General features: G+C 47.2%; 2 pseudogenes; both read right to left on the bottom strand.

Annotated features, from left to right (window-relative positions):
* Positions 1 to 27,858: 27,858 nt before the first annotated feature.
* Positions 27,859 to 32,562, bottom strand: LOC123147594 (non-lysosomal glucosylceramidase-like; annotated as a pseudogene).
* Positions 32,563 to 38,564: 6,002 nt separating this feature from the next.
* LOC123153398 (uncharacterized acetyltransferase At3g50280-like) lies at positions 38,565 to 42,198 on the bottom strand (annotated as a pseudogene).
* Between the last annotated feature and the right edge of the window lie 29,891 nt (positions 42,199 to 72,089).

The following is a 72,089-nucleotide window of genomic DNA, read 5'->3' as shown; positions in this document are numbered from 1 at the left end:
CCTGAGCGCATGTTTGCGCTCCCTCTTGGGTATATGGGTAGCGTATATCATGCTCACCGTTTTAACCTGGGGGAGGGGGACTTCTTCTGTCCCCCTGTGTTCGGCGGACGGGGCTCCTCCTCGTCATTCTCGCTTTGCGACCCCTTCTCCTTGTCTTCGGCATTTAACTTGCCGGCCTGTTTAAAGACCCAACAACTCCGGTGGGTATTATTGGTTGGTTTATCAGGGGTGTCGTGGATCTGACATGGCGATCGAGTACGCGGTCCAAGCTGGGAGAGCTCAGATTGTTCCTTTTATATGGCTTCTTCCGCTGACCGGACTTGGAGCCACTGAATCCGGCATTGACCGCCGTGTCATCAGTATTGTGACCATTGTTTCGACGCTTATGCCTGTTGCGTCGGAGCTTGCCGTTGCTATTCTTGGCTTCGGAGGTGACAGGTTCGCTTGCATTATGATTGCTACGGGCTAGCCAACTATCTTCGCCCGCACAAAAGCGGGTCATAAGTGTCGTGAGGGCTGCCATGGACTTCGGCTTTTCTTGGCTGAGGTGTCGTGCGAGCCATTCGTCGCGGATGCTGTGCTTAAAGACCGGTAGGGCTTTGGCATCCGGGCAGTTGATGATCTGGTTCTTTTTAGTTAAGAACCTTGTCTAGAATTTCCTGGCTGACTCTCCGGGCTGTTGAACTATGTGACTTAAGTCATCGACATCTCGAGGTCGGACGTATGTACCTTGGAAGTTGTCGCGGAAGGCATCTTCCAAGTCCTCCCAGCTGCCAATGGAGTTTTCAGGCAGGCTGTTCAACCAATGTCGAGCTGGTCCCTTGAGTTTTAGCGGGAGGTATTTGATGGCATGAAGATCATCACCACGGGCCATATGAATATGGAGAAGAAAATCCTCAATCCATACCGTGGGATCCGTTGTTCCCTCATAAGATTCGATATTCACGGGTTTAAACCCTTCCGGGAATTCATGCTCCATTACTTCATCAGTGAAGCAGAGGGGGTATGCAGCGCCTCTATATCGGGCCAGGTCGCGACATAGTTCGGATGGAGTCCGTCTGTGGCTTTCGGCATGGGCGTGATTATGCTTGTCATGTTTGGCTTGATAGCCATCATCGCGCGTCGGGGCATGCCCCCGTGATCCGTAGATCAACCTGGCCGGACCTGCTCTATTCTTCAGGTCCTGCCGCAGGTCATATGTGCATCCCCGAGCCGTTGTGTCACTACCTTTACGGCGAGATAGTATGGGCCGGTGATCGGCTTGAGTTGGTGTTTTGTCTCGGCCACGTGGTGGTCGGTCAGCCGCATTACGTCTTGCTTGTACGGGCTCAAGTGTCTCGTCATCGAATTGAGGTATCAGTTTACACTTCGGGTAACTTTTGGTTGGGCGCACGAGGTCGTATTCCTCGCCTACCAGGACATTAGTCCATCTGTCGTTGAGTAGATCTTGATTAGCTTGAAGTTGCTGTTGTTTCTTTTCCAGACTCCTTGTAGTGGCTATTAGCCGTTGCTTAAGCGCTCCTGCTCAAGAGGTTCCTCAAGAACGATAAAGTCTTCGTCGCCGAGGCTCACCTCATCCTCGGAGAGTGGAAGGTAATTGCTGTCCTTCGAGTCTTCGTTTGCGGCCTGTTCATCAGGGCTAACTTGCCCATCCTCCCGATCGTCTTGTTCAGAGTTTTGCTCGACGGGGTTTTCTTGGTCTTTGGCATCATCCGGAGTATTGTTGTCTCTCGTGCCGGTATTGTTGTCTTTGCTGCGGCATGATTTAGAGCGGCGTCGTCGGTGTTTTGGTTGTATCTCGGGAGGTTTATCATTTACTGGATTTTTCTCATTATCTCCGTCACCCTCCTTGGGTGTATCCACCATGTACACGTCATATGAAGAGGTGGTTGTCCAGCGTCCGGTAAACGGCGGGTTTTGGGCCTGCTCTTCTCCGGCATCGTCGTCCATACCGTCGATGTCTTCGGAGCCGTAATCAAGCATGTGAGTTAAGTCCTCGACAGTGGCGATGAAGTGGGTGGTAGGTGGGACGTAAAATTCCCCGTTCTCAGCCCCTAGTCCGGGTTGAGCGTAGTTCGGACATTGCTCCTTCGTAATGAGGAGGGATCACATCAAGTCAGAGCCTCGCTTAAAAGCGAGGTTTGGCCAGGGAGAAGTGAATCCTAGAGTACGGTAGGAAGGGGATTCCTCGTTCGAGCTCACACGATGCTGACTCCGAGAGTTCGGTGCTAGTGTCCGAGGAAGAGTTCGGCTTTGTGATGGTTGCCAGCGATACTGCTTCCTTCGGCTCTCCCGTACTGGGCTTAGTGGCCACAGATAGTCCGGCGGGTTTAGAAATCCCGTCTTCGGACCTGGTGACGCGCTCCGACTCTAAGGCTAGAGTGGAGGTTGGGGTCGTGAATCCTTGGAAGATCAAGTCTCCTCGGATGTCAGCGACATAATCCAAGTTTCCAAAACTAATCTGGTGACCTGGGGCGTAGCAGTCGATCTGCTCTAGATGGCCAAGCGAGTTGGCCCACAGTGTGAAGCTGTCAAACACAAAGATCTGACAGGGGAGGAAAACCTCCCCCGGGGCAGCATTATTGTAGATGATTGATGGAGCCATCGAACCTTATGGTGACGATGCAGTGGAACTCTCAATGAAAGCACCAATGTCGGTGTCAAAACCGGCGGATCTCGGGTAGGGGGTCCCGAACTATGCGTCTAGGGTCGATGTTAACAGGAGGCAGGGGACACGATGTTTTACCCAGGTTCGGGCCCTCTTGATGGAGGTAATACCCTACATCCTGCTTGATTGATCTTGATGAGTATGAGGATTACAAGAGTTGATCTATCACGAGATCGTTGTGGCTAAACCCTAGAAGTCTAGCCTGTATGATTGTGATTGCCTCTACGGACTAAACCCTCCGGTTTATATAGACACCGGAGGGGCCTAGGGTTGTACAGAGTCGGTTTACAAAGGAAGGAATCTACATATCTGAACACCAAGCTTGCCATCCACGCAAAGGAGAGTCCCATCCGGACATGGGAGGAAGTCTTCTGTCTTGTATCTTCATAGCCCATTAGCGTGGCCCATGTTACATAGTCCGGACGCCCGAGGACCCCTTAATCCAGAACTCCCTCAGCGGTGCTGACGCGCTCCCCCGCATGATGTCCCATGTCGTCCATCACCACCAGCTACATCTCGGACTCCGCCGCCACCCTGCCTGCACTGAGCAGCGTCCTCGACCTCGCGCGTGATCGGCTTGATCACCCGCTCGCCGCCGCGATCCGCCTCATCTATGCCGCGTGATCGACCTGGCCTGTCGGTTCCTCGCTCCTCCACAGGTCCCACGAAGTTCATCCCCGAGTTCAGCGCGCCCCTCCACCGTTCGAGCAATATGTCGCCGTTGTGTCGCCCCGTTGGGCCCAGCGCCACCGCCCCGTGGATCTCCTCGCGGCTACATCAACCTGCGCGTCGCCCCTTCAAACCGTAGTTTCGTGATACGCGGTCCCCACCACCGCCTCGAGGAAGCCACCCCGTGATTGATTATTAGGAAAGATAGGATAGCGTAGAATATTATTCTACCTTGTCTTGTACTCTAAGTAGATCATTATACTCCTATATATATATGCCCACAAGCTCAAGCAATACAATCAACCATTTGACCAGTCTCTCTCTCCCTTCTAACAAAGAGATCTAGAGTAACGACAATTGACTACTATTTAGGTATATAGGGTTAGGGTTGAGGTACTTCGACTGCCCCCAAGGATCACGGAGACGTTGAGCTTGGATGTGTTGTGGATGGTGACGATGATTTTGTTATGTGTGGACAATGTACACAAAAATTAGAAAGATTTGTTCTATATGTTGAATGTTGCATCTTATTAACACTATTTAAGCCCCGTTTGGAACCCATGATAGAAAAGAGATACAAGATTTGAGGTGGAGTCTTTTCCAAAACTTTCGAGGAGTCAAGACCTATGTTTTTATAGTAAAGTGGAGTGTGTGCTTTTGTTTGAACGGAATGTTTCATAACTATTTTTATCTTGCAACTATCAAATATAGCATACTGAAACCTAGGTGTTGAGAATCACTAGGACTATTCAAATTTCAAACGTGTAAAAACATTTCTAAAAGTAAATGGAGACATATATGGGTTCAGTAATCAGAACTAAACTACTACATGTACGATGCCTTAGGTCCGATCTTAGTATGGCACAGAATCCAGTTATGCGCTGCATTTTTTCCTAGGTCTGGTTGATTAGATCTTCGTCGCCATATGAAAATCGTATGAAAGGCATCCTATCGTTGCAATCAAAAATTGAGAAAAGAGAAAAGTGGTCCTAGTTAAATGCACCCTCCATGCCGCAATAAAAAAGAATCATAGCATTCATTAGGTTTTAGTTCTAGTAGATCTTTAGAATTCATTTAGTGACACGTGATGTAAATGTGCACTGACCGAACCATGTTACAAACGATGGCATGAACGGTGGAGCAAACGTAGTGCCACGACAAAGTAGAGAACGCTGGAGGAAGAGAGACATAAGTTCTTGGCTATGTTTCAGACAATTTTTAGAATAGTCACAAACATGCACTATATAAGCAGACCGTTAATTTGGATAGTAGCGGAAAAATATTCACAACTTCTGGGCTTAAGTGGTGTTAAGAACGGGTTCATTACAGACGTGTGTCATGTTGTACCTGCTAACTAGCAAGTGGTGCTCTCCTAAGTTCCTTGGATGCCGCCTCCCAAGTCCCAACCTGCCCGTGGTGGCTACAGACCGGCACTCGCAACAACCTTGACCCCTTTCAGCAGGAGACTCGGTGTCGGAGGCGAGTCGCACTCACGAGAACTTGGATGGTCTCTTAAAAATCTTATCAATTCATGGGTTATGCAAGGTGTGCTTAGAGTGCCGATGATAAATCACCAAATCATGTGTGGCGTGCTAATCAGACGGACATGAGAGGATAGTGCATTTTAAAAGAAAATAGAAGTAGTGGGATTTATAAGTTACTCCACACTAAGACCAGCCTAAGCACATCATGCATTTTCAGCGGTGGAATGTACTACCTTTGTACTAAAATATAAGATGTTTTTGTAGTTTAAATTAAATTGTAAAAACATCTTAAATTCTGGTACGATATCATAATTATTTTTGTCATGGCATTATCAAATATAGTTATCTTGAAATCTTGTTTGTGTTTAGGTGTTGAGAAACACTTCGATTATCCAGAATTCGAAATCATTCATACAATGAAATGAAACATAACTTCTTAATCAAAGATTAACAAGAGAAGAAAAATGGTCCTAATAAAATGTGTCCTCTATATTGCGACCGAACAAAAGAATCATCAGCATTCATTTTCTTTTAGTCCTCAAAATCTATAGCATTCATTGAGTGACACACAAATTCTTAATGCGCGCCAACCGAACCTTGCTATAAGTGACGACTTTAATGCAGCACTGCTCCATTTCGTCAACTCGGCATCATTGCAGCTTGTCCGGTTGCATACGCCTGGCGTGGACCAGCTAGGTGTCTCTGTTCACCAGTATGTCTCAACTAGACAAGACGGTGTAAGATGGCACGAACATGCAAATTTTGGAGAGGATCCACGACAGAGGCGGAGGTTGCTATGGGATGGGCAAGTGGATGACTCGGAGTCGGAGGTGCACGCCAAGTAACCAGGTGAAGGAAATATGCCCTAGAGGCAATAATAAAGTTATTATTTATTTCCTTATTTCATGATAAATGTTTATTATTCATGCTAGAATTGTATTAACCAAAAACATAATACATGTGTGAATACATAGACAAACAGAGTGTCACTAGTATGCCTCTACTTGACTGGCTCGTTAATCGAAGATGGTGGAGTTTCCTAGCCATGGACATGAGTTGTCATTTGATTAACGGAATCACATCATTAGGAGAATGATGTGATTGACTTGACCCATTCCGTTAGCTTAGCACTTGATCGTTTAGTATGTTGCTATTGCTTTCTTCATGACTTATACATGTTCCTATGACTATGAGATTATGCAACTCCCATTTACCAGAGGAACACTTTGTGTGCTACCAAACGTCACAACGTAACTGGGTGATCATAAAGGTGCTCTACAGGTGTCTCTGAAGGTACTTGTTGGGTTGGCGTATTTCAAGATTAGGATTTGTCACTCTGATTGTCGGAGAGGTATCTCTAGGCCCACTCGGTAATACACATCACTTAAGCCTTGCAAGCATTGCAACTAATGAGTTAGTTGCGGGACGATGTATTACAGAACAATTAAAGAGACTTGCCAGTAACGAGATTGAACTAGGTATTGAGATACCGACGATCGAATCTCGAGCAAGTGACATACCGATAACAAAGGGAACAACGTATGTTGTTATGCGATTTGACTGATAAAGATCTTCATAGAATATGTGGGAGCCAATATGAGCATCCAGGTTCCGCCATTGGTTATTGGCCGGAGACGTGTCTCGGTCATGTCTACATAGTTCTCGAACCTGTAGGGTCCGCACGCTTAAAGTTTCGGTGACGATTGTATTATGAGTTTATGTGATTTGATGTACCGAAGGTAGTTCAGAGTCCCGGATGAGATCGGGGACATGACGAGGAGTCTCGAAATGGTTGAGACATAAAGATCGATATATTGGACGACTATATTCAGACATCGGAAAGGTTCCGAGTGATTTGGGTATTTTCAGAGTACCGGGGAGTTACGAGAATTCACCGGGAGAAGTATTGGGCCTTATTGGGCCATACGGGAATAGAGGAGAGAGGCCAAAAGGAAGGAGGCGCCCCCCCCCCTGTGATCCGAATTGGACAAGGGGTGTAACCCCTTTTTCCTTCTCCCTCTCCCCCTCTTTCCTTCTCTCCTACTCCGGAAAGGAAAGGGGAATCCTACTAGGACTTGGGAGTCCTAGTAGGACTCCCCACACTTGGCGCGCCCCCTCTAGGGCCAGCCTCTCCTTCCCTCCTTTATATACGGGGGCAAGGGGGCACCTCTAGACACTACAATTGATCTCTTGGATCTCTTAGCCGTGTGCGGTGCCCCTCTCCACCATAGTCCACCTCGATAATATCGTAGCGGTGCTTAAGCGAAGCCCTGCGTCGGTAGAACATCATCATCGTCACCACGCCGTCTTGCTGACGGAACTCTCCCTCAAAGCTCGGCTGGATCAGAGTTCGAGGGATGTCATCGAGCTGAATGTGTGCTGAACTCGGAGGTGCCGTACGTTCGGTACTTGATCGGTTGGATCATGAAGACGTACGACTACATCAACCGTGTTGTGATAACGCTTCCGCTTTCGGTCTACGAGGGTACGTGGAGAACACTCTGCCCTCTTGTTGCTATGCATCACCATGATCCCGTGTGTGCGTAGGAATTTTTTTGAAATTACTACGTTCCCCAACAGTGGCATCCGAGCCAGGTTTTATGCGTAGATGTTATATGCACGAGTAGAACACAAGTGAGTTGTGGGCGATATAAGTCATACTGCTTACCAGAATGTCATACTTTGGTTCGGGGGTATTGTTGGATGAAGCGGCCCGGACCGACATTACGTGTATGCTTACGCGAGACTGGTTCTATCGACATGCTTTGCACACAGGTGGCTGGCGGGTATCAATTTCTCCAACTTTAGTTGAACCAAGTGTGGCTACGCTCGGTCCTTGAGAAGGTTAAAACAGCACTAACTTGACAAACTATCGTTGTGGTTTTGATGCGTAGGTAAGAACGATTCTTGCTCAGCCCATAGCAGCCACGTAAAACTTACAACAATAAGGTAGAAGACGTCTAACTTGTTTTTGCAGGGCATGTTGTGATGTGATATGATCAAGGCATGATGCTATATTTTATTGTATGAGATGATCATGTTTTGTAACCGAGTTATCAGCAACTGGCAGGAGCCATATGGTTGTTGCTTTATTGTATGCAATGCAATCACCCTGTAATGCTTTACTTTATCACTAAGCGGTAGCGATAGTCGTAGAAGCATAAGTTGGTGAGACGACAACGATGCTACGATGGAGATCAAAGTGTCGTGCCGGTGACAATGGTGATCATGACGGTGCTTCGGATATGAAGATCACAAGCACAAGATGATGATGGCCATATCATATCACTTATATTGATTGCATGTGATGTTTATCTTTTATGCATCTTATCTTGCTTTGATTGACGGTAGCATTATAATATGATCTCTCACTAAATTATCAAGGTATCAGTATTCTCCCTGAGTATGCACCGTTGCAAAAGTGGGAGACTGAAGGAAATATGCCCTAGAGGCAATAATAAAGTTATTATTTATTTCCTTATTTCATGATAAATGTTTATTATTCATGCTAGAATTGTATTAACCGAAAACATAATACATGTGTGAATACATAGACAAACAGAGTGTCACTAGTATGCCTCTACTTGACTAGCTCGTTAATCGAAGATGGTTGAGTTTCCTAGCCATGGACATGAGTTATCATTTGATTAACGGGATCACATCATTAGGAGAATGATGTGATTGACTTGACCCATTCCGTTAGCTTAGCACTTGATCATTTAGTATGTTGCTATTGCTTTCTTCATGACTTATACATGTTCCCATGACTATGATATTATGCAACTCCCATTTACCGGAGGAACACTTTGTGTGCTACCAAACGTCACAACATAACTGGGTGATTATAAAGGTGCTATACAGGTGTCTCAGAAGGTACTTGTTGGGTTGGCGTATTTTGAGATTAGGATTTTTCACTCCGATTATCGGAGAGGTATCTATGGGCCCACTCGGTAGTACACATCACTTAAGCCTTGCAAGCATTGAACTAATGAGTTAGTTGCGAGATGATGTATTACGGAACGAGTAAAGAGACTTGCCAGTAACGAGATTGAACTAGGTATTGAGATACCGATGATCGAATCTCGGGCAAGTAACATACCGATGACAAAGGGAACAACGTATGTTGTTATGCGGTTTGACCGATAAAGATCTTCGTAGAATATGTGGGAGCCAATATGAGCATCCAGGTTTCGCTATTGGTTATTGGTCAGAGACGTGTCTCGGTCATGTCTACATAGTTCTCGAACCCGTAGGGTCCGCACGCTTAATGTTTCGGTGACGATTGTATTATGAGTTTATGTGATTTGATGTACCGAAGGTAGTTCGGAGTCCCGGATGAGATCGGGTACATGACGAGGAGTCTCGAAATGGTCGAAACGTAAAGATCGATATATTGGACAACTATATTCGGACATCAGAAAGGTTCCGAGTGATTCGGGTATTTTCGAAGTACCGGGGAGTTACGGGAATTCATCGGGAGAAGTATTGGGCCTTATTGGGCCATACAGGAATAGAGGAGAGAGGCCAAAAGGAAGGAGGCACGCGCCTCCCTTTGGTCCGAATTGGACAAGGGGTGCAACCCCTTTTTCCTTCTCCCTCTCCCCCTCTTTCCTTCTCTCCTACTCCGGAAAGGAAAGGGGAATCCTACTAGGACTTGGGAGTCCTAGTAGCACTCCCCCCACTTGGCGCGCCCCTCTTGGGCCGGCCTCTCCCTCCCTCCTTTATATACGGGGCGAGGGGCGGCTCTAGACACAACAATTGATCTCTTGGATCTCTTAGCCTTGTGCGGTGCTCCCCTCCATCATAGTCCACCTCGATAATATCGTAGCAATGCTTAAGCAAAGCCCTGCATCGGTAGAACATCATCATCGTCACCACGTCGTCGTGCTGACAGAACTCTTCCTCAAAGCTCGGCTGGATCGGAGTTCGAGGGATGTCATTGAGCTGAACGTGTGCTGAACTCGGAGGTGTCGTACGTTCGGTACTTGATCGATCGGATCGTGAAGACGTACGACTACATCAACCGTGTTGTGCTAACGCTTCCGCTTTTGGTCTACGAGGGTACGTGGAGAACACTCTGCCCTCTCGTTGCTATGAATCACCATGATCCTGTGTGTGCGTAGGAATTTTTTTAAAATTAGAATGTTCCCCAACACCAGGCACATACACCCAATCTGGTCCGTACACCCAACCGAACACGTACACACAGCCATGCACGTACACCTAGCAACCAGATTTGTACACCCGCCAACCAGAGCAGGCCGGCGATGAAGACCTTGATCCAGAGGAATGGCTGGCCGATCCAAAGAAGATCAAATGACGGGTAGAGGAGAAAGTTTCAACAAGAAGGAGGACAATTTTTTTTGTGATGCGCGATTAGTCACTAGCATTGATCCAATCCATGACACAGAGCAAAAGGGAGCAATATATTGGGCCAACATTCATAATTTGTTCCATGAGCACAAGAATTTTGAGCCCTACAGCAACCAACTCATCCACAATCGTGGGACAAAGTGGCTCAACCATCGATGGTACACCATCAAAGAGGCCATGAGTAGATATTGCGGCTATTTGAACAATTAATTAGTCATTGGCCAAGTGGTGCGCTAATCACCGAGCAAGTTATTATATGTATTGGTTATTTGTCTGGATATGCAACTTGTTAGCCAAATATACTCTATGTGTTGGTCATTTGGCAGGATATGCAACTTGTTGACAATATTTTTCTTTCTAGCCCTCCCGTGCGTGCAACTTGTTCTTGATGGTGGAGAAGAGGAGCTTTGTCCTGATGCATTGTTGGTTGAAAGTTGAATGGGACACCCATATAAGAACTATTCATTGCCAAATCCATCAAGAACCCCGACATCGGTACTAATTAAGAAGCGGGTGATCCAACCAACCCAACAAAAGAGCCACCTAAGAAGGTTCAAAGAGTTTTCCGGGGAAAGAAGTGAGAGGACTAGAAGGAGAAGCGATAAGGGGCGGCGGCCAAGATGACGGAGAGGTTAGAGGACATCCCAACAAAGAAGGACAAGTCATGTGTCAAGAACTCCGGTTTGAAGGAAGAAAAGAAGGCCTATAGGTTTAACATCTTGATGGCGGCGACCGAGAAGAAGCTCAACCTCGAAGAGAAGAAGACAAAGCTCGAAGAGATGTGGGTTGACATCACGGCCACTTTATAGGATACGGAGATGTTGACCATGAAGATGGAGGACTTGGATGATGATGCAGCGATGATCGTGCATGCCGTCTGTGTGAAGATGTTGAAGTACTTGGCGGCCAAGCTGGAGGCGATCGAGAAGGAGCCGAATGGTGAGGAGGAGGCGGTAGCAAAGTGAGCGCGGAGTCTCAAATAGCTGGTCAGGCAGGTAAAATTTCCCCTTTTGCATAAACTCGTGGGCTGATACTTTTGTGATCGGGTGCATGTCAATACTATGAACATCCACCTCTTTTTGTTTGTATTTACAATTATGAAAACGACACTTCAAATTGCTCTCATATTGCTATGCACTTGAAATGAAACTGACTAAACCTGGGTGGATGTTTAGGGGATGCAATGGTCGGCTCACACATCCATGTCCACGGACTTGTCTGGACTAGTTCTGTAGACAAATAGTGTGTCCATTTTAAGCATCGGCGTTAGAGATGCCATTAGAATCCAAATGGAAGCCATTGTATCGAGGAGATAACAAATGGGAATTCTAGGATTGAGTGACAAAGCTGATGTGTTAGAATTCAACTGGGAATTGCCACACACTACCTCACTTGAATTTTGAGGTTGTATTTCTCTGACAGTGTCTTTGCAAATGTTATTCCATGCGCGGGCCAGAGAGAATAGCAAAAACTATCACATTTCGAGTTCAATTTCTGGTTTGCTGTCATATTCCTTGGGCGCCACAAAATCTATCATTTTTAATTAATTTCCTTAATAAACACTTATGAGATGGACTGAATTAATTCTATTTTTGGCGTGTTGGGTCCACCAGTAAGCGCTGATCTAGCACAAGATGGTCAACACAGTTTGTTGATTTTAGATTGTACGGAGAGCCCACCCATCAGCACCCTTATCTCTCCCCAAACCTTCTTCTTATCTTGTGAGGCATTCCATCAAATAGTTGTGCATGGGGTGACAGTCGTCGGCGAGGGCTTGGTCGTGGCGCTCGTGGGAGTGCGGGCCACAAGGAGGCAGTGGCTCGGTTCGTGGAGAAGCTCGTCGGAGCCAACAGAGGGCGACGTCGAGGCTAGGTCGGGTGGCACGGGTGGAGCCCATAGGAGGAACTGCAAGCTAGGACGACACATGCAGACACATTATTGCTCGCCCAAGGCTATGCTCCATATACTTGTCTACCCAATAGAGCACACTATTCATAGTAAAGAATATTGTTCTATACACAGAGAGCATGGATGTTGTGCAGACTGAGCAAATCATGGCAAATGATTAAACTAAGAAACATGTCGATGATGATTTCAGGAATGACAGACAATAATTTACCAGCAAGCATTGTTTGCCAAGATCGCGCACAACTTATTATTAGGAAATGTTTGTGTTATTATAGGCCTTCCCACACAATTAGCCCGTGCACATATTTCTGATTACAGACCTATTTGCCGCGTATCACACACATCTTGTTAAGTTAAACCGTTTCTGTTCTCTTGGCTCAACGCAAACAGTTCATAAGAGTGAACTGTATGCCCTCTATCGCACACACCTTGATCTAGCTTACCGTTTCTGTTGTGTTGTCTAATCACAAATAGTTCATCTGATTGAACTGTATGCCGCATATCGCACACGCATTTATCTGGCTGACCGTTTCTATTGTGTTGCCTCATCGCAACTATAATCTGAACCGTGTTTGATGTCTCCGCCATCGCAAAGGTTTTCTATCATTTTTGACAGTTTTAAGAGTGAACTGTATGCCCTCTATCGCACACACCTTGATCTAGCTTACCATTTCTGTTGTGTTGTCTAATCACAAACAGTTCATCTGACTGAACTGTATGCCGCATATCGCACACGCATTTATCTGGCTGACCGTTTCCGTTGTGTTGCCTCATCGCAACTATAATCTGAACCGTGTTTGATGTCTCCGCCATCGCAAAGGTTTTATATCATTTTTGACAGTTTTATTACATCACCGTTTGCGATTAATGCATCACACATAGTTTTGTCGAAGGGTTTCTGATTATAGTGTCGCTTTAGCAGCATCGTGCAGTGGTGGATCCACCAAAGACCAGCACCGATCGAATCCCGTGAGATCTGCCGGTGACACACCTCCACACTCCCTCCGACAACGCTAAATACATCACTGAAACGGGTCTTGGGGGGAGAACCTTGTCCATCTTCAAGGAGCCGCCAACCCCTCTCTAACACCCTCGATGCGACTTTCCCAATTTGTACTCCAACTCTTGCCGTTTTCGGCGTTAAGTTATATTTATTTTCTCGAGTTCGGGTCTTTGTCTCCGTGTGTTGTTATCGTTGTCATGTATCTCATATCATGTCATCATGTGCATTGCATTTGCATACGTGTTCATCTCTTGCATTCGAGCATTTTCCCCGTTGTCCGTTTTGCATTCCGGTGCTTCGTTCTCCTCCGGTGGTCATTTCTAACTTTCTTTCGTGTGTGGGAATTAAACATTTTCGGATTGGACCGAGACTTGCCAAGCGGCCTTGGTTTACTACCGGTATACCGCCTGTCAAGTTTCGTATCATTTGGACTTCGTTTGATACTCCAACGGTTAACCGAGGGACCAAAAAGGCCTCGTGTGTGTTGCAGTCCAACACCCCTCCAATTTGGCCCAAAACCCACCTAACTCTGCTCCATCATCTAGAGCGTTCGATCACGATCGCATGGCCGAAAACCGCACCTCATTTGGACTCTCCTAGCTCCCTCTATGCCTATTAATAGACCCCCCCATTCCAAATCTCGGATCCCCTCCCCGAAACCCTAGAAATCCACCTCGCGCCGGCCGGGCACGTCCGCCGCCGCCGCCCGCAGCCAACCGCGGCTTGCCACGTGGCCACCCGCCGCCGTCCGCCGCGCCGGCCCGCTCGGGCCCGAGGCTGGCCCTCCACGGCCCGCGCGCCGCCGCCGCCTCCCGCCTGCCTGCGCCGCCTCGCGCCGCCATCCGCCGCCGAGCCGCTCCGCCGCTCCCCGCCGCCGCATCGCCGCCTGCCCGCGCCGCACCGCGCCCGCCCGCTCCGGCCACCGCGGCCGGCTCCGCCCGCCGCCCGCCGCCTGCCGCCCGGCCGCTCGCCGCATCGCCGCCGCCCGCCGTCCGCGCCGGCGTGCGCCGCCAAGTCCGGCCGGCCTCGCCTCCCTTTCTTCTCCCCGCCGACGGATCGACCTCGCCGGAGCAGCCGCCGCCCTCGCCGAATCCGACCTCGGTTCGCGCGCCGGGTCAAACCCTAGATCCGGAGGTCGATTTCTTCCAAGTCCCGGAGATTTTCTAGTCCAAGTGCTCATGTTCATGACCTTGTAACTTTGCATCCGTAGCTCCGATTCATGTATATAGCATATCAAAATATTCATCTCAGAGAGTACATTATTTCTTTCCATTGCATAATTTTCATTTGAGCTCATCTTGATGCCCGAAATTTTGTTAGAAGAGGGCTACTTGAGTTAATTGTCAGATCTGCTACTCCATTTAGCTTTTTGTCATTTTTGCCATGATTAATGTGTGCATGTTATGCCCTGATGCTCTACATATGTTTTGTTAAGGGTTTTGTCATTTTTCCAGAGGTGCAACCCATGTATTTTTGTGATGTGTGTGGTGACTAGTGCAAGCTTGCAAAGTGGTGCACTTGCTAATTCTGTTTTCAGGGACTTAGCAATTCCACAAAGTCCTTGAGCTGTTTATCTCATGATGCCATATGTTCATGTTGTTTCCTAGTGATCTGTGCCTCTTTTGAGGATGATCAGTAAGGATGTTTTGTTAATATTGTAGTGCTCTATCCATCCATGTCTTTGTTTGCAATTATGGAGCACCCTAGCTTGAGTCAATCAAGCTCTACTTTTACTACTTTGTGAATCTGGGCAGATTGTCAACTTGCTTGCAATTTTGCCGATGATGTTGTAGTTGATCCGTGCATGCTATGCTATTGTTCTTGCCATGTCTAGCTTGCATTTTGTGCCTTCTTGATGGATGTATGCTTGTCTTGTCATGACTTGCACCGTAGTGAGTGCATCGAGCTCGTAAACATGCCTACTTGAGTTATATTTCAGCATGCTCCAGTTTTCACTAAGCCTGAAAAGTGATTATGTTTTTGCTATGTTCACATGCTTGCAATTGTATTTTCTGACCCCTTTTGGCTCAAGGTCACTAAGGGACTTTTGTTAAGCTCTTTGAGTAGCTCCATGCCATGCTTTACTTTGCCATGTCCAGGTCCTGTAGCATGTAGTTTTGTTACTCCGAAGAGTGCCATCTGATCTGAAATTCCAGACAAGTGTTAATTTCACTGTGTGAGATGTGTTTGCCATTTGCATTTTTCCCATGCCTGTTTGAACCTGTTAATGGATGAATTGGCCGTAGCTCAGTGCTAGACTTTTGTTAAGCATCTTGAATGCATCCCTGACATGTATCTTGTTGTCATGTTTGGGTGCTGTAGCATGTTCATCTCATTGCATTTAGATGGCTACTTGCTGTAAATCGCAGACCGGTGTCATTTTTGAATTGCTTGCCATTTCCAAACCGTAACTCCGATTCCGACGTTCTTTATATCATTTTCAATCGATTTCATCTTATCTTTCCAGTGGCACACTTGGATTTCCAAGTTGAGGCCAGGTTCATGCATTTTCTGTCATATCTTGCATTTTGCATCCCGCATCGCATCCCGCATAGCATATCATCTTTGCATCATATTGTTTGAGTCTTGCACGTGGTTGATTGTGTCCTTATTGCTTGTTTGTCTTGTTGGGTAGAGCCGGGTGACGAGTTCGCTAACGAGGAGCCCATTGAGTTTGCTTTCGAGGATCCAGTCAACTCTGACAACTGTGCAGGCAAGATGATCATACCCTCGAAATCACTACTATCTTGGCTATGCTAGTTTGCTCGCTCTTTTGCTATGCCAATGCTACGATGCCTACCACTTGCTTTCAAGCCTCCCAAATTTCCATGTCAAACCTCTAACCCACCTTGTCCTAGCAAACCGTTGATTGGCTATGGTACCGCTTTGCTCAGCCCCTCTTATAGCGTTGCTAGTTGCAGGTGAAGATTGGAGGTCGTTCCTTGCTGGAACATTTATTTATTTGTTGGGATATCATTATATTGCTATGTTATCTTAATGCATCTATATACTTGGTAAAGGGTGGAAGGCTCGGCCTCTCGCCTAGTGTTTTGTTCCACTCTTGCCGCCATAGTTTCCGTCATATCGGTGTTATGTTCCCGAATTTTTGCGTTCCTTACGCGGTTGGGTTATAATGGGAACCCCTTGATAGTTCGCCTTGATTAAAGCTTTTCCAGCAATGCCCAACCTTGGTTTTATCATTCGCCACCTAGCCTTTTCTTTCCCTTGGGTTCTGCAGACTCAAGGGTCATCTTATTTTAACCCCCCGGGCCAGTGCTCCTCTGAGTGTTGGTCCAAACTGTCAGCCGCCGGTGGCTACCAGGGGCAACTCTGGGCTGGCCTACCGGAAGTTTAGACAATCTGAGTGTGCCCTGAGAAAGAGATATGTGCAGCTCCTATCGGAATTTGCCGGCACATTCGGGCGGTGTTGCTGGTCTTGTTTTAACCTGTCGAAGTGTCTTGAATAACCGAGATACCGAGTCTGATCAGAACATCTTGGGAGGAGGTCTATTCCTTCATTGACCGTGAGAGCTTGTCATGGGCTATGTTGGGACTGCCCTGTAGGGATTGAACTTTCGAAAGCCGTGCCCGCGGTTATGGGCTGATGGAAATTTGTTAATGTCCGGTTGTAGATAACTTGAACCCTAACTTAATTAAAATGAATCAACTAAGTGTGTTACCGTGATGGCCTCTTCTCGGCAGAGTCCGGGAAGTGGACACGGTGTTGGAGTAATGTTTGCGCAGGTTGCTCTCTAGTTTCTTGCTCGCGCTTTGCCTCCGCTTCTTGCTCTCTTTTGCGAATAAGTTAGCCACCATACTTGCTAGTCGCTTGCTGAGCTCCACATATTTTACCTTGTCTTACCTATAAGCTTAAATAGTCTTGATCGCGAGGGTGCGAGATTGCTGAGTCCCTGTGGCTCACAGATTACTATTACACCAGATGCAGGGCCCGATGATTCCGCTCCAGGTGACCCGTATGAGCTCAAGTGGGAGTTCGACGAGGACTCTCAACGTTACTATGTTTCCTTTCCTGATGATTAGTAGTGGTGCCCAGTTGGGGGTGATCGGGACCGTGTCGCATGTTGGGTTCTCTTTTATTTTGGCGTCGTAGTCGGGCCATGAGTGTTTGGTTGATGTAATGTTATTTATGTACTTGATTGACGTGGTGAGTGTAAGCCAACTATGTTATCTCCCCTTTTATTATCTATTACCTGGGATGTTTGTGAAGATTGCCTAACTTGCGACATATGCCTTCAATGCGATTATGCCTCTAAGTCGTGCCTCGACACGTGGGAGATATAGTCGCATCGAGGGTGTTACAAGTTGGTATCAGAGCCATGTAACACCACCTCCCCCTCCTCCGAAGGCATGGCAAGCTGTGATGGCCGCAACCAATGCAAACACACAGTTGATCATGCAAATTCTTCAAGAGCGCAATCGAGGCAACCAATGGAATCAAGGCAGCAATCAGAATCACTTTGCTTCACTCAACCAGTTCCTTGCTAACGGGCCAAAGACTTTTAGCAATTGTGTTGAGGCAACCGATGCTGACGATTGGCTTGTGGATCTGTGCAAGCATTTCGAGCGTAGTAACGTCAGGCCTGAGGACTTTGTCAAGTTCGCTTCCTTCCAACTCAAAGATCAAGCTGCAGAATGGTTCCAGCAATACAAGGATTCCAGAGGTGGACGTGTTATCACTTGGGATGATTTCCATCGAGATTTCAGAGCTCATCATATTCCCCAGAGCGTGGTTGAAAGCAAGCGTGAGGAATTCCGCAACCTGAAGCAAGGCTCTTTGTCTATCTATGACTACAACAAGTTGTTTCAGAAGCTCACCCGCTTTGCCAAGCAGGACGTCCCTGATGAGAAGAGCATGATATATCAGTTCAGGGGTGGTCTCAGAGAAGAAATTCAGCTAGATCTTGTCCTCTTTGAGCCCTTGAGGTATGATGAGTTCTACAACGTGGCACTGAAGCAAGAGGCTGCTCAGTTGAGGTGTGATGCTTCCAAGAAGCGAGTCAGAGATGTTACTCCTTCTTCCTCTACTCAAGTGGCCAAGCAGCAGAAGTATTGGCTTCCTCCTCCTCCATTCTGTCAGCCGTATCAGCAGAAGAGCAAAGGTGGCAGTGGTTCTTCCCACCCACCCAACCCTGGCTTTCAGAACAAGACTTCGTCTCAAGCTCCAAGATCGAGTGCTCCGTATCACCGTCCGCTTTCAGAGGTCACGTGCAACAAGTGCCAACAGAAGGGTCACTATGCCAACAAATGTCTCAACCATAGGCGTCTTCCTCCTCCTCCTCCTGTCAGATCGGCAAGTACAGCTGTGGTCAAGCATAACCCCAAGTACGCCAAGGTCAATATGGTGAATGCAGCTCAGGCAGAGGATTCATCAGATGTCATCATGGGTAACCTTCCTGTTAACGATGTTCCTGCAAAAGTTCTTTTTGACACTGGTGCATCGCATTGCTTTATCTCGAGACCTTTTGCATATAAGCATGGGTGGTTTTCTCAAGTTATGCATAAGCCATTAGCAGTTGTCTCTCCGGGTAGATGCTTGCTTGCTAACAACGAAGTTCCGGATATTTCTATCTCGATGGGTGATTTCAAGTTTCTGGCTTCTCCAATGATCCTTGGTAACTCGGATATTGATCTTATTCTCGGAATGGATTGGCTTTCTAAGCATAAGGCTCAGCTTGATTGTGCAGCCAGGTAGATTCAATTGACTCATTCGTCTGAGGATGTAATTGTCTTTACCGCTCGGGATAATACCATCCATCTGTTTTCTCTCAATGAAAGGGGTGAACTCGATGCCATCTCGCAAATTCCAGTCGTTTGCGAATATCAAGACGTCTTTCCAGAAGAGCTTCCAGGAATGCCTCCGCACCGGCCAGTTGAATTCGTTATTGATCTTGAGCCTGGCACGGAACCTGTGTGCAAGCGTCCTTACAAGCTCGGACCTGAAGAGTTGAAGGAGCTGAAGAAGCAACTCGATATTCAAGAGAAAATGGGTCTCATCCGGCCTAGTTCTTCTCCGTGGGGTTGTGGTGTTCTTTTTGTGAAGAAGAAGGATGGAACGGACCGACTTTGTGTTGATTACCGTCTAGTGAACAAGAAGACCATCAAGAACAAATATCCACTTCCCAACATCAATGAGCTGTTCGAACAACTCAAAGGTGCCCAAGTATTCTCCAAGCTTGATCTTCGTATGGGCTATCATCAGATTCGAATCCGTGAGCAAGATATTCCCAAGACGGCTTTCAGGATAAGCTTTGGTTCATATGAATACACTGTCATGTCTTTTGGCCTCATCAACGCTCCTCCGACTTTCTCTCGCATGATGAACTTCATCTTCAACGCCTACACCAATGACTTCGTTTTGGTCTATCTCGATGACATTCTGCTTTTCTCGAAGAACAAGGAAGATCATGCCAAGCACTTGCGTTTGGTGCTTGATAAGCTAAGGGAACATCAGTTCTACGCCAAGTTCTCCAAGTGTGAATTTTGGCTCGATGAGGTTCTTTATCTTGGTCATATCATCTCTGCCAAGGGTATTGCCGTGAATCCTGAGAAGGTGTCTGCAATTGTGAATTGGGAACCTCCTCAAAACGTGAAGCAACTCCGTAGCTTCCTCGGTCTCGCAAGCTATTGCCGAAGATTCGTTGAAAACTTTTCTAAGATCGCGAAGCCTCTTTCTAATCTTCTCCAGAAGCACGTCAAGTACGTTTGGTCTCCGGAGTGTGGCATTGCTTTCAACACTTTGAAAGAGTAATTGATCACTGCTCCAGTTCTGACTCCGCCTGATGAATCCAAGCCGTACGAGGTCTTTTGTGATGCCTCTCTCCAAGGTCTTGGCGCAGTATTGATGCAAGAGAAGAAAGTTGTTGCTTATACATCTCGCCAGTTGAAGCCTAATGAGAAGAACTACCCCACTCATGATCTCGAGTTGGCGGCAGTTGTGCATGCTGTTTTGACTTGGAGACATCTTCTATTGGGAAGAAAAGTGGACATTTTCACTGATCACAAGAGTCTTAAGTACATCTTCACTCAGACTAATCTCAACCTCAGGCAAACTCGATGGGTCGAAATGATTCAAGAGTATAATCCGAGTATCGAGTATACTCCAGGCAAGGCCAATGTGATTGCTGACGCATTGAGCAGAAAGGCGTATTGCAACAGTCTGATTCTCAAGCCTTATCAACCCGAGCTTTGTGAAGCTTTCCACAAACTTAATCTGCAAGTTGTTCCTCAAGGTTTCCTCACCAACCTTCAAGTCTTTCCTACCTTGGAAGACCAGATTCGCCAAGCCCAGCTTCTTGATGCTATGGTGAAAAAGGTGAAGATTGGGATTGCCAAGAGTCAACCCAAGTATAAGTGCTACCGCCTTGATGACAAGGACACCCTCTTCTTCGAGGATCGTATTGTTGTACCCAAAGGTGACCTCCGTAAAGTGATCATGAACGAGGCTCACAATTCTCTCCTCTCCATCCACCCTGGGAGCATGAAGATGTATCAGGACCTTAAGCAAGCTTATTGGTGGACTCGAATGAAGCGCGAGATTGCTCAATTCATGAATGAATGTGATGTCTGCAGAAGAGTGAAGGCAGAACACCAAAGGCCAGCATGTCTCCTCCAACCTCTTGCCATTCCAGAATGGAAGTTTGACCACATTGAAATGGACTTCGTGACTAGGTTTCCAAAGTCCAAGCGTGGCAATGATGCTATATTCGTTGTCATCGACAAACTCACCAAAGTGGCTCATTTCCTGCCTATCAAAGAGTCGATCATTGCAACTCAGTTGGCGGAACTCTATACCTCTCGTATTGTCTCTCTGCACGGTATTCCACAAGTGATCTCTTCAGACCATGGCAGCATCTTTACCTCGAAGTTTTAGGATTCTTTTCAGAAGGCCATGGGCACCAACATCCGTTTTAGCACAGCTTTCCATCCTCAAACTAGCGGTCAAGTCGAGCGTGTCAACCAGATTCTTGAAGATATGCTCAGGGCTTGTGTGATCTCCTTCGGCATGAAGTGGGAGGATTGTCTTCCTTATGCTGAATTCTCCTACAACAACAGTTTTCAAGCAAGTTCGGGCAAGGCCCCATTTGAAATTCTGTATGGCAGGAAGTGCCGTACCCCTCTCTACTGGTCTGAAACCAGTGAACGTCAGCTTTTGGGTAATGACTTAATCACAGAGGCAGAGGAAATGTGCAAAGTCATTCGTGATAACCTCAAGGCAGCCCAATCCCGCCAGAAGACCTACTATGATAGTAAGCACCGTGATTTGGCTTTCGAGATCGGAGATCATGTTTACCTCTGCGTCTCTCCTATGAAAGGACTCGTCACTTCGGTATCAAAGGGAAGCTTGCCCCTAGATACGTGGGGCCTTTCAAGATTGTCGGCAAGAGATGCGACCTCGCCTATCAACTCGAGCTTCCTTCAAACTTTGCAAATGTTCATGACGTGTTCCATGTCTCTCAGCTTCAAAAGTGCATCAAGACTCCTGACCGTACCGTCAACTTCGAGGACATTGAGCTCCAAGAAGATCTCTCTTATCCTGAGAACCCAGTTGCTATTCTCGAAGAGACTGAACGCAAGACTCGCAACAAGTCGATCAAATTTCTCAAAGTCAAGTGGTCACACCATTCCGACCGTGAAGCTACCTGGGAATGCGAGGATCACCTCCGTTCTGAGTACCCGGTGTTCTTTCAGTCCTAGATCTCGGGACGAGATCCTTTCGTAGTGGTGGAGTGTTGTAACACCCCGGATGTAACTTTCCCAATTTGTACTCCAACTCTTGCCGTTTCCGGCATTAAATTATATTTATTTTCTCGGGTTCGGGTCTTTGTCTCCGTGTGTTGTTATCGTTGTCATGCATCTCATATCATGTCATCATGTGCATTGCATTTGCATACGTGTTCATCTCTTGCATTCGAGCATTTTCCCCGTTGTCCGTTTTGCATTCCGGTGCTTCGTTCTCCTCCGGTGGTCATTTCTACCTTTCTTTCGTGTGTGGGGATTAAACATTTCTGGATTGAACCGAGACTTGCCAAACGGCCTTGGTTTACTACCGGTAGACCACCTGTCAAGTTTCGTATCATTTGGACTTCGTTTGATACTCCAACGGTTAACCGAGGGACCGAAAAGGCATCGTGTGTGTTGCAGCCCAACACCACTCCAATTTGGCCCAAAACCCAACTAACTCTGCTCCATCATCTAGAGCGTTCGATCACGATCGCATGGCCGAAAACCGCACCTCATTTGGACTCTCCTAGCTCCCTCTATGCCTATTAATAGACCTCCCATTCCAAATCTCGGATCCCCTCCCCGAAACCCTAGAAATCCACCTCGCGCCGGCCGGACACGTCAGTTTCCGGCCGGGCACGTCCGCCGCTGCCGCCCGCAGCCAACCGCGGCTTGCCACGTGGCCACCCGCCGCCGTCCGCCGCGGCGGCCCGCTCGGGCCCGAGGCTGGCCCTCCCTGGCCCGCGCGTCGCCGCCGCCTCCCGCCTGCCCGCACCGCCTCGCGCCGCCATCCGCCGCTGAGCCGCTCCGCCGCTCCCCGCCGCCGCATCGCCGCCTTCCCACGCCGCACCGCGCCCGCCCGCTCCGGCCACTGCGGCCAGCTCCACCTGCCGCCCGCCGCCCGGCCGCTCGCCGCATCGCCGCCGCCCGCCGTCCGCGTCGGCGTGCGCCGCCAAGTCCGGCCGGCCTCGCCTCCCCTTCTTCTCCCCACCGACGGGTCGACCTCGCCGGAGCAGCCGCCGCCCTCACCGGATCCGACCTCGGTTCACGCGCCGGGTCAAACCCTAGATCCGGAGGTCGATTTCTTCTAAGTCCCGGAGATTTTCTAGTCCAAGTACTCATGTTCATGACCTCGTAACTTTGCATTCGTAGCTCCGATTCATGCATATAGCATATCAAAATGTTCACCTCAGAGAGTACATCATTTCATTCCATTGCATCATTTTCATTTGAGTACATATTAATGCCCGAAATGCTGTTAGAAGAGGACTACTTGAGTTAATTGTCAGATCTGCTACTCCGTTTAGCTTTTTGTCATTTTTGCCATGATTAATGTGTGCATGTTAGGCCCTGATGCTCTACATATGTTTTGTTAAGGGTTTTGTCATCTTTCCAGAGGTGCAACCCATGTATTTCTGTGATGTGTGTGGTGACTAGTGCAAGCTTGCAAAGTGGTGCACTTGCTAATTCTGTTTTCAGGGACTTAACAATTACACAAAGTCCTTGAGCTGTTTATCTCATGATGCCATATGTTCATGTTGTTTCCTAGTGATCCGTGCCTCTTTTAAGGATGATCAGTAAGGATGTTTTGTTAATATTGTAGTGCTCTATCCATCCATGTCTTTGTTTGCAATTATGGAGCACCCTAGCTTGAGTCAATCGAGCTCTACTTTTACTACTTTGTGAATCTGGGCAGATTGTCAACATGTTTGCAATTTTGCCGATGATGTTGTAGTTGATCCGTGCATGCTATGCTATTGTTCTTGTCATGTCTAGCTTGCATTTTGTGCCTTCTTGATGGATGTATGCTTGTCTTGCCATGACTTGCACCGTAGTGAGTGCATCGATCTCGTAAACATGCCTACTTGAGTTATATTTCAGCATGCTCCAGTTTTCACTAAGCCTGAAAAGTGATTATCTTTTTGCTATGTTCACATGCTTGCAATTGTATTTTATGACCCCTTTTGGCTCAAGGTCACTAAGGGACTTTTGTTAAGCTCTTTGAGTAGCTCCATGCCATGCTTTACTTTGCCATGTTCAGGTCCTGTAGCATGTAGTTTTGTTACTCCGAAGAGTGACACCTGATCTGAAATTCCAGACAAGTGTTAATTTCACTAAGTCTGAGATCTGTTTGCCATTTGCATTTTTGCCATGCCGGTTTGAACCTGTTAATGGATGAATTGGCCGTAGCTCAGTGCTAGACTTTTTGTAAGCATCTTGAATGCATCCCTGACATGTATCTTGTTGTCATGTTTGGGTGCTGTAGCATGTTCATCTCATTGCATTTAGATGGCTACTTGTTGTAAATCGCAGACCGGTGTCATTTTTGAATCGCTTGCCATTTCCAAACCGTAACTCCGATTCCGACGTTCTTTATATCGTTTTCAATCGATTTCATCTTATCTTTCCAGTGGCACACTTGGATTTCCAAGTTGAGGCCAGGTTCATGCATTTCCTGTCATATCTTGCATTTTGCATCTTGCATCGCATCCCGCATAGCATATCATCTTTGCATCATATTGTTTGAGTCTTGCACGTGGTTGATTGTGTCCTTGTTGCTTGTTTGTCTTGTTGGGTAGAGCCGGGAGACGAGTTTGCTAATGAGGAGCCTGTTGAGTTTGCTTTCGAGGATCCAGTCAACTCTGACAACTGTGCAGGCAAGATGATCATACCCTCAAAATCACTACTATCTTGGCTATGCTAGTTTGCTCGCTCTTTTGCTATGCCAATGCTACGATGCCTACCACTTGCTTTCAAGCCTCCCAAATTGCCATGTCAAACCTCTAACCCACCTTGTCCTAGCAAACCATTGATTGGCTATGGTACCGCTTTGCTCAGCCCCTCTTATAGCGTTGCTAGTTGCAGGTGAAGATTGGAGGCCGTTCCTTATTGGAACATTTATTTACTTGTTGGGATATCATTATATTGCTATGTTATCTTAGTGCATCTATATACTTGGTAAAGGGTGGAAGGCTCGGCCTCTCGCCTAGTGTTTTGTTCCACTCTTGCCGCCCTAGTTTCCGTCATATCGGTGTTATGTTCCCGGATTTTTGCGTTCCTTACGCGGTTGGGTTATAATGGGAACCCCTTGATAGTTCGCCTTGATTAAAGCTTTTCCAGCAATGCCCAACCTTGGTTTTACCATTCGCACCTATCCTTTTCTTTCCCTTGGGTTCTGCAGACTCAAGGGTCATCTTATTTTAACCCCCGGGGCCAGTGCTCCTCTGAGTGTTGGTCCAAACTGTCAGCCGCCGGTGGCTACCAGGGGCAACTCTGGGCTGGCCTACCGGAAGTTTAGACAATCTGAGTGTGCCCTGAGAAAGAGATATGTGCAGCTCCTATCGGGATTTGTCGGCACATTCGGGCGGTGTTGCTGGTCTTGTTTTAACCTGTCGAAGTGTCTTGAATAACCGAGATACCGAGTCTGATCGGAACGTCTTGGGAGGAGGTCTATTCCTTCGTTGACCGTGAGAGCTTGTCATGGGCTAAGTTGGGACTCCCCTGCAGGGATTGAACTTTCGAAAGCCGTGCCCGCGGTTATGGGCAGATGGGAATTTGTTAATGTCCGGTTGTAGATAACTTGAACCTTAACTTAATTAAAATGAATCAACTGAGTGTGTTACCGTGATGGCCTCTTCTCGGCGGAGTCCGGGAAGTGGACACGGTGTTGGAGTAATGTTTGCGCAGGTTGCTCTCTAGTTTCTCGCTCGCGCTTTGCCTCCTCTTCTCGCTCTCTTTTGCGAATAAGTTAGCCACCATACTTGCTAGTCGCTTGATGTAGCTTCACATATTTTACCTTGTCTTACCTATAAGCTTAAATAGTCTTGATCGTGAGGGTGCGAGATTGCTGAGTCCCTGTGGCTCACAGATTACTATTACACCAGATGCAGGGCCCGATGAGTCCGCTCCAGGTGACGCGTATGAGCTCAAGTGGGAGTTTGATGAGGACTCTCAATGTTACTATGTTTCCTTTTCTGATGATCAGTAGTGGTGCCCAGTTGGAGTGATCGGGACCGTGTCGCATGTTGGGTTCTCTTTTATTTTGGCGCCGTAGTCGGGCCATGAGTGTTTGGTTGATGTAATGTCATTTCCCCTTTTATTATCTATTACCTGGGATGTTTGTGAAGATTGCCTAACTTGCGACATATGCCTTCAATGCGATTATGCCTCTAAGTCGTGCCTCGACATGTGGGAGATATAGTCGCATCGAGGGTGTTACACCCTCATCTTTCCAAGTAGGACACAAACTTTAAATGAACTGACAAAAACAACTAAAGGCTGAGCAAGATCCCTCCCGCTGGCAAGAGCCACGTTCCACCGTGCCTCCATGGTCCTAGGGTCACCGAAGATAAGGCGAGCCTGCGATAGTGGGAGGCAAAGAAATTCTAATATTTTTTTCTTCCAGAGAGGTGGCGGGTACGTGCGCAATTAAATAGTGTGCTCTCAATCAAAAAATTGAAGTGCCACTTCCGTTGAACCTTACTTAGGACTATTTATTATTGAGAACAGTTTTTCATAGCAAGAGCTCCATGGTACCTCCATGAACAGTAAAATAAAAATAATAGTAGAAATTCCAAAAATCCTGAACTTTGTGGGGTGGATTATGATGAAATGTTTAGGCGCTTGCAACCTTTTGTGTCCAAATGACATTCTAAGAGTCCATAGAGAAAATAACAAAATTGGTGCTCAAACTTGTGTGTGCTGTTGAGCAGGGTTTTTTTTGAGCTCGTTGGTTGTCATATGGACACTAAAATTTACAAGCACACAAGACATTTGGTCATGGGGTACCATGAAACTCGAGTTACACTACAACTTTGTGTTTTTTATTTTTGAAATTTGCATTTCTACCTTTCATTTTAGGGCAAGGCTACACGCACGGGGAGGAGAATGGATGGTCACGGATTCAATGGACAGCCTGTCGTGGAACAAAACGAAATCACTAGTTGACGAGTACTCGTTGCAAAGATCACCCCGACCTCCCCAGGTTGCGACAAGTGACGCGCTGCATGTGCGCCATTTGTCGCAACCTGAAAGTTTTCCCTCTTATCGTAGATCTGTTTATTCAAAACGTTTTATCTCTTAAACTGTGCGTTCAAATCTCGAACTGCTTTCATCGTTGGATTTCTCGCGTCGAGATTTTCATAACTATATCCCATGTTAATAGGTTTTGATGAATTTTTTTCATGAAAAAAACTGGACGAAAAAACTGAACCGGGTGTATGGGTTTTTTTTCCTTTCTGAAAGAGGCACGCCCGTGACTCTCACGAAATTATAACCGTGACTCTCGCGGAAGGAAAAGGAAGAAGAATAAGAGAAAACGTATTTTTTTTCGTTTCCGATGAGGCACGGCCGTGACTCTCGCGAAAGCACAATCGTGCCTCTCACGAAAGCGTGCCTCTCACGAAAGCAAAATCGTGACTCTCGCGAAAGAAAAAAAAACAAAAAACGTATTTTTTTTCATTTCCAAGAGGCACGGCCGTGACTCCCGCGAAAACACAACTGTGCCTCTCGCGGAAGCAAAATCGTTACTCTCGCAAAAGAAAAAAAACAGAAAACACATTTTTTTCATTTTTGAGAGGCACAGCCGTGACTCTCGCTAAAGCACAACCGTGTCTCTCGCGGAAGCAAACCGGGACTCTCGCGAAAGAAAAAACAACAAAAAACGAGTTTTTTCTGTTTCCGAGAGCCATGGCCGTGACTCTCACGAAAGCAAAACCGTACCTCTCGCGGAAGCAAAACCATGACTCTCGCGAAACAAAAAAAGAAAACGAGTTTTTTCGCGTAATTTTTTCTTTTGAATTTTGTTTATCGAAAAGTTAAGGAAGACCGATGGAAAACCAAAACATTAAAAAAATCCGTTTAAAAAGCCAAAAACGCGTGCAAAATATATATTAAAAAAACAAAATCTGGAGGGATTCCCAGAGCGCGACACATGACGAATGGTAGAGAACCCTAAGGAGCACTCGTTAACTAGTTGCTTTCGGGACAAAACGATCGGAAGACAGGAAGAGGGTTGGGGCCCACCCCAGTGAAATTCAATGGGGGATTGAAGATTAATTGGAAGGTTTTGTAAAGCGCCTTTAAACAGCCCATGAGTGTAGGATTATTGGTCTTTTTACGTATATTTCCCCATAGGCTTGCTTTAAGAATTGTGCTAATCAAAAGATCCCACAAATGATATTCCAGACGGAATGCTTTATCAAGACGCCTCTCTGAGAGATTGTCTAGACGTTACGACGGAATGTTTCAGGGCTGAAGTTGGAAGTTCCACCCGTGAGAATCAGGATTCCGGGAGCAGCATCTGCCGGAGTACCTGGTAGATAGCTCTGAGATACCCCTTGTGCTGCACTTCCTCCGGCAGCCTCAGCATGCTCGCCACCTTCTCGAACTTCTCCCGCGCCAGGTCCACCTCCGCCGGCGACGCTACGGCGGACACCGAACCCGGAACCACCCGGAGGTCCCAATGGAGCTCCGGCGGCGATAGCGCCCACTGCATCGCCCAGATGGAGAGGGGCCGCATGTAGTGTAGCGACCGGTACCCGCCGCCGGCGTCGGACGTCCACGCCTCCGGCGTCTGGAACGCGTACCCGAACCCGTCCCTGCCCCACCCGGCGTCGTGCGCGCCCTTCGCCGTCCGGAACGCCGCCTCCGGCATGCCCTCGTGGAGCATGGCGGCGGCCACGCCGTAGGTGACCCCGACCCACACCTCCTTGGACTGCAGCGACGACGCGTCCACGGCGCCGTCCGGCCGCATCCCGTTCACGGCCCCCACCGCGCCGCCCTGCACGCGCATCACGTTGTAGTCCAGCACCGTCCCCAGCGCGCTGCGTGCCTTCTCCTCCTCCACGACCGGCTCCAGCCCGCACGCGCGCGCGTACCACTGCCCGGCGAGCTGGTCGGCCATGATGGACTTGCTGGTCGCGCCGCCGCTGTTGTCGTAGTCGAAGTAGGAGCCGTTCCAGAGCTCGCCGTCGTACACGCGCTGCGCCCTTTTGTACCGCTCGAGGAAGTACCCCTCCGCGCCGCGGTCGCCGACGATGCGCGCCATGGCGGCCGCCGCCTGAAGGGCCGCGACCCAGAGACCGCCGGTGTACGCGCTGACCCCGGAGACGGACCACAGGTCGAACGTCTGGTCGGGCCGGCCCTCGTTCTCCACCATACCGTCCCCGTCACGGTCGAACTGGTCCATGTACGCCATGGCCAGGTACACCGCCGGCCACGCCGCCGTCGCGAACGCAACATTCCCGGTGGCGGCGACGTCGCGGTACACCTGGAGGACGAACTTGGGGTTGAGGTCCTTCCACCGCGACGGGTCATGGATCATGTACGCGTTCAGCTCGAACCAGGGGTCGGCCAGGCCGATGTCGTGCGGCACGGCGCCGAGCACCTTGCGTGGGACGTCGACGCCGTCGAGCGTGCGCATGGGGCGCGGGTCGTGGAGGAGGACGGCGCGGGCGAAGTCGCGCTGGAGGCTGAGCTCGATCTCCGGGAAGAGGGAGATCAGCGCGAAGGAGGAGTAGAAGTGAACGTCGTAGGTGTTCCACATGTGGTACTCCATCCCCTCCAGGTACAAGAACTGCCCCACGTTCTCCTCGCCGTCGCCGAGAAGGGCCGCGCCGAACGCCGACGATGATTCCAGCCGCTCCTCCGCCGTCGACATTGCGCTCAGGATACCGTCCACAGCGAGATCACCTGCGCGGAACCCGTCGAGAGTGAAGGACTCCGTCGTCGACCCGTACTTTGACGAGGCAAAGCTGGTCTTCTTCGGAGGCAGCCCATCTGTGACAAACGAAAAGTTCAGATTTCGGACCATTGCCGAAGATAAATTTGTGACTTCAGAGTTCAGTCGGATCAGTGTAAATTACCTGTCCAAATGGTGCCTCCAGCGTTGAGATAGTAGAGCTCGTTGAACAGTACAACCGGATACCTGAAAAACAATCATGTCATCACCTGTTCTGTTCTGGAATCAAACTATGACTAATTCAATAATTTGGCGGTTTAATGGGGAAAATATGTCAGTGATTGACACTGAGCTTAATCTGAATTTCTTACCATTCAGGCAGCCTCTTGTCCTGCAGGATAGGCCTCTGCCACTCGTCGATTTTCGACTCCCACTCCATGTGTTCTACACGCAGACACAACAAATATTCAAGAAATCTCAATCTTCAGAGAGATTCAGAAATCTTCATCGACCAAGAACCCTTGGAAATCTCACCGAGAAGGGCGTCGTGAGCCAGTTGTTCTGCGGCGGAGTCTCGATCCAGGCCGAGGAACTTGGTGTACCTCCGGTGGTAGGTCCTCCCGGCGGGGAACTTCACCTCGGGGCACGACCACGAGAGCGCGAACGACACCACGCGCGTGCCCCCCGCCGGCACCGTCGTCGTCGACGCGACCGCCGCCCCAATAGACGATCCAGGCCCCGACGACGCATTCGGCGCCCCGCCGGCGGCCTCACCAAAGGAACCATGTTTCTTGACCTCGTCCCACATGTCCTTGGCCGTGAACTGGTCGCGGCCGCCGGGGCTGGACGGGCCCATCGCGAAGGACGGGCAGCAGGTGACGCGGACGTCGCCGGTCTCCTGCGACGCGATCGCGAACGTCACCGGAGGGTTCCCGTCCGCCGTCCTGTGGCGTAGAAGGACGCCATGGACGCCGTCGCGCGCTCTGCACGCAACAAGGAAGAAGACCTTGTCATTGTCAGAGAGTTTGCTGCCCGTTACCACATCGCATCAAGCGAATTTTGTCGTGCTCGTTACTTGATTCTGGAGTTGATGTGATTCCCCGTCAGTTCTGATTTTCCACCCACGGAATTCTACACGGACGAACATGGAAATTAAGGTCAAATCCTGGCTACAAAGATGTTGTGTCTGTTCTGAAGAGCAGAGTGTTGGCTTTGCACTTACTGCCCATGTGAAGAGCAATGTGACATCCGCAGGTGTGCTCCCAGAATTTTGCACCTGGTGCAAGCATCAGGGATCAAAATTTAAGTACTGAATCGCTCATGTGGCATCATTTGTTTGATTTGCTCAAGAAGAAAATGTACCGTAAAAGTGAAAACCGCGACGGGAAAGCTGCTCTCCTTGTAGTTGTGAGGGATGAAGGGCGATATCTGACGGCAGGTGATCTTGATTTCAGGGTCAGGCTCGCCTACATTGCAATTGTGGAAAATAGAAGGTTAGTAGGTTCTACCAGACAAACTTAATCGGCATTGTTACCGGCGACAACTATGTCTGTCAGGTAAGGAATGTACCATCATATACAGTCCAAGATCTTGGGAACAAGCCATGGTAGTTGCAATTCTTCTCTTTCAGCTTCCAGTCCCAAGACCCGATACCGGCTTTATCTATTCCCCTGCAATTGTGCATCATTTTTTATATGGTATCTCTGGCTGGCATAATCAGATGAACGATATACAGGTGAGATTGTGAGGATTTCACTGCTTACTTGAGGAGATCAGCAGTTGGTGCCGACAACACTGTGGAGTAGCTCTTCCCGCCGGGCCGCGAAACGAATGCCTAGACAGGTGAAAATAAGTGGGCAATATAAGACGTTTTTCCACCATAAATTGAGGATTGCGACTAATGAAAGCAAGTGTAAATTTATTATTACTGAGAACTGGTTGGGCGGATAGGCTTCTCTTCGTATATCCTGGGGAATATTTGAAACTGCTGAAAGTACCCTCTGTAGCTTCTCCCTATGCTTCCTGAACTGAAAAGAAGAAGAGAATGTACTTTGAATAGAACTGTCATCTGAAGTTCAGTCAGCTGCAGGGCCATGCATGAATGTCACAGCACAACCAAGGCAAGTCTCAGAGCAAAATCAGGACCAGAAACATCGAAAGAACTTACCCTAGTCCGCCGAGGGGTACCCCGCGGTAGCAGTTGTCCATCCATTTCCTGAGCGGATCATAGACCGCAATCTTGGCGAAACAAGAGAACAAGTTTTCAGCAATTTCACTGGCTACTATTGAGTACTGACTAGGCAGAATAATTTGCACCGGCATTTCAACTACATGTGCATGCTGGTAGACAGATTAGCTGAATGTTCAGTGACAGAAGAGCGACTCACTTGGTTTTTCGCTATTCCTTCGACGTGTAGTCGAAGCATTTTAAAAATCAAGGGTATCTGCAGCACAGCCATGGTCAGTGTTTATGTTGCAAAGGTAGTACGCATCCTTGGTTCTAAATGCAAAATTTAGAAAGGTACAGTCCATGTGACAGACATGCTTGCTTACAATTGTCAAGACATCAGTGGTCATGCTAAGCATAGCAACCTTCTTGCCTTCATCGTCGAATTTCCTCTGCCAAGTTATTGCTGGTGGCCGAGCACAGTCGACGTGCAAGTGTGGCTGAAGCAAGAACAACCATGTCAGAACATCACAGAAATGAGAAGCCAAAGAAATGGAAGGAGCTGTTTCAGGTCAGGAGCTACCTTTGCTTGCTCAAACCCTGAACTTCCCATCTTCAGAAGCCGATGGAGGAGCTAATTCGACTGGAGTAGATACACATGGTCAGAAGAACTGAACTTCTCATCAGATTTGAAACAGACCAAGAGAACCACCTACATAGGAGGAGGAGAAGAGAAAGTACCTGGACCTGAACACCGCACCCTGAGACGCTCAGCTCGTTGAGGAGCCCCCCGAGGTAGCTGTCTATATAACTCATTCGTCAAGAAGGGGACGAAGACGACGCGACGAAGGAGAAGCGAGGAGCATAACCAGAAGGACTGGCTGGTGGCATCAGATATTCAAATATGCTCAGCTGCGTGGAAAAGTAGGCGCGCACGTCGCAGTCGCGGAAGCTGTTGAATATACGATTCCTGCTCCCCGGTCACGATTCTCGCTCATAAATCTTTTCGGAGAATTGGCCCGATTGCCGCGTCACCACGCCGGAAGGAACAAAGTTTCGCCGGTGCTGCCAAGCTAGCTAGCCGTTCATGGGAAAGACGGGCGCTGGCAGCCTCCGTGATGCGCGCCAGACTGTCGCGTGGTTTCTTGGACTTGTTCCGTCGGAAATCAGAAATAGCAGCCGGGGTGCTGAATTAGTGTAATGTAGTACGTTTTTTGACAAATTCTCTCTGACGAATAGACTACTTATAGTTGAAAAGTTTGAGGCTTTTCGATGAATTAGTTTGGTAGTGATCTAAACGATCTTATATCAGTTTACAGAAGGAAGCACTGCCCCTGACCACTGAGCTGAGAGCTCATCCACTCCCTCGCCCCCGCGTCGCTCCTAGGGGCGGCACGGGCGGAACCCCCAGCGCCGGCACCTCCGCTCCCCCATCCCCTCCATCCCCCTCGCCGTCGCCGGCGCACGTCTGCGGGCAAAGCCCCCTGGCGGCCGGCGGCGGCGGGATCCGCTCTCCCAGCGCAGGTGGTGGTGGGGGGGGGGGGGGGGTCCGGTGCTGCAGGTCCGCGGCTGCTTCGGCGGCCCCGACGTAGATCCGGCCCCTGGCGGCGCTCCGGTGGCTCCTGGCTGCGCGGATCCGGCGAATGGAGGTGCAGGCGGGTGGCTCAGCTGCTCGGCGGCGGCCCATCTGGCGGTGCGGCGACTGTGGCTGGACAGGCGGGTTGGCCGTCTGTCCTGCTCGGTGGGATGGGGCGGGGTGACGGCCCCCCCTCCCTGGCTTGGTGCCCCGGTTCTGGCCGGCCTTGCTGGCCCGGTGTGGCTGGCGGCATGGTGGGTGGTGGGGGGAGGCTCAACCCCCCTCGGCTGTGCGGTGGGCGACCACGGCGGCTTCTTCGCAGCGCCTCTGGTGGCGTCGGCGGACTCCGAAGGCTTCGGCTAGGCGTTTCTCCGGCGTGTGGGGGTGTGGTGGCAGCCCACCTCCCTGCTCAAGTGAAGCTTGGTGGTCTCCGTGGCAGTGCAGTGGTGGGCGCCAGATCTGGCTGGTTTGGCCGGCTCTGGCTCGCCGGCGGTTGCTGGCGGTGAGGATGGCGGCTCCTGCGTGATTGTGGTGTCGTCGTCGCGTAGGAGGTGTGTGGGACAGCAGGCTTGCGGTCCGGTGGTGCTGCATCGCCGGTTGCATGGGGGTGCTCGGTGAGGGGGCTCCGAGCGAAAGCCTAGACGACGCGGCGTCCGGGGACGTCGTTCTTCCTCCTTGGGGGGTCGTCGTGGAGCCTCTCCTTTCCTAGCACCTTCGGACCTTGGCCATCGGGCGAAAGCCTAAGACTCCGGTGTGAGTCGGGCGACGGCGTCGTTCTCCAACATCGCGACCCCCTTGGGGCGTCGCCTTGAAGGTCATCGATCCCCTTCGCGCTTTCCTGGAGCTGGACATGCACGACATCGCGGTCGGTAGGTGCCCGGCTGGCGATGTGGGTGGGTGACGCGGATTCTCGTGTGGCAACGATGGCGGCTATGGGCGGAGTTGGTTTGCAGCTGAGTTTTGGTAGTCGGTCTCATCCGGCGTGTTCGAGGGGTTGTCGTGCTTCACTTTGTCTTCTTGGAGTCGGAGCTGCTGAGGAGGGGCCCTTGCGGCAACGATGACGCGAGGCGGGTGGTCGGTTCTGGCGCTGGCTCAGCGCTTATTTCCTGCAATGCTCGTTGACAGAGTCGGAGCTGCCTGGTAGTCGGCGTGTGCGGTTGACTGTTTGGCATCGGCCGGTGCAGGCCTCGGCGTTTGCTTGTGGCGAGGGCTACTTCGGTGGTCGTCGATGATGGAGTCGGAGTCGCCCTTGTGGAGGTGTGATGACGATGGCACCGGGTTGCAACCTTAAGGGTGTTCTCTCCTTTGGCGACGTGTGTGCGTTTTTGTGTTGGTTGCCAGGTCGCCATGTGTGCCTTATGTGGATGTGTTGTAACGGTTTTCGTCCGGATTTTCGTTAATTAACCGAGTAATTCTCTTTTTCTTTATTAATGAGATGAGGCAAAGCTTTTGTCTCCGTTTTAAAAAAAAATATCAGTTTACAGAAGGAGTGTCATGGAGCTGTGCTGTGTTCAGGAGAATGGTAAGTAGTATAGTAACATCTTATTTTAAGCACACATGGTGGTTAAAAAGGGGGATTGTCTGAGTATGAAATCTACTGGTTGGACTAAAGGTTAGAGCTTGGCACTGGCAGCCACCCAGACCCAGTAGCAATCGTCAGCCGTCGACTTCCAAGTTCCAACCAAGAAAAGTCCAATTCACGTGATATATATCCTGCATGTCCGATCTTGATGATACGTATGCTCGCTTGTTTGTTAAGACACGCAATGGCTTCACGTAGTATTCATGATGGCAACATGGCATCTACAAAGGACATAGTTTTTCCTTTGTAAGCGCGCTAAAATCTAAATATTTTTCCTGGAAAATTAAATTAATTTGTTGAAGTTTTTTATTTTATCGACCCACTAACTATTATTTTAATCCATGTAGCCCTCCCACATTGGCAAGTAGTGCATGACGGTTTACATGCCATGCATTGACCCAATGAACAAAGGAATCCACCCGCAAAAAAAAGAAATCCACCCATAAAAAAGAAAAGAAAAAAAGAACAAAGGAATCCAGAGCCTAACTAGGAGCTGGATCATTCTAAACCAATCGAGAAAACTCTTACATCTGGATCATTCTAAACCAATCAAGAAAACTCTCACATTTACTTTTTGTTATTTTTTAGTGAGAATTTACGCATAAAGTTCCCACAACAAAGCCGAAAAGATAGCCTCACAAAAATTCTCACGTGGGATTGTGAAGACATATCTAGTTTTTGTGTTGATGATGAGAAAGGTGAGAGGCGATTGGTCTAGCGAATCGTGGCTCGTTCTTACCCGCTCCAACTCCTCTGTCCCATCTTTCATGATGGGGATGTGCGGTGACGGTCTACGCCTTGTTGTTTTCATTAGACCATGAAGTCGACGCGGTCGATGATGGCATGGCACAATGATTGTTCTATTGTCGAATTCGGACCCTAGCCCGTGGGCAATGCTCGTCCATGATAACCTTGGGAGGTTTCATCCACGATTGGTCAAGCTGATAAACAACTTCAAGCTCGTTGTTAGTTTGGTATTTTTAGCAGCCATCGTTAGTTTGGTATGGAGACAACTTCCTTTTAGGAAATCTAGAGCCGCAATGTGAGTTACGTGTTGTGATAGACTTGCAACTAGGTCGAGCGAGTTGCATGTCGTGGGTGGACATGCAACTTGGTCGAGTGAGTTGCATGTCACATGCAACTGGGTTGGGCTCATGCAAGTTGTGTGTAGGAGGTGGGCATGCAATTGGATCAAGATTAAGACTAATTGTGTGTTGAGCGTGGACATGCAACTGAGTCGAGCGAGCTTCGGGTCCAAGATGGGCATGCAACTGGGTTAGTTACATTCAAGTTGCATGTGAAAGGTGGACATATAATTGAAGAGTTGTCAAGGGTGGATAGGCAACTAGATCGGGGCTAACTAAATGTCAAGAGTGGACATGCAACGTTAATGCTAAACTACGGGGCTGTTTGGTTTCTAGCCACACATTGCCACACTTTATCACAACTAACCTTAGGCAAATTTGATTAAGTTAGGTAGGTGTTTGGTTCTAGCCACACCTAAGGCAAAAAAATTTTATGAGCGGTGAACCCCACATGTCATAGACACAAGAAGCATGGCAAGATTCCTTTAGCCAAGCCAAAATGTGGCTAACAATTTGAGCAACTCAACTAAGGCAAATGTGACAAGTGTGGCAAAAATCATGTGGCAATATATGGCAAAAATATTCACAATCCAAACAGCCCCTACGTGTAAAGGATGAACATATAACTCGATCGGGTGAGTTGCATCTCATGGGCGAACATGCAATTGGTTCTTAATTGGATAAATTGCATATCAAAGGACCAAACAAGGTTGCGTGTCAAAGTTACACGTATAACATTTTGCAGAAATTCTCCAACCTTTTTCTAATCAACCAATAGTTCAAATTTAAAATAGATTTTTTTCATCCCTGATGTTTCTGGTAATTAACCCTTAATTTATCTTTAAGTTTGATTTCGGCTTTCGCAGAAAACGCCTTGATGTTTCTGGTAATCAACCAACAATCTAGTTTTAATTTAGATTTTCGCTTTCGCATAATCCCGTTGAAGTTCCTGATAATCAACACACAGATCAGTTTTTAATCAGATTTTCTCTTTTGCAGAAAATCCCATGATAATTGGGTTAATCGACCCGCAATACATATCAAATGCTTTAAAAAATTATCCATATCTTTTAAACCTAACTCTAGATTTAACATATTATTATATATGGAATTTGATTAGAAAACCGTGCAGAATCTGGACATGATGTTATTATACCTGTTAACCATTTCAAAAATATTATTTATGGTGCAAGTTTAATCAATAGCGCATAATTCGTCTTTCTTTCATATTGTGCCGATTCAAAATGAAAATGAACATCTCAATAAAATCAGGATTGGAGAGGAAAGAAATCATCTATAATGATGCATAAACGCCTCGCCAAAACCTCATTGGAAAAAAGCAGAATTCTCATCTTATGTCGAGAGAGACGCCTTAGAATTGACAACATTCAAACGTGTTATGATTGTGTGAGCATTGACGCTACCGCCAGTATGGGTGAGCACGAGGATTATTAGGTTAGATGAATGTGGTATATTTTTATTAATACAACACACAGACTCTTTTGCTTGTAGAAATACATACGTGGCAACGGTCAGCCGAGGTAAAAAATAATAATATAAAAAGCACAATGGAACAATGTGCCGGGCCATAGCAGCTGCACGCCCAGTCGATATAAAAAAAACATGAATCTTGATGGTATAAATCGAACGATAAAGAAATTGAGAGATAACCAATTCTCATCTAGGTGAGAATTAAAACAAAGTCTTGTCTAACTCCTACACTATTTGACTAATAAAAGAGAAATCCTTATGTAAAATTTAATGATATAGGAATCATATGAGACATAGTTATTTTTCATCTAGATAAGAGTTAGACACACCTACATAATTATTCTAGGGAGGATGTACGAGAAATACGCTAGTTCATCCCAAACATCATAGAAAGGCCATCATAAGCAACCGAGAAATGAATTTCATGCACGAACATTCTCAATAAAGGGTTGGCATTGCACTGGTCTGTCTTTTCTTTTTGACACAGTACTGACGCAGGCGCTTATATATATGCGCATATACTTATCCCTATGAATGAGTACACGTATATCTTATCCCTATGATCACTTTCAAGAGACTGAGCCGGTATAAATATATTGAAAATAAATGCGAGCATCAGGACTTGAACCTTGATGGGTTGAAGATACCATTGTCTACCTAATCATTCAACCACAGATTGGTTCGCGTGCACTGGTCCGTCTAATAATGATTCCACATTGAAGAAATCGAGTGTATAATTAGACCCGATTGGTTTGAAATTTTTTAGAAGATTTTTAGGCGATATCTACTACGCACAGATTTTTATTGGAATCCCCTACAATTCAAACCTAATTAATAACCCTTAATAACATAACAAAGATAACATTACGATTTGAAGATCTCCACGGCCACTAGCATTAGGTGAAACCACATGAGAATTTCCCAAGGACATTCCAAGATTTAGGGGATGTTTGGTTCAGAGACTTTTTAATCTCAGAGACTAAAAAAAGTCCCTAAAAAATTCCTAGAAACCAAACGGAAGGGACTTTTTCTACAGAGATTAAAAAAAACTCTACTAGAGAGTCTTTTTTAATTAGTCCATGGGATTAGAAAAAATCCTAAGACTTCTGAACCAAACACCCGCTTAAAAATCCAGTCAAGCAAGTAAGCCCTTGTTGAAATGGATGCAGGCACACAAATTAAAAATCCAGTCAAGCAAGTAAGCCCTTGTTGAAATGGATGCAGGCACACAAATTGGGAGAACTACTGTACGTCGGTCCTGATAGATGAACTCATGGTCTGCAGCTAGCCGCGAGAGCGCCTCCGGCGCGAAGCACACCTCTAGCCCCCATGCTCCCACCGCCCCGCGGCCCTCGTACACCATCACCCTCCCGTCCACCTTGTTCGCACCACCGCTCCGCACGGCCACCGGCGGTCCCGCCCCGAAGTCGTTCCCGTACGCGTCGAACCGCGGCGAGTTCTCGGTCACCACCATCGCCGGGTTCCAGAACCCCGCCTGGTACGCGAACCTCGGGTCCTGGTGCCATGAAGTTAGCGAGCCCACCAGCGCTGCCTCGTCGAGCGACGCGATGGCGCTGTTCAGCAGCTGCGCCGTTGTTGGAACTCGCCCACATGATCGATCACATCAAATCACAATGAACACGCACACGCAAAACTTTTATAGCCAAGGGCTTTTGTCGTGCCCTTTGTTTTTCTTTTTTTTATTTTTTGTTTTCTTGCATATGATTTTTACGTGGGCCTGATGTATATAAATAGAGTGTGTCTAGAGCACATCTAGATGTACTTTAGTTATTGCACATCTAAGTGAGTGAATCAATCATAAAAAAGAAGAGAAAAAAAAATCCACACGAATCTCAACGTAAGAACAATAACATAGGACTTAGATGTGCAATACTTATGGCATATCTAGATGTGTTTTAGCAAAACTGATATAAATATGCATAAGGCCACCGACCCAACTACAGCAAGTCCTACACGGACTCTTGACTCATGTAGACTAATACTACTAGGACACGGCTAACTAATCCTAACCAGACTCAACTTGAGGACTTTCCTAAGCTAATTACACGGCCACACTGATATCATGTAGACCTAACATAACACGTCTAATACTTCCTAATCTAGCACAAATACTACTTGGACTTGACGCTTCAAGATTATGCTAACAATCTTTTTTTAATCTTGACATGCCATCTCCTTGTGCTTCTTCTCATCTTGATTGTTGTAGATCATCCCCTGTCGCTCATCCGCTCGCACCACGACAAGTTAAATTGATAGGCTTCATTGACTGCAACAATCTCTTTCCAATTTCAACTTGGTGAATTTATGGACCACCTCAAATATGTCTTGGACTATCCAGCCTCGCCAGTAACATGTGGAAAACCCCACCCGGTGAACTTCATCTTCCATCCTAGCGAGATACAAGCCGACTCCTTGTGGATCACACCACCCCGTGCACTACACCATGCACTCCAGCCTCATGTAGAGACATGGCCTCGTTGAAGAGACTCGCCTTCACTGATTTACCGTCCCTACATAGTTGAACTTGATCCTCTTGTCGAGACACATAGACGACCTGGATGCGCTTCATCTTCAACGCCTCCTCACAGAGACAAGCACTTGGACATGACGACGACGACCGACTGACCAACCGACCGTGCTAACCCGCACGACTCCTTGACTTTAACTCCCGGATGACAATCTTGACGACTTTCCAGCACCGCATCACCGCACCACCGCTCCCGTCAACGATCTCCATCCGCCGCCTTGCCGACGACAGCCCGCCGTCTCCCTCCTTGTCGCTCCATCGAACGACGGTCGCATAATCCTCCTCGTCGCTGCAACACCCAGCGACAACATCGCCCGCCCCGAGGCGCTAGTAGGGGTCGCCTCCTGGGGCAAGCGCGGCTTTGCCTTGAACCTTGCTCTGATACCAATTGTTGGAATTTAACCCACAAGATCGATCACATCAAATCACAATGAACACGCACGCGCAAAATTTTTATAGCCAAGGGCTATTGTCGTGCCCTTTGTTTCTCCTTTTTTTATTTTCTGTTTTCTTGCACATCATTCTTACATGGCCCTGATGCATATAAATATGCATAAGGCCACCGACCCAACTACAGCAAGTCCTACATGGACTCTTGGCTCATGTAGACTAATACTACTAGGACACGGCTAACTAATCCTAACCAGACTCAACCTGAGGACTTTCCTAAGCTAATTACACGGCCACACTGATCATCATGTAGATCTAACATAACACGTCTAATACTTCCTAATCTAGCACAAATACTACTTGGACTTGACGCTTCAAGATTATGCTAACAATCTTTTCCTAATCTTGACATGCCATCTCCTTGTGCTTCTTCTCATCTTGGTCGTTGTAGATCATCCCCTGTCGCTCATCCACTCGCACCACAATAAGTTAAATTGATAGGCTTCATTGACTGCAACAGCTGTCCACACCAGTCCCCTCTCCAGGATCTCGCTGGTCGTGGACCTCGCCGTGGCGCGCACCACGGCGTTCCCTGCGTACGTTCGTGGTACGCGCTTGACACGGCCGCGACACCCGACGAGCACGGTGTACGTCGTCTCTTCCACCGGTGACAGGCGCCGGGCGCGAGACACTGAGCGCCAGACGTGAGCGAGCAGGGACTGGAGGGACGAGAGGGTGGCTGTGGAGGTCGCCGAGCCGACGCCGGCGCTGGCCACCTCGGCGTTCGCTCTGGACTTCAGCTTCTTGATGCTCTCCGCGGAGAAATGGAAGAAGCCCTCCTCCACCGGCGGGCAATCGAACCGCCGGATCATATGCTCCAGCTTGGCGAACGGCAGAGGGACCGGTACAGGGCAGGCATCGGGGAACCAACGCTCGAGCACCGGCGGCGGCGTGAACATCTCGGCGTCGGCGCCGCCACTCCGGCTCATCTCGGACCAGGTGTTGAAGAGGTGCCAGAAGGCAGTCCCATCGGCAACGGCGTGGCTGAGCGACATGGCGACAAAGACGCCGTCCGCGAGCTCGGTGACCTGCGCGGCAAGGACGGGGCGCGATCCGGCCACGGCATCCGCGCCGACCAGCCCGTCGAGTGAGAAAAAGGACCAGACCACACGGGGGATGTACAGCGACGCCGCGACATCGGCCACTGTGACGCCGGGCGCCACCGCGTGGACGAACTCTGCGCCCTCGCTGGTGCAGCGCAGAGAGACGGTGACGCTGCCCGGCTGCCGTCCTCCAGCTGCTCCTCGGCTGCGAGGCGGCCGGCGAAGGGGTAGAAGCGTCCTAGAGCGCGGGCGAAGGACGACGCAAGGCGCCCGACGAGGCGCTCTCCGCCGTCTCCGGCGGGGGGCTTTGGCAGGAGGATGCCCTTCTGGATGTAATCCACGGTCAGCATCTGGAGGTCCCACGGCGCAAGGTGCGCCGTCTCGGCCGCAGGCTCCGCTGAGCACGTCGGCACGCCGCTCGAAGACGGCCGCACCATGCCGCGGGAGACGACGCGGACGGGGGCAGAATCCTCCGTCGCTATGCTTAACTATTCTGCGATCTGGAGCGCGCACCTCAATTCGCTAGCATACTTGGTCGCGTTGACCTTTGGAAATGTAACCTGGAGTCTCTCGGAAAACGATTGGATCGCAACGTGATGGGCAGAGGATTCTAGAAGTGGGTGTACCTTTGATTCAAAAGAATTCTCTATTTTGGATGATTTTGGACCCTTAGATATTTGTTTTCTATATGTTGATTGTTTGATTCGTGGGATTAGAATCCGTAAGAATTTTTGTACTATGTCTGGAGGAAAATTTCCATTCACTGAAATCTTTTGATGGAATTCGTTTGCTTTTCATGCGCTATCAAATACTCTTTCATAGGAATTCTTGTCTTTGTGATCATATAGGATTGAGGACGACATGACACTGCAATCATGCTCCCCCTTCCCTCTTATTTCTGCCTTTTGAGAATTCTGCATTTCCTAATAATAATAATAATAAGAGCAACTTCAATGAGACGACTCATTTCGTCCACCCGCGTCCGTTTGGGTCGGTGCGGACAAAAGTCGCGGCCCAACGCGCCGATCCAAATGGACGCGCGTCCGTTTTTCGTCCGCGGGCGACCCATTCCAGGCGCAATTTTGAGCCGGATTTGTGTCGGCGCGGACACGAGACGGATGCGCGTAGGCGCCTGCTCCTCTCCCCGGGCCCGCCGGTCGGTGTTAGCCACCACCATTTTCCCCAAAAATGCTCCCGCCCCCGCGCGCCCCCGCCCCCCAACCACCCATGGAGGACGCCATCGACCTCGACCTCGACGCCGCCGCCGGCCTCGCCTCCCTCGCCTCGTCCGGCGCCGTCGCCCCCTCCGGGAAAGGCAAGCCTCGTGCCCCGCGCAAGACTGCCGCCGCGACCAAGCCGAAGAAGGCACTGACGCCCGAACAGCGGGCAAGGGAGTCGGCCAAGAGGAAGGGCCGGAGGCACGCCGTGGACGCGAGGGATGAGGCCGCTGCGCAGGCTGCCGCCGTCGCCGTCGCGCAGCAGGAGTTCACCAATGCCCGCGTCGCCGCGGCAACGAGGGAGGCGCTCTACATGCTAGGGGTAAACCCTAGCCAGCACAACGTCCTCCAAGCCGCCGTCGCCGCGGCCAGCACCGGCTCATCAGCATTTCCTCGGATGGTGATGCCCGACTCACCCCGCGCGTCAGCTTGCAACCCGGTCCCCGGCTTCCATGTCTACCCGCAGGCCTCCCGCCTCTCCGGGGAGTGCTCACCCGACGTGAGCGTGGTCGCGCCTTCCACGCCCGCGCCCGCGCCCATCGACCTCAACGCCATCCCGGTGGTCAGTGGCTCATCATCCGGCGGCACGAGGAAAGCGCGCGACAGACGCCAGCCAGCGGGCTCTCGGACGCCCGTAACCTGTTCAAGGAAATGTCGTCCGCCGTCAACAAGGACTACATGCAAAACCTCATCTTCAAGGGTGGTGCGTCGGGCGCTGGCTATGATCCCGACGAGACACAAAGCCAGGACGGCCGCGGGGCGTTCACGCCAGCCGCTGGCTATGATCCCAATCAGGCGGCCTTCATGCGTGATCAGGTCGGCATCGACCTGGACGGCTTCCCCCTCGACCACGAGTTCCTGGAGGACTATGGCTAGAGGAAGAGGACGAGTGCGACATCGAAGTGGAGCCTTTGTTCGAGGACGAGCTCGCCAACCAAACCGTCGGTCCTAAGCCGAAGCGCAAGAGCAAGCGCACGAAGGCGTACACAGCTGCCGAGGGCAAGCTTCTTTGCGAGTGTTGGCGAGACATTGGACAAGACCCAAAGACGGGCGCCGAGCAAAAGCATTCGACCTTTTGGACTCGTGTGCACCGCGAGTTTCATGAGCGCAAGAAGTTTCCACCTTACCAATTTGTGAGCACGCGCGGGTGGGTCTCCATTTCCAAGCGGTGGAGGGTGATCCAACAAGAGTGCAACAAGTTTTGCGCCACCCTTGAGAGCGTCAAGGCCCGCCCCGTGAGCGGCATCGGCGTGCAAGACATGGTATGATAGCAAGCAAGCCGCCCTCTTTTGTGCCATCAAGATCATCCTTTTACGTCTTCATTTGCTATCACTTGCCCATATGCTTGCATGGAAACATTTTGTAGGCATTTCAAGCTTTGGAGGCATTCAAGGTTCAACACAATGGCAAGTGCTTCAACCTCTCCCATTGCTATCGGGTCATCAAGGACGAAGAGAAGTTCAAGGCACAATATGCCGCACTCAAGGCACGTGGGGGGAAGGGCGCCGTGGAGGATGTTGGGGAGGGCGAGCCGGCACGGCCGCGGGGGAAGACCAACTCCAAGAAGGAGGACAAGCGAGATGCGGCCACCAACGCCTTGATCGCAAGCGTGGACGGCATGATGAATAAGAAGGACTCAAGGGAGGAGGAGCGCCGGCGTTTCAAGGCGGAGCAAATGGATGCTTCATGGAGATCCAAAGGAGGAGGCTTGATCTTGACGCCGAGAAGCAAGCCAAGATGTTCGAGCTCGAGGCGGAGAAGCAAGCCAAGATGCTAGAGATCGAGGCCGCCAACACCAAGACAAAGGCGGAATAAGTGGCTCTTGCAAGCATGATGACCGGGGTGGAGATCATGAAGGTGGATATCAATGCCTTGTCGCCAAGGAAGAGGCCGTGGTTCAAGAAGATGCAGGCCGACATGCTCAAGTTCGACGACGAGTGATCTATGGCGTTGAGGGCCATCTTTTTTGTATGCCGACAGGTGTGCCGACATGACCACGGGAGCCGCGATGGCGTGGTCGAACTCAAGTCCCACCATTTTTTGTGTGCTGGCATGTGTGCCGGCCGGCTGGTGAGTGCGCCAGCATGAACTGCGGTATTTTTTGAAGCCGACATTGTATGCCGGCGCTGGCATGGTGCCGGCATGAGACATGGCCGCTGGCATGATCGGACGCGGGCCTTTTTTAAATAAAAGTTGAATGCGGACATGAAATGGGTTGGCGCATTAGGCGCATTGCCGACCCAAATGCAAAACTGGGCGGACGCCGGGCGCGCGGCTGACCCAAACGGATAAAAAGCGGACAAATGCGCCGTCCGTTTGGGTCGTCCCATTAGAGTTGCTCTAATTGAAGGAAATATGCCCTAGAGGCAATAATAAAGTTATTATTTATTTCCTTATATCATGATAAATGTTTATTATTCATGCTAGAATTGTATTAACCGGAAACATAATACATGTGTGAATACATAGACAAACGGAGTGTCACTAGTATGCCTCTACTTGACTAGCTCGTTAATCAAAGATGGTTATGTTTCCTAACCATGAACAAAGAGTTGTTATTTGATTAACGTGATCACATCATTAGGTGAATGATCTGATTGACATGACCCATTCCATTAGCTTAGCACCCGATCGTTTAGTATGTTGCTATTGCTTTCTTCATAACTTATACATGTTCCTATGACTATGAGATTATGCAACTCCCGTTTGCCGGAGGAACACTTTGTGTGCTACCAAACGTCACAACGTAAATGGGTGATTATAAAGGTACTCTACAGGTGTCTCCAAAGGTACATGTTGGGTTGGCGTATTTCGAGATTAGGATTTGTCACTCCGATTGTCGGAGAGGTATCTCTGGGCCCTCTCGGTAATGCACATCACATAAGCCTTGCAAGCATTGCAACTAATGAGTTAGTTGCGAGATGATGTATTACGGAACGAGTAAAGAGACTTGCCGGTAACGAGATTGAACTAGGTATTGAGATACCGACGATCGAATCTCGGGCAAGTAACATACCGATGACAAAGGGAACAACGTATGTTGTTATGCGGTCTGACCGATAAAGATCTTCGTAGAATATGTAGGAGCCAATATGAGCATCCAGGTTCCGCTATTGGTTATTGACCGGAGACGTGTCTCGGTCATGTCTACATTGTTCTCGAACCCGTAGGGTCCGCACGCTTAAGGTTTCGATGACAGTTATATTATGAGTTTATGAGTTTTGATGTACCGAAGTTAGTTCGGAGTCCCGGATGTGATCACGGACATGACGAGGAGTCTCGAAATGGTCGAGACATAAAGATTGATATATTGGACGGCTATATTCGGACACCGGAAGTGTTCCGGGTGATTTCGGAGAAAACCGGAGAGCCGGAGGGTTACCGGAACCCCCCCCGGGAGAAGTAATGGGCCATATGGGCCTTAGTGGAGAGAGAGAGGGGCAGCCAAAGGTGGGCCGCGCGCCTCCTCCCCCCTGGTCCGAATTGGACTAGGAGAGGGGGGGCGGCGCCCCCCTTTCCTTCTCCCTCCCCACTTCTTTCCCCCTCCTAGTAGGAGTCCTACTCCTACTAGGAGGAGGACTCCTCCTTGGCGCGCCATAGGGGCCGGCCGGCCTCCTCCCCTTGATCCTTTATATACGGGGGCAGGGGGCACCCCTAGACACACAAGTTGATCCACGTGATCATATTCTTAGCCGTGTGCGGTGCCCCCTTCCACCATAATCCTCGATAATATTGTAGCGGTGCTTAGGCGAAGCCCTGCGATGATAGTACATCAAGATCGTCACCACGCCATCGTGCTGACGGAACTCTTCCCCGACACTTTGCTGGATCGGAGTCCGGGGATCGTCATCGAGCTGAACGTGTGCTAAAACTCGGAGGTGCCGTAGTTTCGGTGCTTGATCGGTCGGGCCGTGAAGACGTACGACTACATCAACCGCGTTGTGCTAACGCTTCCGCTGTCGGTCTACAAGGGTACGTAGATCACACTCTCCCCTCTCGTTGTTGTGCATCACCATGATCTTGCATGTGCGTAGGAATTTTTTTGAAATTACTACGTTCCCCAACAGTGGCATCCGAGCCTAGGTTTTATATGTTGATGTTATATGCACGAGTAGAACACAAGTGAGTTGTGGGCGATATAAGTCATACTGCTTACCAGCATGTCATACTTTGGTTCGGCGGTATTGTTGGACGAAGCGGCCCGGACCGACATTACGCGTACGCTTACGCGAGACCGGTTCTCCCGACGTGCTTTGCACATAGGTGGCTTGCGGGTGACAGTTTCTCCAACTTTAGTTGAACCGAGTGTGGCTACGCCCGGTCCTTGCGAAGGTTAAAACAACACCAACTTGACAAACTATCGTTGTGGTTTTGATGCGTAGGTAAGATTGGTTCTTGCTTAAGCCCGTAGCAGCCACGTAAAACTTGCAACAACAAAGTAGAGGACGTCTAACTTGTTTTTGCAGGGCATGTTGTGATGTGATATGGTCAAGACATGATGCTAAATTTTATTGTATGAGATGATCATGTTTTGTAACCGAGTTATCGGCAACTGGCAGGAGCCATATGGTTGTCGCTTTATTGTATGCAATGCAATCGCGCTGTAATGCTTTACTTTATCACTAAGCGGTAGCGATAGTCGTGGAAGCATAAGATTGGCGAGACGACAACGATGCTACGATGGAGATCAAGGTGTCGCGCCGGTGACGATGGTGATCACGACGGTGCTTCGAAGATGGAGATCACAAGCACAAGATGATGATGGCCATATCATATCACTTATATTGATTGCATGTGATGTTTATCTTTTATGCATCTTATCTTGCTTTGATTGACGGTAGCATTATAAGATGATCTCTCACTAATTATCAAGAAGTGTTCTCCCTGAGTATGCACCGTTGCGAAAGTTCTTCGTGCTGAGACACCACGTGATGATCGGGTGTGATAGGCTCTACGTTCAAATACAACGGGTGCAAAACAGTTGCACACGCGGAATACTCAGGTTATACTTGACGAGCCAAGCATATACAGATATGGCCTCGGAACACGGAGACCGAAAGGTCGAGCGTGAATCATATAGTAGATATGATCAACATAGTGATGTTCACCAATGAAACTACTCCATCTCACGTGATGATCGGACATGGTTTAGTTGATTTGGATCACGTAATCACTTAGAGGATTAGAGGGATGTCTATCTAAGTGGGAGTTCTTTAAGTAAATTAATTGAACCTAAATTTATCATGAAACTTAGTACCTGATAGTATCTTGCTTGTTTATGCTTGATTGTAGATAGATGGCTCGTGCTGTTGTTCCGTTGAATTTTAATGCGTTCCTTGAGAAAGCAAAGTTGAAAGATGATGGTAGCAATTACACGGACTGGGTCCGTAACTTGAGGATTATCCTCATTGCTGCACAGAAGAATTACGTCCTGGAAGCACCGCTGGGTGCCAGGCCTGCTGCTGGAGCAACACCAGATGTTATGAACGTCTGGCAGAGCAAAGCTGATGACTACTCGATAGTTCAGTGTGCCATGCTTTACGGCTTAGAATCGGGACTTCAACGACGTTTTGAACGTCATGGAGCATATGAGATGTTCCAGGAGTTGAAGTTAATATTTCAAGCAAATGCCCGGATTGAGAGATATGAAGTCTCCAATAAGTTCTATAGCTGCAAGATGGAGGAGAACAGTTCTGTCAGTGAGCATATACTCAAAATGTCTGGGTATAATAATCACTTGATTCAATTGGGAGTTAATCTTCCAGATGATTGCGTCATTGACAGAATTCTCCAATCACTGCCACCAAGCTACAAGAGCTTCGTGATGAACTATAATATGCAAGGGATGAATAAGACTATTCCCGAGCTCTTCGCAATGCTGAAAGCTGCGGAGGTAGAAATCAAGAAGGAGCATCAAGTGTTGATGGTCAACAAGACCACTAGTTTCAAGAAAAAGGGCAAAGGGAAGAAGAAGGGGAACTTCAAAAAGAACAGCAAGCAAGTTGCTACTCAAGAGAAGAAACCCAAACCTGGACCTAAGCCTGAAACTGAGTGCTTCTACTGCAAGCAGACTGGTCACTGGAAGCGGAACTGCCCCAAGTATTTGGCGGATAAGAAGGATGGCAAGGTGAACAAAGGTATATGTGATATACATGTTATTGATGTGTACCTTACTAATGCTCGCAGTAGCACCTGGGTATTTGATACTGGTTCTGTTGCTAATATTTGCAACTCGAAACAGGGACTACGGATTAAGCGAAGATTGGCTAAGGACGAGGTGACGATGCGCGTGGGAAACGGTTCCAAAGTCGATGTGATCGCAGTCGGCACGCTACCTCTACATCTACCTTCGGGATTAATATTAGACCTAAATAATTGTTATTTGGTGCCAGCGTTAAGCATGAACATTATATCTGGATCTTGTTTGATGCGAGACGGTTATTCATTTAAATCTGAGAATAATGGTTGTTCTATTTATATGAGTAATATCTTTTATGGTCATGCACCCTTAAAGAGTGGTCTATTTTTATTGAATCTCGATAGTAGTGACACACATATTCATAGTGTTGAAGCCAAAAGATGCAGAGTTGATAATGATAGTGCAACTTATTTGTGGCACTGCCGTTTGGGTCATATCGGTATAAAGCGCATGAAGAAACTCCATACTGATGGGCTTTTGGAACCACTTGATTATGAATCACTTGGTACTTGCGAACCGTGCCTTATGGGTAAGATGACAAAAACACCGTTCTCCGGTACTATGGAGAGAGCAACAGATTTGTTGGAAATCATACATACAGATGTATGTGGTCCGATGAATGTTGAGGCTCGTGGCGGATATCGTTATTTTCTCACCTTCACAGATGACTTAAGCAGATATGGGTATATCTACTTAATGAAACACAAGTCTGAAACATTTGAAAAGTTCAAAGAATTTCAGAGTGAAGTTGAAAATCATCGTAACAAGAAAATAAAATTCCTACGATCTGATCGTGGAGGAGAATATTTGAGTTACGAGTTTGGTGTACATTTGAAAAATTGTGGAATAGTTTCGCAACTCACGCCACCCGGAACACCACAGCGTAATGGTGTGTCCGAACGTCGTAATCGTACTTTACTAGATATGGTGCGATCTATGATGTCTCTTACTGATTTACCGCTATCGTTTTGGGGATACGCTCTAGAGACGGCCGCATTCACGTTAAATAGGGCACCATCAAAATCCGTTGAGACGACGCCTTATGAACTGTGGTTTGGCAAGAAACCAAAGTTGTCGTTTCTGAAAGTTTGGGGCTGCGATGCTTATGTGAAAAAGCTTCAACCTGATAAGCTCGAACCCAAATCGGAGAAATGTGTCTTCATAGGATATCCAAAGGAAACTATTGGATACACCTTCTATCACAGATCCGAAGGCAAGACTTTTGTTGCTAAATTCGGAAACTTTCTGGAGAAGGAGTTTCTCTCGAAAGAAGTGAGTGGGAGGAAAGTAGAACTTGACGAGGTAACTGTACCTACTCCCTTATTGGAAAGTAGTACATCACAAAAACCTGTTTCTGTGACACCTACACCAGTTAGTGAGGAAGCTAATGATGATGATCATGAAACTTCAGAACAAGATACTACTGAACCTCGTAGATCAACCAGAGTGAGATCCGCGCCAGAGTGGTACGGTAATCCTGTTCTGGAAGTCATGCTACTAGATCATGATGAACCTACGAACTATGAAGAAGCGATGGTGAGCCCAGATTCCGCAAAATGGCTTGAAGCCATGAAATCTGAGATGGGATCCATGTATGAGAACAAAGTATGGACTTTGGTTGACTTGCCCGATGATCGGCAAGCAATTGAGAATAAATGGATCTTCAAGAAGAAGACTGACGCTGACGGTAATATTACTGTCTACAAAGCTCGACTTGTCGCAAAAGGTTTTCGGCAAGTTCAAGGGATTGACTACGATGAGACCTTCTCACCCGTAGCGATGCTTAAGTCTGTCCGAATCATGTTAGCAATTGCCGCATTTTATGATTATGAAATTTGGCAGATGGATGTCAAAACTGCATTCCTGAATGGATTTCTGGAAGAAGAGTTGTATATGATGCAACCAGAAGGTTTTGTCGATCCAAAGGGAGCTAACAAAGTGTGCAAGCTCCAGCGATCCATTTATGGACTGGTGCAAGCCTCTCGGAGTTGGAATAAACGCTTTGATAGTGTGATCAAAGCATTTGGTTTTATACAGACTTTTGGAGAAGCCTGTATTTACAAGAAAGTGAGTGGGAGCTCTGTAGCATTTCTGATATTATATGTGGATGACATATTACTAATTGGAAATGATATAGAATTTCTGGATAGCATAAAGGGATACTTGAATAAGAGTTTTTCAATGAAAGACCTCGGTGAAGCTGCTTACATATTAGGCATTAAGATCTATAAAGATAGATCAAGACGCTTAATTGGACTTTCACAAAGCACATACCTTGACAAAGTTTTGAAGAAGTTCAAAATGGATCAAGCAAAGAAAGGGTTCTTGCCTGTGTTACAAGGTGTGAAGTTGAGTAAGACTCAATGCCCGACCACTGCAGAAGATAGAGAGAAAATGAAAGATGTTCCCTATGCTTCAGCCATAGGCTCTATCATGTATGCATAGCTATGTACCAGACCTGATGTGTGCCATGCTATAAGTCTAGCAGGTAGGTACCAAAGTGATCCAGGAGTGGATCACTGGACAGCGGTCAAGAACATCCTGAAATACCTGAAAAGGACTAAGGATATGTTTCTCATATGTGGAGATGACAAAGAGCTCATCGTAAAAGGTTACGTTGATGCAAGCTTTGACCCTGATCTGGACGATCTAAATCGCAAACCGGATACGTGTTTACATTAAACGGCGGAGCTGTTAGTTGGTGCAGTTCTAAACAAAGCGTTGTGGCAGGATCTACATGTGAAGCGGAGTACATAGCTGCTTCGGAAGCAGCAAATGAAGGAGTCTGGATGAAGGAGTTCATATCCGATCTAGGTGTCATACCTAGTGCATCGGGTCCAATGAAAATCTTTTGTGATAATACTGGTGTAATTGCCTTGGCAAAGGAATCCAGATTTCACAAGAGAACCAAGCACATCAAGAGACGCTTCAATTCCATCCGGGATCTAGTCCAGGTGGGAGACATAGAGATTTGCAAGATACATACGGATCTGAATGTTGCAGACCCATTGACTAAGCCTCTTCCACGAGCAAAACATGATCAACACCAAGGCTCCATGGGTGTTAGAATCATTACTGTGTAATCTAGATTATTGACTCTAGTGCAAGTGGGAGACTGAAGGAAATATGCCCTAGAGGCAATAATAAAGTTATTATTTATTTTCTTATATCATGATAAATGTTTATTATTCATGCTAGAATTGTATTAACCGGAAACATAATACATGTGTGAATACATAGACAAACGGAGTGTCACTAGTATGCCTCTACTTGACTAGCTCATTAATCAAAGATGGTTATGTTTCCTAACCATGAACAAAGAGTTGTTATTTGATTAACGGGATCACATCATTAGGTGAATGATCTGATTCACATGACCCATTCCATTAGCTTAGCACCCGATCGTTTAGTATGTTGCTATTACTTTCTTCATAACTTATACATGTTCCTATGACTATGAGATTATGAAACTCCCGTTTGCCGGAGGAACACTTTGTGTGCTACCAAACGTCACAACATAAATGGGTGATTATAAAGGTACTCTACAGGTGTCTCCAAAGGTACATGTTGGGTTGGCATATTTCGAGATTAGGATTTGTCACTCTGATTGTCGGAGAGGTATCTCTGGGCCCTGCGACGATCTAGGCGAAGCCCTGCGATGATAGTACATCAAGATCGTCACCACGCCGTCGTGCTGACGGAACTCTTCCCCGACACTTTGCTGGATCGGAGTCCGGGGATCATCATCGAGCTGAACGTATGCTAAAACTCGGAGGTGCCGTAGTTTCGGTGCTTGATCGGTCGGGCCGTGAAGACGTACGACTACATCAACCGCGTTGTGCTAACACTTCCGCTGTCGGTCTACAAGGGTACGTAGATCACACTCTCCCGTCTCGTTGCTATGCATCACCATGATCTTGCGTGTGCGTAGGAATTTTTTTGAAATTACTACATTGCCTATCACTAATAATAATAAGCCCATGAGAAACATGTGTCGTGGGGAAATTTTTCTAGAACACAACGCACGTGGATGGTCTAGGTACGAGATTTCACAGGGGAGGGTTTACTCAGATTCGGGTCATGTATGCAAGAGGTAATACCCTACTCTTACTAGATGTTTTATCAAGCCTCATGTGAGGAGTTTGGATACAATAGTATGTTGTTGATCTTCTCAAATCCCGTTGATCGTGTCTAGATTCTCACATAACCACACCTTATATAAGAGTGATGTGGTTGGGATCACAATGACATGAGTAGGTCATGTAGCAGTAACAACCCAATGATGACTGTCTTTACCCCTTAGCTTACTAAGTTTGTGTGTGTGTGTGTGTGTGGGGGGGGGTAATACAGGATCTGGCCATGAGTTGCGATTGTGATATCTACCATCCCGAGCCATTGAATGTCCAACATAGGTACAAATTAAGTAAGGACTTCACATATTTGCACATAACCGCTCCATTATATTCTCACAAGAGAATGGGTTTTCTTTGAGCTTTTCAAACAGAAATTCAACCAAGGGGTTTCAAATGAGAAGAATCATAGTACTCAAGTATTTCATTAACACCCGCAAGTACCTCCAAGTCATGTCTCTCAAGTACTTCCCTCTATCATTGTTCGTTGGAACTTCAATCTTTGGTGATGGGGTTATGCCAAAAAGTGATAGATCCAATTGGGTTTCCGTTGTAGCTTAATTTTGTACACTATGGATAAAAAGTATGTCTCTTTCTATTGGTGATATGTGTTCACATTTACCACATACACACCATTCAAGAGAAGGTCAATCAATTTTAGTACAAGCTCAAGAGTGGTGACAGAGTCGCATTTACGCGCGAAACCACATATATAGCAACGGAACATGAAACTAGCAAGAAGCTGAAGCACCACTAGTGCACGTCGGTCCTAAACAAATGGTTTAAAACCCCTTTCCGCGACGGCATTTGGAATCATCGCCAAGTGAGTGTGGGCGACAGGGGGGGTCCTTCCAACACGACCCAGAAACCGTCGGGGATAGGGCCCCTATAGTACTCCTACTCGTTTCTGCTCGCATTGCCATCGCAGTCGGTATTCTGTGGTGCTACGTTTATGATGCGCATCCCATCACAAACGGTTCACTATTATAGAACATGTATGATGCATGGCCCATCACAAACGGTTCACCGTTAAGAAGATTAGCTAATCGTCGTACGAGTGTCGGACAGAATTACGAAACGTCGGACCGTCGTAACATCGTTGTACACGACAACTATCGCACACGCTATTCTGTGGTGCAATGTTTACGATGCATACTTCATCAGAAACAGTTCATGGTTGTGAATCATGTACGATAAGGCAACTAACACAAACGTTTAGTTTTCCCGCACCATTTGTGATATTGTCTGACATCGCACACGCTTTGCAAACGACAACTGTGTGCATGCTTGCACACGTTTCCTCTCTGTGAACCTTCTCCGATTATGGTGCATATCGCAAACATTTGTGTTTTACCAACTGTGTGTGCCGTAACAACCTGGAGAGCATAATTTCACCGTAATCTAATTGCTGCTTTTCCAAATTGTACCGGTTTGGATTTGAATTTGAATGTATGCTACAACTTTATTCATATTCATCAGGTTCAAACAACCAATGCATTATTCGATTCATAGGTACATATGTTCAAGAATTACATAAGAACCAAATAAAGAATGATGAACCACCATTGTATACTTGTACTATTAAAGACGGTAAAGAAAGAGGTGACATATATTCTGGTTGCTGAACAAGGTGAAGTGGAATGCCCATCTTGTTCCCTCCTCCATGCAGAAGGCACGCATGACTCTAGTCCAACCCCTTGTGATGGACGACCGCCCATCCTTCACGGTCTTCATGAAAACATCTAGATAATCATCGTGTTCTGGTAGAAATACTTTAACCTTTGCATGCCCACCAATCATGTAGTTTGAGAGATAATCTTGAGTAAACTGCTTTGGCAACCACTGCAAAGGAAAAAGATTCAGAAATTGTCATCTAACACAACTCATTATGGGCAGTAAAAAGAAGGCTGCAGAGTTCTTACTTACCATCCCACAGTTCGTTGTTGTCTTGGATAAAGTGTAAACAAATAGTTTAATTGCCATCTTTGGACCCATTTTACTAACAATCTTTATCAGCTTCCTCACTTGATGCTGGTTCATCGATATCTCATTGCCCCATACGCAGAAAGGGTTGAAATGCGGATCTTTACCAATGACAAGCACCAAGTTAATATTAGAAGCTAAACAGCAATTGCACAATGATGTAGTACAACACTCTTTTATAATATGTCTATATACATCCGTATGTGGTAGTCCATTTGAAATCTCTAAAAAGACAAATATTTAGGAACGGAGGGAGTATCTTATAACATCCAATATACTCACATATTAGATGAATTAACATCTTATATTATGGGCCGGAAGGAGTTTAGTTCATTCTTACAAATTATCTGCTGCTGTATCCATGGGTTACAGTTAGTTTGAGCTAGTTCATGCTCAAATAGCCCTAAAGTATATCTAAACAAGAGGGCTAGTTTGAGCTAGTTGCATCTATAATCCACCCAAAAAAACTAGTATCCAACCCAAGAGGTGCTAATTGGAGCTAGTTCTCCTAGTGCATTTATTGTCAATCTAACCCTGCCATCCAAACAACTCTTTGGATGGAGTTAGTTCAGGGTTAGTAATAAGCTAGAAACTAACTCTAACCTCTAGCTAAGTTGAGTATCCAAACAGGGTTGTGTTGTTGCTGTTACTGCTGCTGCTCTTCTATGTATATCTAGACATCATTAGAACATTAATGTAATTCTCTTCCTTGTTGCTATGTAGCCTAGGATTGCATATTTTAGACATTAAGTATAGTGCATGTTGCTATGTAGCCTCAGATATATTACATATGGCCCTAGTTAACCTAAGGAAAAATGAGTTGCAGATATATTCAGTTAAAAGTCCGATTCACCGATTAGTCCCTTATCAGCCACCAGCCTATATGGTACCAACTACTGATATCCTGAACAGTGAGCAGATATAAGCCATGGGATGAAACTAACCTTGATGGAAAATAGCAGCCATTCCCAAAATTGTCCTGTGTAGGTACATCAAGAAGCATGTTAAGCACAACAGGCTAAACATCAGCCAAAATTACACATGGCATAGAAAATAATCTCGAAAAGACAGCTTCACTATGCAGGTTTAAGTGAAGGAAATATGCCCTCGAGGCAATAATAAAGTTATTATTTATTTCCTTATATCATGATAAATGTTTATTATTCATGCTATAATTGTATTAACCGGAAACATAATACATGTGTGAATACATAGACAAACAGAGTGTCACTAGTATGCCTATACTTGACTAGCTCGTTGATCAAAGATGGTTATGTTTCCTAACCATAGACATGAGTTGTCATTTGATTAACGGGATCACATCATTAGGAGAATGACGTGATTGACTTGACCCATTCCGTTAGCTTAGCACTTGATCGTTTAGTTTGTTGCTATTGCTTTCTTCATGACTTATACATGTTCCTATGACTATGAGATTATGCAACTCCCATTTACCGGAGGAACACTTTGTGTGCTACCAAACGTCACAACGTAACTGGGTGATTATAAAGGTGCTCTACAGGTGTCTCCGAAGGTACTTGTTGGGTTGGCGTATTTCGAGATTAGGATTTGTCACTCCGATTGTCGAAGAGGTATCTCTAGGCCCACTCGGTAATGCACATCACTATAAGCCTTGCAAGCATTGCAACTAATGAGTTAGTTGCGGGATGATGTATTACGGAACGAGTAAAGAGACTTGCCGGTAATGAGATTGAACTAGGTATTGAGATACCGACGATCGAATCTCGGGCAAGTAACATACCGATGACAAAGGGGACAACGTATGTTGTTATGCGGTTTGACCGATAAAGATCTTCGTAGAATATGTGGGAGCCAATATGAGCATCCAGGTTCCGCTATTGGTTATTGACCGGAGACGTGTCTCGGTCATGGCTACATAGTTCTCGAACCCGTAGGGTCCGCACGCTTAAAGTTCGATGACGGTTATATTATGAGTTTATGTGTTTTGATGTACCGAAGGAGTTCGGAGTCCCGGATGAGATCGGGGAAATGACGAGGAGTCTCGAAATGGTCGAGACATAAATATTGATATATTGGACGACTATATTCGGACATCGGAAAGGTTCCGAGTGATTCGGGTATTTTCGGAAGTACCAGGGAGTTACGGGAATTCATATTGGGCCTTAATGGGCCATACGGGAAAGGAGAGAAAGACCTCAAAGGGTGGCCGCACCCCTCCCCATAGGCTGGTCCGAATTGGACTAGGGAGGGGGACGCCCCCTTCCTTCCTTCTCCTTTTCCCTTCCCTTTCCTTCCCTCCTACTCCTACTACTTGGAAGGGCTCCTAGTTCTACTAGGAAAGGGGGAATCCTACTCCCGGTGGGAGTAGGACTCCCCTAGGGCGCGCCATAGAGAGGGCCGGCCCTCCCCCTCCTCCACTCCTTTATATACGGGGGCAGGGGGCACCCCAAAGACACAACAATTGATCTCTTAGCCGTGTGCGGTGCCCCCCTCCACCATAATCCACCTCGATCATATCGTAGCGGTGCTTAGGCGAAGCCCTGCGTCGGTAGAACATCATCATCGTCACCACGCCGTCGTGCTGACGAAACTCTCCCTCAACACTCAGCTGGATCGGAGTTCGAGGGACGTCATCAAGCTGAACATGTGCTGAACTCGGAGGTACCGTGCGTTCGGTACTTGGATCGGTCGGATCGTGAAGACGTACGACTACATCAACCGCGTTGTGCTAACGCTTCTGCTTTCGGTCTACGAGGGTACGTGGACAACACTCTCCCCTCTCGTTGCTATGCATCACCATGATCTTGCGTGTGCGTAGGAATTTTTTTGAAATTACTACGTTCCCCAACAGTGGCATCCGAGCCAGGTTTTATGCGTTGATGTAATATGCCCGAGTAGAACACAAGTTAGTTGTGGGCAATATAAGTCATACTGCTTACCAGCATGTCACACTTTGGTTCGGCGGTATTGTTGGATGAAGCGGCCCAGACCGACATTACGCGTACGCTTATGCGAGACTGGTTCTACCAACGTGCTTTGCCCATAGGTGGCTGGCGGGTGTTAGTTTCTCCAACTTTAGTTGAATCGAGTGTGGCTACGCCCGGTCCTTGTGAAGGTTAAAACAACACCAACTTGACAAACTATCGTTGTGGTTTTGATGCGTAGGTAAGAACGGTTCTTGCTCAGCCCGTAGCAGCCACATAAAACTTGCAACAACAAAGTAGAGGACGTCTAACTTGTTTTTACAGGGCATGTTGTGATGTGATATGGTCAAGACGTGATGAGATATAAGTTGTTGTATAAGATGATCATGTTTTGTTGAAGTTATCGGCAACTGGCAGAAGCCTTATGGTTGTCTCTTTATTGCATAAGATGCAAGAGCCAAATAATTACTTTACTTTATCGTTATGCGATAGCAATAGTTGCAAGAGCAATAGTTGGCAAGACGACCATGTGACGACACATTGATATAGATCAAGATGATGGAGATCATGGTGTCATGCCGGTGACGATAGAAATCATGATGATGCTTTGGAGATGGAGATCAAAGGCACAAGATGATGATGGCCATATCATGTCACATATTTTGATTGCATCTGATGTTTATCTTTTATACATCTTATTTTGCTTAGTTCGACGGTAGCTTTATAAGATGATCTCTCACTAATTATCAAGGTACAAGTGTTCTCCCTGAGTATGCACCATTGCAAAAGTTCTTCGTGCTGAGACACCACGTGATGATCGGGTGTGATAGGCTCCACATTCAAATACAATGGGTGCAAAACAGTTGCACATGCAGAATACCCAGGTTAAACTTGACGAGCCTAGCATATGCAGATATGGCCTCGGAACACTGAGAGCGAAAGGTCGAGCGTGAATCATATAGTAGATATGATCAACATAGTGATGTTCACCATTGAAAACTACTCCATTTCACGTGATGATTGGTTATGGTTTAGTTGATTTGGATCACGTGATCACTTAGAAGATTAGAGGGATGTCTTTCTAAGTGGGAGTTCTTAAGTAATATGATTAATTGAACTTACATTTATCATGAACTTAGTCCTGGTAGTATTAGCATATCTATGTTGTAGATCAATAGCTCGCGTTTAGCTCCCCTGTTTTATTTTTGATATGTTCCTAGAGAAAACTAAGTTGAAAGATGTTAGTAGCAATGATGCGGATTGGATCCGTGATCTGAGGTTTATCCTCATTGCTGCACAGAAGAATTATGTCCTTAATGCACCGCTAGGTGACAGACCTATTGCAGGAGCAGATGCAGACGTCATGAACGTTTGGCTAGCTCAATATGATGACTACTTGATAGTTTAGTGCACCATGCTTAACAGCTTAGAATCGGGACTTCAAAGACGTTTTGAACGTCATGGATCATATGGATGTTCCAGGAGTTGAAGTTAATATTTCAAGCAAATACCCTAGTTGAGAGATATGAAGTCTCCAACAAGTTCTATAGCTAAAAGATGGAGGAGAATAGCTCAAGCAGTGAGCATGTGTTCAGATTGTCTGGGTACTACAATCGCTTGAATCAAGTGGGAGTTAATCTTCCAGATAAAATAGTGATTGACAGAATTCTCTAGTCACCATCACCAAGTTAGTAGAACTTCGTGATGAACTATAGTATGCAAGGGATGATGAAACGATTCCCAAGCTTTTCATGATGATGAAATCGATGAAGGTAGAAATCAAGAAAGAGCATCAAGTGTTGATGATTAACAAGACCACTAGTTTCGAGAAAAAGGCATAGGGGAAGAAATGGAACTTCAAGAAGAACGACAAGCAAGTTGCTGCTCAAGTGAAGAAGCCCAAGTCTGGACCTAAGCCTGAGACTAAGTGCTTCTACTGCAAAGGGACTGGTCACTGAAGCGGAACTGCCCCAAGTATTTGGCGGATAAGAAGGATGGCAAAGTGAACAATGCTATATTTGATATACATGTATTGATGTGTACTTTACTAGTGTTTATAGCAACCCCTCGGTATTTGATACTGGTTCAGTTGCTAAGAATAGTAACTCGAAACGGGAGTTGCAGAATGAACAGAGACTAGTTAAGGGTGAAGTGACGATGTGTATTGGAAATGGTTCCAAGATTGATATGATCATCATCGCACACTCCCTATACTTTCGGGATTAGTGTTAAACCTAAAATAAATGTTATTTAGTGTTTGCGTTGAGCATGAATATGATTGGATCATGTTTATTGCAATACGGTTATTCATGTAAGTTAGAGAATAATTTTTGTTCTGTTTACATGAATAAAACCTTCTATGGTCATACACCCAATGAAAATGGTTTGTTGGATCTCGATCGTAGCGATACACATATTCATAATATTGAAGCCAAAAGATGAAAATTTAATAATGATAGTACACCTTATTTGTGGCATTGACGTTTAGGTCATATTGGTGTAAAGCGCATGAAGAAACTCCATGCTGATGGGCTTTTGGAATCACTTGATTATGAATCATTTTGATGCTTGCGAACCATGCCTCATGGGCAAGATGACTAAGACTCCGTTCTCCGGAACAATGGAGCAAGCAACTGACTTATTGGAAATACATACTGATGTATGCAGTCCGATGAATGTTGAGGCTCACGGCGGGTATCGTTATTTTCTAACCTTCACAGATGATTTGAGCAGATATGGGTATATCTACTTGATGAAACATAAGTCTGAAACATGAAAAGTTGAAAAAACTTCAGAGTGAAGTGGAAAATCATAGTGACAAGAAAATAAAAGTTTCTACGATCTGATCGCAGAGACAAATATTTGAGTTACGAGTTTGGTCTTCAATTAAAACAATGTGGAATAGTTTCACAAAATCATGCCACCTGGAACACCACAACATAATGGTGTGTCCGAACGTCATAACCGTACTATTATTGGATATAGTGCAATCTATGATATTTCTTACCGATTAACCACTATAGTTTCGAGGTTATGCATTAGAGACAGCTACATTCACGTTAAATAGGGCACCATCTAAATCCGTTGAGACGACACCGTATGAACTATGGTTTGGCAAGAAACCTAAGCTGTCGTTTCTTAAAGTTTGAGGTTGCAATGCTTATGTGAAAAAGTTTCAACCTGATAAGCTCAAACCCAAATCGGAGAAGTGCATCTTCATAGGATACCCAAAAGAAAATGTTGGGTACACCTTCTATCACAGATCCGAAGGCAAGATATTCATTGCTGAGAATGGATCCTTTCTAGAGAAGGAGTTTCTCTCGAAAGAAGTGAGTGGGAGGAAAGTAGAACTTGATGAGGTAACTGTACCTGCTCCCTTATTGGAAAGTAGTTCATCACAGAAATCTGTTCCTGTGACTACTACACCAATTAGTGAGGAAGCTAATGATGATGATCATGTAACTTCAGATCAAGTTACTACCGAACCTCGTAGGTAAACCAGAGTGAGATCCGCACCAGAGTGGTACGGTAATCCTATTCTGGAGGTCATGTTACTTGACCATGACGAACCTACGAACTATGAGGAAGCGATGATGAGCCCAGATTCCGCGAAATGGCTTGAGGCCATGAAATCTGAGATGAGATCCATGTATGAGAACAAAGTATGGACTTTGATTGACTTGCCCAATGATCGGCGAGCCATTGAGATTAAATGGATCTTCAAGAGGAAGACGGACGCTGATAGTAGTGTTACTATCTACAAAGCTAGAATTGTCGCAAAAAGGTTTTCGACAAGTTCAAGGTGTTGACTACGATGAGAGTTTCTCACTCGTATCTATGCTTAAGTCTGTCCGAATCATGTTAGCAATTGCCGCATTTTATGAAATCTGGCAAATGGATAAACAAAACTGCATTCCTTAATGGATTTATTAAAGAAGAGTTGTATATGATGCAACCAGAAGGTTTTGTCAATCCTAAAGGTACTAACAAAATATGCAAGCTCCAGCGATCCATCTATGGACTGGTGCAAGCATCTCGGAGTTGGAATATACGCTTTGATAAGTTGATCAAAGCATATAGTTTTATACAGACTTGCGGTGAAGCCTGTATTTACAAGAAAGTGAGTGGGAGCACTACAACATTTCTGATAAGTATATGTGAATGACATATTGTTGATCGGAGATAATGTAGAATTATTCTGCAAAGCATAAAGGAATGTTTGAAAGGAGTTTTTCAAAGAAAGACCTCGGTGAAGCTGCTTACATATTGAGCATCAAGATCTATAGAGATAGATCAAGACGCTTGATAAGTTTTTCAATGAGTACATACCTTGACAAGATTTTGAAGTAGTTCAAAATGGAACAGTCAAAGAAGAGTTCTTGCCTGTGTTACAAGGTGTGAAGTTGAGTAAGACTCAAAACCCGACCACGGCAGAAGATAGAGAGAGAATGAAAGTCATTCCCTATGCCTCAGCCATAGGTTCTATAAAGTATGCCATGCTGTGTACCAGACCTATTGTATACCCTGCCCTGAGTTTGGCAAGGGAGTACAATAGTGATCTAGGAGTAGATCACTGGACATTGGTCAAAATTATCCTTAGTGGAATAAGGATATGTTTCTCGATTATGGAGGTGACAAAAGGTTCGTCGTAAAGGGTTACGTCGATGCAAGTTTTGACACTGATCCAGATGACTCAAAGTCTCAATCTGGATACATATTGAAAGTGGGAGCAATTAGCTAGAGTAGCTCCGTGCAGAGCATTGTTGACATAGAAATTTGCAAAATACTTACGGATCTGAATGTGGCAGACCCGTTGACTAAACTTCTCTCACAAGCAAAACATGATCACACCTTAGTACTCTTTGGGTGTTAATCACATAGCGATGTGAACTAGATTATTGACTCTAGTAAACCCTTTGGGTGTTGGTCACATGTCGATGTGAACTATGGGTGTTAATCACATGGTGATGTGAACTATTGGTGTTAAATCACATGGCGATGTGAACTAGATTATTGACTCTAGTGCAAGTGGGAGACTGAAGGAAATATGCCCTAGAGGCAATAATAAAGTTATTATTTATTTCCTTATATCATGATAAATGTTTATTATTCATGCTAGAATTGTATTAACCGGAAACATAATACATGTGTGAATACATAGACAAACAGAGTGTCACTAGTATGCCTCTACTTGACTAGCTCGTTGATCAAAGATGGTTATGTTTCCTAACCATAGACATGAGTTGTCATTTGATTAACGGGATCACATCATTAGGAGAATGATGTGATTGACTTGACCCATTCCGTTAGCTTAGCACTTGATCGTTTAGTTTGTTGCTATTGCTTTCTTCATGACTTATACATGTTCCTATGACTATGAGATTATGCAACTCCCGTTTACCGGAGGAACACTTTGTGTGCTACCAAACGTCACAACGTAACTGGGTGATTATAAAGGTGCTCTACAGGTGTCTCCGAAGGTACTTGTTGGGTTGGCGTATTTCGAGATTAGGATTTGTCACTCCGATTGTCGGAGAGGTATCTCTGGGCCCACTCGGTAATGCACATCACTATAAGCCTTGCAAGCATTGCAACTAATGAGTTAGTTGCGGGATGATGTATTACGGAACGAGTAAAGAGACTTGTCGGTAACGAGATTGAACTAGGTATTGAGATACCGACGATCGAATCTAGGGAAAGTAACATACCGATGACAAAGGGAACAACGTATGTTGTTATGCGGTTTAACCGATAAAGATCTTTGTAGAATATGTAGGAGCCAATATGAGCATCCAGGTTCCACTATTGGTTATTGACCGGAGACGTGTCTCAGTCATGTCTACATAGTTCTCGAACCCGTAGGGTCCGCACACTTAAAGTTCTATGACGGTTATATTATGAGTTCATGTGTTTTGATGTACCGAAGGAGTTCGGAGTCCTGGATGAGATCGGGGACACGACGAGGAGTCTCAAAATGATCGAGACGTAAAGATCGATATATTGGACGACTATATTCGGACATCGAAAAGGTTCCGAGTGATTCGTGTATTTTCGGAAGTACCGGGGAGTTACGGGAATTCGTATTGGGCCTTAATGGGCCATACGGGAAAGGAGAGAAAGGCCTCAAAGGGTGGGCGCACCCCTCCCCATGGGCTGGTCCGAATTGGACTAGGGAGGGGGGGCGCCCCCTTCCTTCCTTCTCCTTTTCCCTTCCCTTTCCTTCCCTCCTACTCCTACTACTTGGAAGGGTTCCTAGTTCTACTAGGAAAGGGGGAATCCTACTCCCGGTGGCAGTAGGACTCCCCTAGGGCGTGCCATAGAGAGGGCCGGCCCTCCCCCTCCTCCACTCCTTTATATACGGGGGCAGGGGGCACCCCAAAGACACAACAATTGATCTCTTGATCTCTTAGCCATGTGCGGTGCCCCCCTCCACCATAATCCACCTCGATCATATCGTAGCGGTGCTTAGGTGAAGCCCTGTGTCGGTAGAACATCATCATCGTCACCACGCCATCGTGCCGACGAAACTCTCCCTCAACACTCGTCTGGATCGGAGTTTGAGGGACGTCATCGAGCTGAACGTGTCCTGAACTCGGAGGTGCCGTGCGTTCGGTACTTGGATCGGTCGGATCGTGAAGACGTATGACTACATCAATCGCGTTGTGCTAACGCTTCCGCTTTCGGTCTACGAGGGTACTGGACAACACTCTCCCCTCTCGTTGCTATGCATCACCATGATCTTGCATGTGCGTAGGAATTTTTTGAAATTACTACGTTCCCCAACATTAAGCACGCTAGTAAAGCAAAACAAGTGGAAATGTGTGCTAACTGCAACATGCCAAACATTTAACAACAAGCAAACATGGTCATTCAAACTGGTATTATCCCGGTCTAAGTACACTGGTTATGGTTAAATAAAAATGGAAAGGTGTGTTAACTACAAGATGCATCAACCAAATGTAGTCATTCATAGTGGTATTGTTGAAACTGATACTGATGAAATTGAACTGCACAGTTCATACTTGCACATGTAGAACATCACGTTGTGGATAACTGGAATAAACAAGGCATACTATGAACAACCAAAGATAGCATTTGAAACTGAACATATGCTAACTACAAACAACCGAATAATCAAAAAACTTTAAAAGAGGCATATGCTAGCTATAATAGGCTTAACAACAAGCAAATATATGCATTCCTATCGGTATGTTTAAAACTGGATTGATGAAATGTACTGCACGGTAAATAATTGCACATATAGAGCATCACATTGTGAACAACTGAAATAAACAAGGCATACTGCAAACAACCAGATATAGCAATTAAATCTGGACATATTCTCACTACACTACAAAAGGGACTCGACAAAACAAGTCATGGGTTTCCCCCTGTGAAGAGGCACAACAAAACAAATCATGGGTTTCCTCACTTGTCACAGATGGGCTCGTTCCTGTGGGAAGAGCATGGACCCTGGATGCGCTCCATGTTGTCGCAGATGGGCTCCTTCCCCTTGGAAGAGCACGGCTGTAGGGTGCCCTCCCTGATGTCGCAGACGGGCGCTTTCCCCTTGGAAGAGCAGATGGGCTCTTTCCCCTTGGAAGATCCAGAGAGGGTTCCCTCCTCGTGGTCGCCGTCGATGAGGTCTAACTTGGAAGCTGTGGATCCCAAGCCAGTATGGCAGAACATGTCCTTAAAAAATGACAAAAGGGGCTCGATGGCGATGTAGAATTGCAAATTGTTGATAGCAAGCCAGAGAAGATCGGCGGCAGGGCCATGGATGAGATCGACGGCGGTTGAACCCGAGGGGTTGGGGGTGGGCTACTTAACCTGTGACACAACCCACCTCAGGTCATCGCTGTCGATGACCTTGATGTCGTAGCCGGCGGACGAGACATGCCCGCATACTCTAGCCTGCTGCTTGAGTGCCTGCCGCCAGTAATGGTCATCAGCTTCCTCGGCGACGTCGGGCGAAGAGACGGCTATACACCTCTTTTGGGCCAGTCGCTCCTCGAGCTCCACGGGAAGCGTAGCCGGGCTTAGGCTGCGATGCTCTGGAGTGGGGGATGGGGATCTGTGGGAAAGGGGGCATTTGGCAGGCGTCATCTAAGAAACTCAGGGCGGCCTGGGTATGGAGATCGGTGGGTAAGTTGCACGGGCAAACCGACAGATGTTGACACTGGAGGCCTTGCGGCGGCGGTGAGGACTTTGCTAGGGTTTCGAGCGAGGGTGTGTATGTGTGTGTGCGTGCACATGCCCGAGGAGGTTTTGGTGTGTGTGTGTGTGTGTGGAGGGGGGGGGGCGGGGTGTTTGAGGAAATGACGAGGGTACTGAAAATTTTACTATGCGGGAGTCAAAGGCGGGAGTGAAATGCCGGGCTATTGAAAATTTTGATGATAATGCATCGCACATGGTCCGAAGATAACAACCGTGTGTTATGAAACAGAAAAACCCTCGAGGCGGGCAGATATTTTCTAGGGATGCAGGCGGGATTGGGAACAAGAAACATCGCACACGGTCCGTAGATAATAACCGTGTGTTATGAAACAGAAAAACCCTCGAGGCGGGCAGATATTTTGAGAGGGGGAGCCTCGTGGAGCCCAATGTACTGTGCGGATGTGTGCGTGACAGGTGCACTGACGTGGCACACAGTTAGTTTGAGTGAACCGTGTCTGTTGCGTCATCCGACTTGTCTAATGTTCATAAATTTGGCGAAAAATGACGTGAGAGAGGGTAAGAACACGAACACACTTGCATGTGGACCAAATTTATGTATCAAAAGGGTGGTTTGATTTTCAAATACCAAATGCAACTTCGATGTGGCACCTCTCTCGCAAAGCGCACGGTATTGCTTGCCCCCACCCCCCCTCATGTCGGCATGAAGGGAATCCTAAGCTATGAATGCATCCCCGTCCCCCTCAACCGTGGTTCACCTATCAAAGTGCGAAGTAGCTAGCAGCCCCCTCCTCCCTCGTGTCGGCACGAAGGGAATCCTAAGCTATGAATGCATGCCCCCCAACCGAGGTTCACCGTAGCAAAGTGCAAAGTAGCTAGCAGCCCCCCTCCCTCGTGTCGGCACGAAGGGAATCCTAAGCTATGAATGCATGCCCCCCAACCGAGGTTCACCTAGCAAAGTGTGAAGTAGAGCTAGCAGCCCCCCTCCCTCGTGTCGGCACGAAGGGATTCCTAAGCTATGAATGCATGCCCCCCAACCGAGGTTCACCTAGCAAAGTGCGAAGTAGCTAGCAGCCCCCCTCCCTCGTGTCGGCACGAAGGGAATCCTAGCTAAGCTATGAATGCATGCCCTCCCCCCAACCGAGGTTCACCCTAGCAAAGTGCGAAGTAGCTAGCAGCCACCCCTCCCTCGTGTCGGCACGAAGGGAATCCTAAGCTATGAATGCACATGCCCCCCCAACCGAGGTTCACCTAGCAAAGTGCAAAGTAGCTAGCAGACCCCCTCCCTCGTGTCGGCACGAAGGGAATCCTAAGCTATGAATGCATGCCCTCCCCCCCAACCGAGGTTCACCCTAGCAAAGTGTGAAGTAGCTAGCAGCCATCCCTCCCTCGTGTTGGCACGAAGGGAATCCTAAGCTATGAATGCACATGCCCCCCCCGCAACCGAGGTTCACCTAGCAAAGTGCGAAGTAGCTAGCAGCCCCCCTCGTGTCGACACGAAGGGAATCCTAAGCTATGAGCATGCCCCTCCCCCCCAACCGAGGTTCACCTAACAAAGTGCAAAGTAGCTAGCAGCCCCCACCCCCCATGTCGCCACAAAGGGAATCATAATTAAGCTATGAATGCATGCCCCCAACCAAGGTTCACCTAGCAAAGTGCGATGTAGCACCCCCCACACACTTTTAGTCGGTGGGCCAGAGAGGCATATATCTCACCAAGATGGATCGTAAAACGGACCAAGAATAATCCACCTTGATCGTACAACCTCTCTCTTGTTGTTGGTCAAAGTGATGGCTGTCCATGCGACCCCGGAGATGGGCTAGCTCGCCAATAATCACGCAAGTAGCTAGTCCCCGAAGACAACCACTACATGTGTGTGGCCCAAACATATGTACGGAGATGTGTGTTTTTGAGTAACAATGGAACAACTTTGATGTGGCACCGTGATTTCGAACTAGAAGTCCCCACACTGAGTGAGGGTTAGGTTGACGGTGCATATGTATGTTACACCACACTTCAAGCTAACGACGGGAATTCATATATGCATGTATGCGTGCATAGTATATGCGCTCAAACTTAATTAGGTCTGAATCTCACCATGACCTATACTACGATAACACGAACCAAATGAAGAATCCGCCATGGTAACCTATCTTGTTGTTGGTCAAGGTGATCATGGATGTCCACGCGGGCCCACGAATATATAGGCTTGTCACCGATAACCACGCGAGGGAGTGTATCGTTCGAAGGCAACCACTACATGCATATGTATGGAGGTGATGCGTGCATGCATGTTTGAATACACAACATTGATCTGGCGCGTGTGTCAAAAATCGTACACTAGCTCCCCACACAGAGCGAGATCGGTTCATGATGGTGTCGTTGTACTAGCCACTTCGACTCGATGGGAGGGATTCATGCGTACACATGCATGTGTGTGTGCTCAAAGTGTATCATGCATGTCATCCCAGAGCAAAAATAATAATCCCCTCCTAAGTCAAATTAACCTCTCTTGTTGTCAGGCAAAAAGAAGTGATGGACCAAGCGGGCCCACAGATGGAAAGCATCGATATCGCTGATAACCGCTTAAGTGGGTGCGAGAGGACAACCACCACCGCTTTGCATGTGGGCCAAACATATATATGTTGAATACCCAAAATGCACAACTTTGATGTGCCACATGCCTCAAAAACCGTAAACCATGCACCCACACAAAGCGAGGTTCATATCAAGCGTACTACATATGATGATCCCCTTCCCCCTCTTCACCGCATACTATATGCTCCTGCCTTAATATATGTACAACCCAAAAGAATCCTCATCGATGGTGAAATTAATTAACCTCTCCCGATGTAGGTCAAAGTGATGCATGCATGCATGCATCGACGATGGCCTCGTGGGCCCACAGATGGAAGCGCTACACGTGAGTGTCCCAGCTAGGATATATATGCATGTGGCCCAAAAAGATGCTGTGTGATGTTTGAATAACCAATTTCACAATTTTGAAGTGGTAAGTGCCTCAGTAACCAAAAAGTCCCGACACTAAGTGAGGTGTAATTGTTCACGGACGCATACATATAGTATATATGCTAGTCCCCTCCCACCTCTTCGATGCGTACTATATACCACCATAACACAAACAAAAAGATTCTACCTCGCTGGTCAAATTAACCTCATTGTCGGCTGTTCGTCAAAGTGATGGATGACGACCTCGCGGGCCCACAGAAAGAGTCACACGCGAGTATCGAATGTCGTGTAGGACAACCATAAACTGCATGTGGCAAAACATTTATGTATGAAAGGGCTGTGTAATATTTTAAATAACGATTTCACGACTCTGATGTGGCACCAGCCTGCCTAACAAAACGGCCAACCCACACAGTGGCTCACAACTCGCAGGGTACTGCGAGCCACCCGCCACCCCTAGACGCACACACCCACACACACCCCGCTAACCCACCGCAACTATGATGCATGTTAAATTAATTATTCTGCGGTGAACATACATGTTACCAAAGGAGGGATGTTTTAATTTCAAAAAAATCACAGAGATCATTAAGACGTTTTAGTACATTGATTGATTGATTTTCTATGAGTATAATGTGCAAAAATCAAATTTGAGCTACATGCACACATGACGGTGCACCTAAATGGATTGCAAAAACACATGTGTCTCACTGGGTGCATGTTTACTCCCCGTGCAACAAATTTCAAACATTGAGAATCTTGAATTTTAAATTCTAGTACATCCAAAACTTATTTGAAGTTCATGAAACTTATCGTGTTGTCATATGGACACCAATACAAAGTGGCATTGTACTTTTTTTGGGTCAAATTTGAGACCAGTTTTAATGTAATCTTTATCTAATTACAGATGGGAGATTATTAATAATTGGGAACCAGTATCCCAAACGGATTATTTATTCGAACCGTGAGCGTTAGACCAACAATGGATACGTGCCATGCTTCGGTTAAGCAATAAAGCGGCAGCATTAATGATCCAAATAGAAAAACAATATACGTGCCACCGCGCGACCCGTGGGGCATGTGAGCAGGCGTGAGTTGACGGGACGCATGCGAGCAGTCCGCCGCTCAGGCAAACGGGGAGGCGTGCGTGCAGGTGTGTGAATTTACGGAGGCGTGCTCGCTGTGCAGTGTCATCGGGAGGCGTGCGAGTAGCTGTGTGAAACTTTGGTAGGCATGCCAGCAGTCCAGTGTGCAGGCTCACCGGAAGGCGAGCCATCGGTTTGACCGCCACCCGGCTCTCTCCCACAACTGCCACTACTCCATATTAATGGTGCGCTCGAGCGGCTGCACCCCCCATCCTCGCTACGCACACACAATCCTCTCTCTCCGCTTGCATCCTCAACGCCGCTCTCAGTCCTCAAAGCCGTCAGTGTATGAGGATGCCGCCGAAGCGCCCCATTGGAGGGAGTGGCGACGCCGGGGCTGCTAAAGCACCGGAGCACTGCGTAGAGATGGAGACAGAGGTTGCCGTCATTGCCGGCGAGTTATTGCTACACCCTGATGTCGTCGACGGTGTCGAGCTTCCACAGCCGGAGGCGGAGTTCCACACCGACTCCGACGACTACTCCAGCGATGACTCCGGCGACGACTCCGACGACCACTCCAGCGATGACTCCGACGACGAGGACAGCTGGTTAGTCATCTATACCCATTTATGTGTCAAATAGATCATAGGGTTTCTCTGGTTACTCCTGCCTCCCCCTTTTTGGAATAGAAATCCTGTGGTTATGTTCTCCCAATCCATGAAATCTGAGTAAGTTTCATTAGATCCGTGTAGTGTATTGATTGTTTGAATGGTATAGGTGATAAGTGATTAGTTGTTTCATCTGTGCAAATGATTTCTGCTAGTAATCCGACTAGGGTTAGTGTTCATGCTAATAATTCTTAGCCAAGGCTTGACAATTGATTTTGAATGACATACCTATGTTTATGCCATTATTTTCTTCAAGATTGGTCTGCACATAGACGACTGTGCTTAAAAATCGAACCATAATCTCTGGATATGTATAAATAAGTAGCCATAAATTCCTAATCCTACTTCACGACATGTAATCAGTGATTTGATGCCAAATTTGTTTTACTATTTGTATAGGTTCTGTCTGATGATGTGGACATCGAGGAAGAAGATGCCCAGAGGAGGTACAAGAGGCGAATCCTGAGGGAGCTTTATGCGGTAATGCATAACGGGCGTATTAGGACCTGGAACGACGGCTATGGATGCCCATTTTGCAACCACAAGATTCATGACGCGTATCTAAGTGTTCTGGCGCATGCAAGAGGACGGGCCATTGGCTCCTTCAAGCAGAAGTATTCTCATAGGGTGGCGCACGACGCGTACGCCGAGTACCTGGAGAAGCTTCAGGATCATGTCGGCCACTTGTGAGATGAGATGTGGGATGGATCAAACTATGTATGCTTGAGTATGCTTAATGACGGTTGAACTATGTACTTATGGTTGAACTATGCTTATGTACATGTACGCTTATTATCTATGTCTGAGTATGTTAAATATTTCGCTAAATTTTGGTAATGATTACAACGGGGGACCAATAAACCAGGACGGAGGTAGTACGTCAATCACACACGGTTCCCAAAATTGGAACCGTGTGCAATGACTTTCATTTTGCCTGCTGATGTCTACTACACAACCTTCTTCTTGTAGATGTTGTTGGGCCTCCAAGTGCAGAGGTTTGTAGGACAGTAGCAAATTTCCCTCAAGTGGATGACCTAAGGTTTATCAATTCGTGGGAGGCATAGGATGAAGATGGTCTCTCTCAAACAACCCTGCAACCAAATAACAAAGAGTCTCTTGTGTCCCCAACACACCCAATACAATGGTAAATTGTATAGGTGCACTAGTTCGGTGAAGAGATGGTGATACAAGTGCAATATGGATGGTAGATATAAGTTTTTGTAATCTGAAAATATAAAAACAACAAGGTAACAAGTGGTAAAAGTGAGCGAAAACGGCATTGCAATGCT

Source organism: Triticum aestivum, chromosome 7A (genome assembly GCF_018294505.1).
Source record: "Triticum aestivum cultivar Chinese Spring chromosome 7A, IWGSC CS RefSeq v2.1, whole genome shotgun sequence".
NCBI classification, from domain to species: domain Eukaryota; kingdom Viridiplantae; phylum Streptophyta; class Magnoliopsida; order Poales; family Poaceae; genus Triticum; species Triticum aestivum.
This window is presented reverse-complemented; position numbering and strand designations above follow the sequence as displayed.